At 42.1% G+C, this 69,304-nt stretch overlaps 4 protein-coding genes across 13 annotated transcripts; 3 read left to right on the forward strand and 1 right to left on the reverse strand.

Annotated features, from left to right (window-relative positions):
- The first annotated feature begins 6,311 nt into the window (after window positions 1-6,311).
- HSPA14 (heat shock protein family A (Hsp70) member 14) lies at window positions 6,312-20,155 on the forward strand. Of its 4 annotated transcripts, none has more exons than XR_012629121.1 (14): window positions 6,312-6,398; window positions 6,591-6,671; window positions 6,757-6,839; window positions 7,854-7,902; window positions 8,739-8,832; window positions 8,952-9,042; window positions 10,219-10,323; window positions 11,107-11,268; window positions 12,148-12,303; window positions 13,856-13,958; window positions 16,109-16,321; window positions 16,759-16,883; window positions 17,890-17,960; window positions 19,469-20,155. XR_012629121.1 is itself a non-coding variant. In XM_074869820.1 (14 exons), the coding sequence occupies exons 1-14, from the start codon at window positions 6,342-6,344 to the stop codon at window positions 19,545-19,547; spliced, it is 1,518 nt and encodes a 505-aa protein (XP_074725921.1). In that variant the 5' UTR covers window positions 6,312-6,341; the 3' UTR covers window positions 19,548-20,155. The 4 variants fall into 4 exon arrangements, 3 of the variants coding, with proteins under 3 accessions (XP_074725921.1, XP_074725923.1, XP_074725922.1); XM_074869820.1 differs by having other exon boundaries at window positions 16,710-16,883; XM_074869822.1 differs by lacking the exon at window positions 11,107-11,268 and having other exon boundaries at window positions 16,710-16,883.
- Window positions 20,156-21,590: 1,435 nt separating this feature from the next.
- On the forward strand, window positions 21,591-34,869 carry SUV39H2 (SUV39H2 histone lysine methyltransferase). Of its 5 annotated transcripts, none has more exons than XM_074869829.1 (7): window positions 21,591-21,664; window positions 22,851-22,996; window positions 23,990-24,661; window positions 26,387-26,533; window positions 28,116-28,245; window positions 29,594-29,709; window positions 34,730-34,869. In XM_074869829.1, the coding sequence occupies exons 1-6, from the start codon at window positions 21,646-21,648 to the stop codon at window positions 29,701-29,703; spliced, it is 1,224 nt and encodes a 407-aa protein (XP_074725930.1). In that variant the 5' UTR covers window positions 21,591-21,645; the 3' UTR covers window positions 29,704-29,709; window positions 34,730-34,869. The 5 variants fall into 5 exon arrangements, with proteins under 5 accessions (XP_074725930.1, XP_074725929.1, XP_074725928.1 ...); XM_074869828.1 differs by having other exon boundaries at window positions 29,594-29,725; window positions 34,730-34,848; XM_074869827.1 differs by lacking the exon at window positions 34,730-34,869 and adding an exon at window positions 31,702-32,726 and having other exon boundaries at window positions 29,594-29,725.
- DCLRE1C (DNA cross-link repair 1C) lies at window positions 33,050-49,527 on the reverse strand. The gene is made up of 14 exons (XM_074869824.1): window positions 49,387-49,527; window positions 49,217-49,268; window positions 46,535-46,619; window positions 42,967-43,026; window positions 41,612-41,667; window positions 40,892-40,993; window positions 40,522-40,594; window positions 40,216-40,356; window positions 39,569-39,670; window positions 38,832-38,968; window positions 38,613-38,667; window positions 37,114-37,202; window positions 36,201-36,301; window positions 33,050-35,463 (listed from the first exon to the last, which is right to left on the reverse strand). Exons 1-14 carry the CDS (start codon window positions 49,493-49,495, stop codon window positions 34,484-34,486), a joined length of 2,142 nt encoding a protein of 713 aa, XP_074725925.1. The 5' UTR covers window positions 49,496-49,527; the 3' UTR covers window positions 33,050-34,483.
- Window positions 49,528-49,709: 182 nt separating this feature from the next.
- On the forward strand, window positions 49,710-58,439 carry MEIG1 (meiosis/spermiogenesis associated 1). 3 transcript variants are annotated; one of them, XM_074869318.1, is made up of 3 exons: window positions 49,710-49,774; window positions 54,107-54,269; window positions 56,295-58,439. In XM_074869318.1, the coding sequence occupies exons 2-3, from the start codon at window positions 54,132-54,134 to the stop codon at window positions 56,421-56,423; spliced, it is 267 nt and encodes an 88-aa protein (XP_074725419.1). In that variant the 5' UTR covers window positions 49,710-49,774; window positions 54,107-54,131; the 3' UTR covers window positions 56,424-58,439. The 3 variants fall into 3 exon arrangements, with proteins under 3 accessions (XP_074725419.1, XP_074725420.1, XP_074725418.1); XM_074869319.1 differs by lacking the exon at window positions 49,710-49,774 and adding an exon at window positions 49,856-49,911; XM_074869317.1 differs by lacking the exon at window positions 49,710-49,774 and adding an exon at window positions 52,156-52,262.
- Window positions 58,440-69,304: the final 10,865 nt, after the last annotated feature.

Here is a 69,304-nt window from a genome sequence, read left to right on the forward strand (position 1 = left end):
ACGTGTAGCTTTCCACAGAAGTGACAGCTATTCTTTTAGAGGCAGCTATCTGGACCCAAGACATTAAAACCAGAACATCACATGGTAAAAAATACTGGGTGCCTGAAAAACCTCCAAAGCCCTGAAGTTGTCACTGAGGGAGACCAGTGTGCCTGTCTGTTCATCAGCAGCGCAGCCTCCCTCCTCTGCACCCCTGGCCTTTCCCAGTTTCAGTCTGGAAAGGTGGAAGGGGATTTCAGTGTATCTATTCAGTCATCAGCTGATGAGCTGCCAACAACTATGTTAATTTTCCCCTGTTGTAATAGGTCATTTAGGGCCCCAGCCAATGACCAGGGAAGCTGCTGGAAAGAGTCCCACTGATTTCACTGGCTGTCCAACAATATGCAGCCATATATGCTGAAAATTAAACACAGATCCTCCAAATTTGCTTCACACAGGCCACAGGACTGTCCTCTGTTACTCATAATTAACATTATTATTGTCATTACTGGATTTGAATTAATGCCCGTGAGTGCAGATGGACAGAGATTTTTATCAAACACAAATTCTGTCATTTAAGTAGGACTTTCTCAGAACTTAAAACAAAGGAGAATGGTTCCAGATGCTGTTCTTTTCCCTTAGCATCCCCACAGCTGCTGACCAGCTATGGTGTCCACAGCAAAATTTGAATTTCTTTTAAGTGAATTGTAAAATCTGTCCAAAAATTCTCTACATAATGCAACAAGAAAATAAAAACCTTAAGCTGAACAGCAGAAACTGGTAAAGCTGCCAAAGGAATGTTAACAAGTTAGCTAAAGACAGGGATCATTAACACTTAAAAAAAAAAAAAAAAAAAGAAAAAAAGACTGCTCTGTAGTTTAAAAAAAGAACTCTAATTTCATCTTTTAGCTTTATAGATAACAGTAGGTTTGTGGGAAAGGAAATATTCTGTCAGCTCTGCATGTATCCCATTAACACTTTTTTAATAAAAGAAGCTCAGAATCTATCACCACTTTGATCTCAGTTCAATAAAGCTAATCTTTGTGTTGGTTTTAACATGGACATTTAATTGTGTTTAATCACCTTCTGCAAAAATCAATTTAGTTGACACGATACTGACCAGGACTGGTCAGCAGAGATAAGGAAGAGCTATGTTCTAGCTACTCCATCCTATTACACTCGGCTCTAAGCAGGCAACTAATTAATGTGGTTATCCTCATAACACCCTTGGGAAAAAGGGAAAATGCTACTCTTGGTTGGGTTTTTTTTCAGATGAACTCAAGAAACAGTAAAATTAAATGACTTCCTCAAGGTCACATAGTAAATCCCTGACAGTGCACAGAATGAACTTCTTGTTTCAAGCTTGCACTCTCATGCCTAAATCCCTAAGACATCACTAACTAACCTGATGCTGATCATGCCCTATTTTGGTAGTCAGCTCTTCTTAAACTGCTGGTTTAAACATCGCTCAGTTTCGTATTGAACTTGCCCTGCAGAGTATAAACTTCATGCCAGTGCTCAATGAACACAAGGTTCATTGTCCCAGAGCACAAAAGTGAATTTCAGGCATATTTTACCATGGAGCTTGCTTGGAAAGCTCTGGGATTGCCTCATGGCACTCTTTGTAATTCATGTCATAACTTAGATCTGCATTATTAACCATAATATTTTATATTTACAGAGCATCCTCCAGCCAAGGATCTCAGTACACTTCCTATCTATTATTAAAACCTTTCAACATTCCTGCAAAGTGAATTTGACATCATTTAGGAGATGGAAAAACTGGGACACGGAGAGGAAAAGGCCAAAAATTTAAAAATAAATTATTTGAAGGTTTTTCTATTCTTTTTCTTGGGAAAAAAAAATAATTTGCATGTATGTTTAAAAGTTCTCAGACATGACAAGTAATAAAGTTGTTCAGCCAACCATGACCATCACAGATGTGCCTAGAGGTGATAGTGCCTGACACAGTCTACAGCAATTCTCAAAATAGCAATGACTATATTACATATTTCTTGTTTTATTAGCACAGACTGTATGGGAAATTACCTGTGGCACACGCTTATTCTTACTGTAAAGAAAATCATACAGCTTTGATTTTCATAATAGCCAACAAAGTCTTGTCAAAGGTGACTTGTGCTAATTCTCTGTTCTAGCTATGAAGTGTGTTTGCTGTGTTTAATTAGCCTTCAGTGCCTCCTTACTCCTGTCAAGAATAATCCGCAATTGGCTGAATGGCAGCAGAGAAGAACTGTACCAGAGTAACCTGGAAGAGGTTCGTATCTTCAAGACAATGTTGCTTTCAGACAAACTGCCCCAGCTGGAGTCATTGGTCGACTCCCTCAGGGTGAGTCAAAGCTCATCCAGTGAACACTGATCAATGCCCCAGGTACAGGCTGGAGGCTTGCTTGTTTCAGGTTGGAAGAAAACCAGATTTTTCCTACTTTGTGACTCAAGTTTGTGATGTGCAGTGCCATAAAGGATGGTTTATTTTGCAGGCACTCAACGGTTTTTCAAGAAAAAAGAGAGAAAACTAACATTCTTGACGTACTAGCAAAACCAAATAGACATCTAATATGCTTTATGTCATTTAAAATATTAAAAACAAATCTTGGAATATTCTCTAATAAGCACTCTGGTATAAGTAAAAGAAAAAATCTGGCTTCAACTTTACTACAAACCTACTCAGCTGCCAAACAGACTAAACGTGGCAGAGGAGTTGTAGCATTGCAATTTCATGCTGCATTTATGCCACCTACAGGCATTAACACCAGCTTTTCAACAGGTTTGCCTGCCAAGCTTTCTATGTACTTCATCTTTTTTGGACTGCTGTGAGAAGACTTCATAGCAGTCAGCCCTGACTCTCGACCCATAAAAACATTAGGCTCAGCTTACTAAAAATTAACACAAATATTTAATTAATCTGATCCACTAACTGAACTCGCCTCTTCCCTGTCACTTCGATACTGTGACCGTGAAGCAATGAAGATACTGAAATTAACTTTATCAAATGCCTTTTGTAATGAGTGGCAAGTGTTATAGTAAACCCAGAAATAGCCTACAGCCTTCATCTAAACCAGCAGCTTTGGGGGTGATATACAGACAGACCTCCCAAGAGCATGTATTCCTGGGCCATGCAATTATTTGGGGGATTTAGGTAATGAATTTGAGGAGCCTTTTCTTATGGAAACAAAAAAAAATCTCATGGATCACTGAATCACAGAATCACAGAATCATTCAGGTTGTAAAAGACTCTTGGGATCATCGAGTCCAGCCATCAGCCCGACTCTGCAAAGTTCTCCCCTACACCATATCCCCCAGCATCTCATCTAAATGACCCTTAAACACATCCAGGGATGGTGACTCCACCCCCTCCCTGGGCAGCCTATTCCACTGTCTGACCACTCTGTCTGGGAAAAATTTTTTCCTAATGCCCAGTCTAAACCTCCCCTGGATGCTTTCATGAAGGCAAAGCGATGGGGATGGAAGTTTTCAGTAGGACATCAGCACCTCCAGCACGACTGCACAGTCTCACGCTGTCTTGGGGAAGAGGCTGTTCTCAAAGCCAGGGGGGAAGTCCCACCTGGAGGACCACTGTCCAGGGCTCCCCACAGCTGAGCTGTCCCACAGCTCTCCTGAGAATCGACTCAGATTCCCAGGCTGGACGTATCACAGGCCAGAGTCTTGCAGCTGCCATCTCTAGCCTCCTTGAAGCTTAATCTCCCGAGAATTAAGTCAGAACATGCACAGGATAATTAAAAGAAGTTCTCTCATCCCTTTTTCCTCACCCCAAGGGACATTTTAGACTATATACTATCTACCAGCCGCAAAACAGTCTGTTGTCCAATAGAGACACTTGCTTCCACTTTAAATACCTCGGCAGATGTTACTGCCTTTTTCCCATAATCTCTGTGATTTTCCTACAGTCAGACAGCTATGGACAGTGCCGGGGGGTCCATTTTTGCATTCAAGCCTCTCAGGCTGCCTGCAAGCTCTTGGTACAGGAGCTTAGGCAAGCTCACCTCGTACTGTACTAACAGGTGGTCTGACGGTGGCTGGTCTGGTTTTTGGATGGCTGAGAGATGTGCCACAGACTGGGAGAGAAGGGGCAGCTCTGATGCTGTGAAGGTTTGTGCCACTGGTTTGTCAGTTGGGAAATAATACTAAGAGATTTCAGCAGAATACCCGGCTAAATCAGAGGTGAATTTGCTGCAGGGGGAGCATGGTGGGCTTGTTTGTTTGGTGTAGGTAGCTGGAGATGTGCAGGACTCCAGCCAGACTGGGGCTGGATTTCTCTCCTCCTTCTGACTCAGAGGGATAGCTCTCCCGGAGGTGTGAAAGATTAAATTCTCTTGCATCCTGAAACCAGACTGCTGCTCAGACCAGTGTTCGCCTCCCCAGCTTCACCTTTAATGAACGAGAAGCATATTAAGGCTTTCACTTACTTACATAACTGCCATAGCAAGCAGGGCAGCCTCTTCCACTTGAATTTAGAAGTGGGTTGTTCACCCCATCTCTCAGCTCCCTCAAGCTCAGTGCAACCGCAGAGCTTCCCATTAGCTAAGGACACTACCTGAAAAAATAGGAAGGACACAAAAAAGGGCTTTTCACTCCTCAAACACTACTGGCCACCACAAACCTCTGCCAAGGCATTTCTTGTCTGCTTCCACTCAGGTTTGCTTACACCTGGGAAGAACATTAACTGCTTTAGTTAAGATAAGCAGAACTTCTGTGTGTCCATCCTGATGTGTCCATGGCATAACAACAACTGGAAAATAACCATGGATGTGCTTAGTTGTGTAGGAGATGTTAGCAGTGTGGCCACAAGCACTTTTTGATGCACAGATTACACATACTGGTTTAGGTTCTAATTACCAGCACATTGCCACAAATGGTGCAACTGGTATTAGGATTTGGGGGAAAGCACGGGAAAAATATTCTTGGTTTCTGTACTAGGGGCTTCTGTTCTCCTTTACCCTCCTATCTTCAGTGTCTCTTCACAGATTCCCTCCACCTTTGCTTTTGCCAAAAGCATCACTTCTATCATTGCTTTCTTCTACAACACCTTTCTCCAGTCCCCACAGGTCTCTCCTGCTCAGCTCTGCCCTTCTCTTTTCACTCCTCTGTTTACAAGAGGAGGCAGAAAGGAGCTGCAAGTTGGACAAACTTCAAAGGTATTGTTTTCAGTTGGACAAGTTTTGCCTTTATCAACACTGTGATAATCTCCCGAGCACGGACTGCTGACAATCTGAGCTCCAGCCTTTGATCAGACTCCAGCAAGCTTGATTACTGAAAGGAAGATTGTCCCGTGACTTAAGAAGCCCAGGATCACTTTTGGGATGCGAAATCCCTTTGCAACTCCAGGTAGCTCCTTACACCTCTATGTGATCTTGATTCATTCCTTTAACGTTCAACATACCATATATAAAGCAGGATAAGGGCAATCTTTACTTCAGAATGATGCAGAGATGGTACTACAGGGCACTTAAACTCCGCAGGGAAACGAGAGGCAGATGAGCACCCAAATCTACAGAAGCGCTGCCATCTTTGCAGTGAGAGGTCACACATACGGGGTGACCTGCTCCCCCTTAACTTTGCTGTGCCCATTACAGGGTTATATGAAATCTGAGGAGCCTTCAACATGATGACAGCTCTGGCCAGGATGAAATGAATTCTGTGTGAGTGATGCTAAATTCCCCCAGGATTGATTAGAAATTATTTCCTCCCCCTGGTGATGCCAAGATGGATTTCTCCACTAGAAGTGCAACATAACCAGACAGAGCTTTGCTTCCAGACTTTGGTCATGCCTGCTTAGATTATGCAAAATCAGCACTTCAGCTTGACAGCTTCGCTAATACCTACAGCACTTGGATTAAAAAAAAATGTTTATACCGTCTCCATATGCTTCATTGCCTGCGATTAAACCACGAGAGATGCCGCTGACATAAAACACACGCCCCAGCACACGCACAAAATAGCTGCGTTTGCTTTTCCCCATTTTAATCTCTTTTCTCAACAGTTGGGTCTTCCGGGGTTAAATAAACCGGAGCCGGAGCGGGCCCCGCGCTCCGCCCCACCAACTCCCCTCAGCGGCCGCGTACCGCCTCACTTCCCGCGCCTCGCGCACAGAGCCTACCCCGTTGCCATGCGTGATGACGTCACCCGCTCGTTTTTTTTCTCATTGGCTGCTCCGCCGATGACGGCACTTCCAAGTGCGCCTCCCCGCGATTGGTTTGCGAAAGAGGGCGGTGCGGGCTTTGATTGGCGGCCGGGGAGCAGAGGGCAGCGGGATTGGTTGGGAGCTGGGGGCGCGCGGTGTATTGTGGGGCGGCGGGTGTTCGCACGTGAAGCCGGAGGGGCTCATGGCGGCCATCGGTGTCCACTTGGGTGCTACCTGTGCCTGCGCCGCCGTCTATAAGGTGAGGGGCTGCTCCCCGCGCCGCGCCCGGGCGGGCCGGGACGGAGGCGCCGTGGCTGCTCGGGGGTCCCTGGCGGGAGGAGGGGGTGGGCCGCGGCCGTCTCTGTCCCCTGACGGGGTCACGCCGCCAGTAGAGCCCTGAGGGGTGCGAGGTGCCCCGAGGGCGGCTCATGGGCGGTGCCTCTGTCCGCAGGATGGCCGCGCAGACGTGGTCGCCAACGACGCCGGGGACAGGGTCACTCCTGCGGTGGTGGCTTTCTCAGAAAGCGAGGAGGTGAGGCTTCTCTTCCGAGGTTGGGGTTCGGAGAGGAGGGCAGCTCTGTTGCTTACTTTGCTTTTTTTCTTTATTTTTCATTCAGGTTGTTGGTTTGGCTGCAAAGCAAAGTAGAATAAGAAATATTTCAAATACTGTAGTGAAAGTAAAGCAGATCCTTGGGCGAAGGTAAGAGAGCAAGTGTGAAAGGGAAGGTGAGAAGTTTACTTTTCCCCATTACAGCTGGTCAGTGGAACATAGTCTTAGCACTGATAATGAAGGTGTTTTAATCTAGTGTGATACTGGTTAAGCTGGCATTGATAGGAGAATATGTTATATCTTATGAACTTCTTATTCTACACTTCATTCCAGGAGTAGACAGGCATAGTATTTCATATCTGAATTTGTCTGCAAAAATCAAATTTTGAAATTTAGTAGCAAGTTGCATATATGCTTTTAACACGTACTCAAGTTTCTTAACTAAAATGTGTTCTTGTTACCTAAGTGTTTTCCTGTGGCTGAAATCCACTGTGGTTTTATTTGCATGAAACTTTGTATTGCTTTTATTATGATTGTGAAATACATTGACATAATGTCAGTTGTGATTCCTCAGGTAGTGGAGATGTGGAGATTTGCACTGGCAGTTAACAGCGGTACGAGAGCAAAACTTGTTGGTTTAAGTTTAACATCAGAGATGTGACAAAACTTTTCAGTGATAACCTGGCTGTGTGTTACAGCCCTTTCTTTGAAAGGAGTTGACAAGATGATGTCCATTCTGATGTATTTCTCATCACTTTTTAGATGCATAACTTTACATGGTTAGTAAAGGATTAAGGATAGTCAGCTTACTGCTGTCATGTTATTTCAGCCAATGCAACAAAGGTGCCACTGAAATCTTTTATGAATATTGGGGATACCAGGTTAAAACAATGTGTTCATTTTTTTTTTCCCTTTTCACTAAATAGTAAGTATTTTTTCAATCATTAGTTTGGGGAAAGGAGACTGAAAGATACCAGTAGTCAGAACCCAAAACAGCTGGGTTTTCTTCTCCTGTGTAACTGTATCTATAGAGTGGAAATGGGAATTTTGGTTGAAGTATAGCTTCGTATGCTGTAGACATTATAAGGAATATCAGCAAGATGAATTTGTGCAATTACCCTTGAGCATATGATTTATTTTGCTATTTTGAATTTGTCTGGACAGCTCTGGTGACCCACAGGCTGAGAAATATATTGCAGAAAGCAAATGTTCAGTGAGTATGATGTAGTTTTCTGTTGTTTCCCAAATAATTTATATCATTTTATACTTTTCTTTTTGGAACTGTTTGTGCCGCCCCATGTTTGTGTTCTGTAGTGATCAGCTCTCATTGTATGAGGTCCAATTGTTGCTATATAGAATGTTTCTCTTTTTGTAAAGTAGAGAACTTACTCGTGTTCTGAAATCTGGCATCATACTATAGACCAGCAGAAAAATTTTATGTATCTCTTGGCCATTCTCAAAAGGGAAGATTCTTAATATATTTGGGTAATAGTGTTGTGGAGCTTCTTAGTGCTGGTAGAAGATGCTCAGGTTACAGCATCTTGTGATTAAAAATGCTTAACCACTTGATTTAATCTTAGTATTTAATTTGGATAATACTGTGCTTGTTACTAGAAACGATTTTGCAAAACAAGAGAAAAATTGTCCTGGAAAATACATCCCTAAAGAAGGAATGAGTTTTTCCTGTTTTTTCTGTTCATATTGTTATGCTTATATAAATAGTTGTTATTTTTTCTTATGGAAGACAAGCAGGCAAGTACTTTTGTTCTAAATGTTGCTTTTGTACTAAAGCAAGCTTTTTAATAGAAAAAGTCTTGAGTTTTTAAGTCCATGTTAATGTCACTGTCAGGGCTGTTGTATCATACAAGGTTTTCTTGTCATCTTTGATGAGCATCTTGGAAGCATTTATTTTCTTATAGTAGAGTGCTAACGCAGAAAGTGTTTACACAGTCCAGTGCTTTCTACTTCGAACAGAAACTAAATTAAACATTACTTTATGTTAATACCCAAATTATGTATCTAACAAAGGTATGTTGGTTTTGCTTACAGATAATTGAGAAGAATGGAAAACTTCAGTATGAAATAGATAATAAATTTATTAACCCAGAAGATGTGGCAAAACTAATTTTCAGTAAAATGAAAGGTATATAATTAGTAAAATCATAACATGATTTAGTTTTTTAATCTGTCCTCATACTTTTAAGTTGTGGTATATTGTTTTTTTGCTTTTAATCAACATGTTCTGCCTATGTTTATAAACAGAAACTGCTCAGTCTGCATTGGGTTCAGATGTAAATGACGTTGTTATCACTGTACCATTTGATTTTGGAGAGAATCAGAAAAATGCCCTTGGGTAAGAGGATTAAGATTTTTCTGTTATTTAACGTGCCTAAAGCAGACCGGCTGGCAGATCAGCAATGGGAATTCTCCTGCTGGACTTCAGCTTGCAACTATCAGTCAAGACATTGGGATGTTACTTGAATTGTGAAAATGTGAAAGCAGGAGACTAAATCCTGACTTTAGAAACTTTTCATGGAATTTGCTGTTGTAACCAAAATGAAATTCTGAATCAACTGAAGTGAGAGGGAATTTTTGTATCATCAAGGATAGAATGTCATTTCAGATGCGGATCTTCAGTGTCCCCTTTGAAATGCAAATAGTTTCTTAGCCCTCCTCCATAATTTCCCATCCCTTCATACAATAATACTCACCAAACCAAGTAGCGTTATGTGATGTTATTGAGGACTGTTTTGTCAGAGAGCAGATACGGAATACACACCAGTATTCTACCTGGAAGTTCTGTTTGGAAAAAGTTCTACTGTAAAAGTTTCTCCATATGAAAACATAAGTAGACTTAAAGGTGTATGTACTTGGCAGCATCTGTTTCTACTTTCTGATATGTAGAAGCCCTTATGTTTGACTGTCATGAAATACTTAAAACACACTTAAAGTTGGTCATGAAAAATTAGTGAGCGGGGTAGTTGCAGTAAGTATAATGAAGCATTCTATTGCTTTGGTATACAAGTTTCAAAATAACTTCAAAGTGGGGGAAACAACTTGCAGGGCAGTCTTAGGGTTACTGAAGCTTCAAGAAAACATGTAAAGAAACTGTTAGAAGTGAGATGTGGTAACTTGATTTGGAAGTAACATCAATTTTCCTAGCATGATATCCATTGGAATAACATACCAAGAACTTCTGATGCCACACTTGAAGATAAGTTACCAAGCTTGATTGAGGGTCGGGTTTTTCATCTTGTAGTTGAGGGGGTGTCTGCTGTTTTTTGTGGGGTATGTAGACTGATACATCCGTGTTTTCTTTGACGATGAGCGCACAGCAGATCCAGGTACCTGAAGAACACAGTAGCAACTGAACTTCTTCATACCTTTCTTTTCCAGTCACTTTGTTAATACCATGCTGTAACGAAGTTCTGAGTTGGTGACATACGTAGTTCAGATGAAATCTTAATAGCATGCATGACTATAGTGAAATCATTAAAGTAAAATGAAATGCTGTTATGCCTTACCACAGGGAAGCAGCTGCAGCTGCTGGATTTAATGTTATGAGATTAATTCATGAACCATCTGCAGCTCTCCTGGCTTACGGAATTGGCCAAGATTCACCCACTGGGAAAAGGTAAAATCCTGATATTTGACTTCTTAAATTTAAGCTGCTGTACTTAAATCCTGAGAAATCTTAAGATGAGGGAATGCTGTGTTGCCTTAGCAGCCAAGACAAAATTAATGATTTAAGGCTTGTTTTTCTTGTCTTAATAAAGCCAACAACAATTTAGAAGTTGTAAGTCTGTAGGGGTTTAAATCCTTTATTTTGGTTTTTATTTGTTTAGAATGGTCTTTAAAGATCTGTCCTCAGATTCTGCCCTGGTCTTTAATGAACTGATTGGCTTGAAGAAAAATGCATCCCTTCTTAAAGAAATTTTGGCATAGCTGTTTTTTAATCGTGGGAGATGGGGTCACTTTACAGATGCCAGAAGAACTAAAGCAGAGTTCCTGTGTTCAGTAGGTGTGTTGGGTTTCCCTTATGAATATTCAGATAATTCACAAGATTTTCAAAATAACAAAGACTGCTGTCAGTGCAAACAGATGGGTTTTTTCTTGTTTGGTATTTTTACCCGTCTCATATAATTCCTGCCTATAATCTCAAATGTAGTGTTTAATTCTCAATTGTAGGAAAAACGTTGGCTACTCTCACTGTATGAAATAAACTAATTTTGTTCTTTATGGGACATTGTCAAGTAGTCAGTAGTACAAACACCCCAAATCAAATTCTCTTGGGAAAACTCATTGAAACCTGCAATACATTATATGGTGGTAATCCTTTTAGACAGTGTGTCAAAGTTAACATAATTTCAGATTGCTTATTAATGCTATTTTTGATTTTTTTTTTTTAACATGGCAGCAATGTGTTGGTTTATAAACTTGGTGGAACATCACTTTCTATCACAGTCATAGAAGTAAACAGTGGAATATATCGTGTGCTTGCTACAAACACAGATGATAGCATTGGTGGAGTTTGCTTCACAGAAGCTCTAGCACAACACTTAGCTTCTGAATTTCAGAGGTAGGTTTGGAATTCCAAGCATGTTGCTGTTAGGACAGGCACTTCGTTGTCATACGCTTGGTCTCAAAAAAACCAAACACATCTAGGTTGTCAGATCGAGCAGCCTGTGTGCAAGTGAAATGGCTCAAAGATATTAAAGGAACAGTCAGTTGTTGAGGGCCAAGGAGGAAGAGTGGGAAATACTTTGGTTTTGCTAGATGCTCCCTGAAGTCAGTGTTGAACTATAAGGGTTCAGCTATGAACTGTTCTATGTTTCAAGTAATGTATGTGACTACAGGCTGCTTACATCCTTTCAGTCACAAGCTTTTGGGCTGGCAGGGAATTCACCTGTGTGGGTTTTGTTTGCTTTTCTTGTTAGCATGAAGGACTGTGGAGAGGCTTAGGTCATCAGACTGAAATCATCCTATGATGGACAAAAATGAACAAATGCATTGCCGTTAGCTCTAGTGATCTTGAGGTGGTCAGTTGTGTACTATTGCAGGAGACTTTCTGGGTGAAACATACTGTTTTGTTGATGTGTCTAATGTTCTGTGTTCTATTTCTTCTTAATCTGTGGTTAAAACTGGTTAACTTGCAGACCTCTTCTTTCTGTTCCTTGCAGTCACTTACAGGTTTTGTTCAGAAAGACTTAAATCTATATGATAAACACTAATGCTGGAGTTCAGGGTGCCTCCACACAGTGTTCTTGAGGTGAAACTGAAATAGAAACTTTTATTCTTTGCAAGCTTTCAACAGTGACGTTGTAGATAATGCTAAAATGTGTACAGGAAAAAAAAGTTCAATAGCTTTAACCTGTTTTTCCTTTCAGAAAGTTAGCTTTATCACTCAAATACCTGCCTTTCTAAACTGGTATCTCTTCTTTTTTTTTTTTAAATGTAGGTCTTGTAAACATGATATTAGAGGAAATCCCAGAGCCATGATGAAGTTAATGAACAGCGCTGATATTGCAAAGCACTCTTTATCAACCCTGGGAAGTGCAAACTGTTTTGTAGATTCATTGTACGATGGATTGGATTTTGATTGTAATGTGTCCAGGTAAACCAAATCTCGAAGCTACTGCTTTGATATAAAAGTGTGCTTGAAATCTTTCTAGGTGGTACTTAGCATGTTTAACAAGCTTTCATTTTTGGTGGCATTAATTTTGGAAATGGAAGTAAGATAGAACACCAGCTTGCTTTGTTTTATATTGATGGTTCTTCTATGATGCGATCTGTAGTGGTTAGGGTAGTAACACTAACAATGTTGCCCTAATGGGTAGAAGATAAAGTGCAAAAAGGAGACCCCATCTTTGGAGTCTGGTTGTTGATGAAAGAGGAATAGATACTGTAATTACTCAAGGTGGTCCCCTCATTTTTGTTTTAGTTGTTGGATTTTCCTTAAAGAAAAGAAGACACTTGGACTCTTTCATCTAAATGAGCTCTGGAATGATAAGGGCCATGGAAGTCTTGATGTTGCCTCTTTTTGACAGCTGGAATAGGAAGATGATTTTTGTCTTTTTGTTCCTACTGCTGTGTCTTACTCTTTTTCTCTCGGAATGATCTCTTAGTGAGATGTTTAGCCACTTTGCTCTTACAGTCAGCAGCAGCTTTAACAAAATGAAATAGACTTTTCAATTCCAGAACTGTGCATCCACTGCTGCAGCAGTTGGATCTGGTAAAATAAGGCACAAGTGTGAGAAGCAATACTGTAGAGCTTGTTTTGTCTCAGTTTTAGATAAAAATGCTGGCGTTGCAGGATTTGACTTGCTGTATTCATACAGAGTAAAACTTCTTACAAGGCCATGTAGTGAGAGGATGAGTAGTAACGGTTTTAAAGTGAGAGAAGGTAGATTTAATTAGATGTAAAGAAGAAATTCTTTACTGTAAGGGTGGTGAGGCACTGAACAAGTTGCCCAGAGAAGTTGTGGCTGCCCCCTCCCTGGAAGTGTTCAAGGCCAGGCTGGATGGGGCTTTGAGCAAGCTGGTCTAGTGGAAGGTGTCCCTGCTCGTGGCAGGGGGGGTTGGAACTAGATGATCTTTAAGGTCCCCTCCAACCCAAACCATTCTATCATATGATTCTATGAAAACTTCCTCTTCAGGCTTGAAAGAGCCTGAAGCAAGCACAAGCTTGTTTTTCAATTTGCTTAACCTACTCCCTGTGTGCAAATCAGGACACAGCTTGATTTGCCTCTGAAAATTCAAGAGGCACATTTGTGTCTTTGTGTCTCCATTTTAAAGATGGTGAAGCAGTTCCCAGATTTTTGCTTCTTTCTTTCACATATGAATCAAGACAAAACTGTTTTTTTGTCAAGGCAATAATACTGTTTTTTCCTCTAGTACCCTGAAGAAGAATGAATGTGCATTCCATGTAGGTGTTAATGATGGAATCAATAGTACAGGTCTTTTCACAACAACAACAACAAAATCACTCCCTCAGGATCAATAATTGGGAAATTAGATGATTGATTTTTGTTTACAAAAATCCCTTAGTACCAGGTATAGCTATAGAACCAAAGTATATTCTAAAAATGATTGTTCTTCTATTTCAGGTATTTGTCTCTTAAAGATGATATGACACTACTTGAATTTTTATTTTTTTTCCCTTCTAGGGCCAGGTTTGAACTTATCTGTTCTTCACTTTTTAGTAAATGTGTAGAAGCAATTAAAAAGCTCTTGCAGCAAGTTGGATTTACAGCAGACGATATTAATAAGGTAATAATAGAAATCACTTGTCTGTAGTATGCCTTATAACTCCACAAGAAAAGTATTTATGGGGCCTGTTTCCTTGTAGACTCAGATTATTTCATTATGTGTTTAAGCATTTTTGGCTCAGATTCAACAAAGTATGTAGACTCAAGGTCTTTAGAACCTCCTATCTTTGCTTTGATTTTGGTTACTTGGAAGTTAAGTATAAGGTAGAGTCAGAGTTACTGCTGTGTGTTGAGTAAATGGTGGAGGATTTGTCCCCACTTGATGTGTTTGTGTAACTCCTGGTAGAGCCAAGGAGTACCTTCTTTAAGTGTAGTATATAGACTTTCTTCTGCCTTCACTGAGCTTTGGATGGGGTTTGCTGACACTTCTGAAGAAAGCCCGAGTTTTGACTTCTGTCTTATGAGTTGAACAAATCGCTTAGTGCCTCTGCGCCTCCTTTTTAGCTTAAAAAACTTAGGAACACATTAGGTGCCAAACCATAGAGTGCTTTAATACCAAAGATGGTGAGTAAAGTAGCAAACATTACTAGTTTCATTCAAACATCTTTTGCTTTGGTATAAGAGTTAACTTCCTCTCAACCCCAGTGCACCTGTGTGTGGCAAATAATGCTGCATTTACTGCTGGTGGAATTGGGACATAAATTCTGCAGTGAATTCTAGCTGGCACTTTTAATGATGCTTGATGCTATTTCAGACCTTAATTAATGTTTGCTGTGTCATATCTGAGTGTCACTGGCAGAATAATGAAGTATCCAAGGCCACAGTTCAGAGAATGTTTTCTGGTGGCAGTATTTTTTTAGGTGGCCCAATGTGCTGTTCTCTCAGGCCTTAATGCTCGGGCAGAGGGGGCCACTTTAAATGTAAAAATAAATTAACCTAATTTACAACTCAGAAGTTATGTTTTACATGAAGAAAAGTGGGAATTAACTTTGTTTCCAGATCTGGATGATCTCAGCAAAGTTACTGTAACAAAGGTTTTAAGGATTGACTTTTTTTTTTTTTTCTTGCACAAGATCAGTAAGGGAGGGATGGCTGGTTGTCAGTGACATCCCTCAGGATTTGATACTGGGCTAATACCATTTAATGTCTCTATTAATACACGGATGATGGGGTAGCCTGTGCTCCCAGCAAGTTTGCAGGCAGTACCAAATGAGGGGAGCAATCAATACCACTGTAGGTCAAGGCTGCTATTCAGTGGGGTTGAAAAAGTTGAGAGAAATGTATATAATAGAATAGACTATTTCAGTTGGAAGGCATCTACAGTGATCATCTAGTCCAATGGAAAAGAACATCATGAAGGTCAACAAAGGCAAATGTAGAGTCTGGGATGGAATAATCCCCTGTGGCAGGATAGGCTAGTGGTTGTTAGAAAGCAGCTTTGCAGGAGAAGACGTGAGGGTTCTAATAGATGGTAAGCTTCATAGCAGTCAGCAGCCTGCCTGAGCAGCCATGGGTGTAGGAAGGCATGTTTCCCTCTTTGGTACTGGGACAGAGTGTCCAGGTACAATCTCAGCCTTTTTGGGCTTCACATGAGTCAAAGGTACTGACCTACTGGAGCCAGTCCACTTGGGGGCCTACCGAGGTGGTTTGGGCCAAGAGAGCTGGGTTTGCCCACCTGTAAGAAGAGGCTCAGGGGAGACTAGTGCTGCCTAATCGAGACAAAACCTGACTTACTTCTTCCTTAGGTGCATGATGGAAAGGTGAGAGGCAAGCAGCACAAGTTGCAACATAGGGAAATTTTAGATGCCAAGAAGAGAATTGGTAGTGTGAGGGTAATCAAACACTGAAACAAGGGCCAGAGTCTGTGGAATCTATATCCATAGAGATCAGAACCTGAGCAGCCTGTTGTAACTGGACCTGTTCTGGGCAGGAGGTCATGACCTCTGGAGGTCCCTTCCAACCTAATGTTGTTTTATGATTATTTCCTTAATTTTAAAATGTTGCTTTATCTAGCTGATGCTTACTATATGAAACACTTTTTCAAGGCACCGTTTCCAACTTGCAAGATAGAAAGATAGAATCAGTTTTTCTTTTAACAACCAAAGATGATGAAATATCCCAGAGCAGTTTGCATTTCTGTATTGCAGGTTGTGACCTGTCTGTCTTATCTGTTGGAAGAAAGATTTGAAATCATTAAGGCATGTTTTCCAGGTAGTCCTGTGTGGCGGGTCTGCTCGAATTCCGAAGCTACAGCAGCTGATCAAAGACATTTTCCCAACTGTGGAATTACTGAATTCAATTCCTCCAGATGAAGTTATTCCCATTGGTGCAGCCATAGAGGCAGGAATTCTGCTAGGGAAAGAGAATCCTTTGTTAGAAGAAGAAGCACTTATTGAATGTTCTGCCAAAGATATTCTTCTTAAGGTAAGGCTAAAATTATTTAACTTAGAAAATTTTACTGCTGCAGTGAATATATAGCACTTCTTATGCATGATTGATGTTGGAGAAACAGTATTATTATTAGTTCTACAGACTGGCTATAGCTCAGCAGTAAGTGGTAACAGGTTTATTGACCAAAAAAATGACAGGAAAAACTGATTTTAAGGGGAGATAGATTATGTCTTTGCTATGTTGTAATAGCTGGACTTCATTTATTTATAGGAATGTCAATTTTTTTTTTAACTTGCTGTGATGGTAAATGTGGCAGAGAAAACGAATCTTGGATTTCTTTTCTCATGGAGCACTGTTGTAACACTTCCAGCTCAGTAAAGTACTTAAGAGAAAGGCATGAACTTTTTTTTTCTTTTTAAAGGGAGTAGACGAGTCAGGGGCTGACAAATTCACAGTGCTATTTCCATCAGGGACACCATTACCAGCTCGAAGGCAGCACACTCTGCATGCTCCTGGAAACACTTCTTCTGTATGCCTTGAACTATACGAGTCATTGGGGAAAAGTCCCATGAATGAAGAAGGTAAATTTGCACAGGTGAGTGTATACACATTCATATGCACTTTTAATATCAACTACTTGGAAATAAAAAAAAAACCCTGAAAAGTTGGAAAAAGAAGAAAAAAACCAACCTGAAACCAATCTCACCCCTACCAAAACTTCTTGTTTCAAAATTAGAATGACATGCATCTCTTTGGAAGCAGTCTTTAAGTGCTCTCTGTAAATGTGTTATGAAGTATTGAAGCACTTTTTAAAGAAGTGGAAGTTTCCCTTTTGAATTTCTAAATGGCTGGCTGGGTTTGTTTGGCACTGTGGTAAGCTCACCTGGGATAAAAGATCATAAGCAGTCATTCCAGTAGCGCACATCTTCCAACATTTTAGAAATAAAACTGCTGGAGGTAATGATGTAGCTCGTGTTTGTGCTGTTGATTACTTTTTGATCTTCCTAGATTGGACAGGATCTCGGTATTAAATACCACACTTGATTTTTCACAGTGGTAAGATGTGATTAAATCCTCACCTGATATAAAGATATTACTTGGGAGTCAACCTATTGAGAGAACACAACTTGTTTGAAACAGTGATGATGTGCTTACCTTGGCTTCAGTGCACTTAAAGCATCAGGGAGGGGGCAGGTGTGGCTGAAATGGGTGGAATACTTGAGAAAATAGTTATTCCACCTTGGTCCTGCCCAAAGATCTGTAAGGGGATAGGGAAAGGACAATTCCTAAGAATTACAGAACTGATCCTAAGTAAAGGAACATGATCAGCTCTTACTGCAGTCTGTGAGAGTTGTAGGTACTCCAACTGTCTTAGTGAGAGACCCTGAAACAAAACCACTGAAACAGTGCAACTGGCTAGAAGCACACAGATTTGCACTACAGATGAATGAAGTCCACTGAGGCACACTTAGATGCTGAATTGTTAGTATGAGATGCTAAACAGAATGAATTGCACACCTTAGCTATTGTGTCACTTCTATTAAACTGCTGTGCAAGGATTTAGAGAACTTTATAATTTAATATTTTTTTGTTTTAAATAGATTGTACTCCAGGATCTAGATAAAAAGGAGGATGGCCTGCATGATATACTAACTGTTCTCACTATGAAAAGGTACCCAAAATATTTATTGTTCTGTTTAACTTGCAATGTCACACTTCTGACAAGCAGTCTTTTCTCCTGTTACAGGATATTTACTTTTGTCTTGAGAAATTTCAGCATTTCATTGCTTGCAGGGGTAAATTCTGTAGGAATGTGGTTTTTATGCAGTACCTTCTGTGCTTTCACTGTGTGATTCCTAAAGTAATAAAAATTAACACAGTTGTACAGATGATTTTTAGCAACTTTTGAACTGTTGATCTGTTTAACCATGCTTGAGAGCAGTCAGGATCTCAGATTTTCTGTGGAGGGGGATCAGGTAGTTCTGTTGAATGCCGACACTTACAAAAAACTGAAGTAGAATCTTTAGTTGCCAAGGAATCCATGAAGAACTTCTCATATGCAGCATTTGTGATGAAAACCTGTGTGTCTGTCCTTTCAGAGTAAGCATGAGAAACAATGCCACAGGAAATCAGGCTTCGTAAATCTATTTTTTACAGAATTACCTGTTTATTGTGGGAACATGAAATTCCTTATGGCAAGGTGGGGAATTATACTGAAGAAATTAACTTTTTTAGGCCCTAATAGGAGTGCTTGGGCTCATTTGGAATAGTCTAAATAGTTTATAAAGGTATCAGAAGGCGCAATTCTAAGTAGTCAAAGCAAATTTGTCTTCTGAAGACTGTCCTGAAGATCATACTGCATTTATAAATAATAGGAAAGTTGTCTAGATGTTGCTGAAAAACTACTACCCACGTTCAAAATACTTCATTTTCTTATATTAACTGTCAGGTGTATTAATGCTCTATGAATAGACTTCTCCTAAAATACCTTGCTAGTCGTACAGAGATTTGCACTTATCATTGATAAAAACATTTTAGGGATTATATATGCAACCGTGTAGTGCAGAAAACCTGCATTATTTTTTAAAGGGGTTTTTAGTAATTTTTAGGTGAATAAGGGAAAGTGCACTAGAACACATTTCTATCTAAATATTAAGTGTGACTGTTGTATGTCTAGATGAAGTAGGATTCAATGTTGTCTCTAATTTTTGGATTTTGAAAATTAAGGTTTTCCTCATTGAAGGAGATCTTCGATATTTAAAGACTACTACTTTTGAAAAATCAAGTTCTCATGCTTTGAGAAGATGTGCTTATCTGTTGGTTGCTGTTGCTCAGGGTTCTCAAAATGAATATTTTGAATATTACTGCATATTCTGTTCACAAACCTGTATTAAATTTAGTTACAATATTTAAATATGTTCCTGAATCTGTTCCAGCATATGTAGAGAAGATACATGCTTTAATGGAGGGCAATAAGTGCATATCTAAATACTCAAACTAAACATAATTTTGTAAATCAGCTTAATCTATGTTGAAGCATATTCTTCCCTGGATATTTTGATGCTAATCTTTCTTCCTTTTGTCTGCATGAAGACTATTGTTTATCCTCTCTGGAACATGCAGTAATATATGAAGCGTTGTGCTGAGATAGTCCTAAACATCCCTTTCTTTTTTATCTAGGGATGGGTCCTTGCATGTTACCTGCACAGATCAAGATACTGGAAAGTGTGAAATCGTCACTGTTGAAGTGGCATCATAGTCCCTTTTGAAAGGCAACATTTTTCTAAGTTGATTTTTGTCTCTTGTTGGCTTTTCTGCCCAAGTGGTGACTCTCCGAGATGTCTTTAATGATTCTTAGAGGACTGTAATAAACAGAAGTAAAATGTTAATTTGCCACCAAGTCTGTCTGGAGTGGGAAGCATGATGCAAAATGTTAATCGAGACATGCGGACAGCAGAGCATTGAATTACAGCACCTGATTTAAAAAATGCAAAGGGCAAATGCTTGTGCCTGTGGTTCAGCAACAAGCATATTGCATAGTCTAAAGATTTCTTCCTTGGACTAACCAGGTTGTGTACCCATTCAGCTGGTCTGTCAGTGGCTTCACCAGCATAGCATTGAACCAGTGAGAGCTAGACTGGTGAAAATACACTCTGTAATGACTGTACCAGGTTTTACTGAAATCCTGTGTGGTCTTGATGTTGTCTGAAACTGTGGAGGTGATGCCCATTTACGCTGGCCTCTTGAGCGGGATTTTTTTTTTCTGGAATTACTGTAAGGTGGTTTTGTGGTGTTACGTGAAAAATGTGTCTGTAAGGGTTTTGTGTGCTTATTTATGTGTTATTAATAAAATACTTTTTTTATGCAGATCCTGGCATTTTCCATTCTGTGTGGCACTGTTCTAATCTATATGTCATCATAAATTTGTTTGGATATAAGCTGGGAGCTTTTTTCATTTTGGGTAGGGAAGAAATAAGGAGGAGACAGAGCAGGCAGGTGTAGTTAGGGGATTTGAGGGTCTCAGCCTAATGTGCAATTAAGGGGCAACAGTTCAACCCTGAGAGCCATATGTTATCTTGTAAAATGAATAACATAATACTGTTATTGTAACAAAATAATGAATGTGTAACAGTAGAGCCTCAAAATCGGAGACAAACTAGAGCGAGGGATGCCCATCTGAAGAGAGCTGTGTTCAGTTCCCTGTTTTACTGCAGGCTTCCTACATTGTCTTGTGTTTGCAGAACATATATTTCAATATTCTTTCTGCCTCACGAAAGCAAGAGATACTGCATATTATAGATAGAAATCTTACTGCATTCCAAACAGGTATCTGTGTCGTGTGGCTTACCAGCCTAGGTGTGGGGTTTGAACTTACGAGGCTTCCTTGGGTGGAGGAAGTGCTGGGAAAGTTCTGTCTCCCTTATCCCTGTGTCTTTGATCTCTGGAAAATAAGTAAGTTTCTCTATGAAAACTTTTAAAAGGGCTTTTTTGGGAGGGAAAACCCAAAGTCTGGCTCTCTTGGGGCAGCCCTTACCAATACAGTAAGGAGTCACTGAAGCACTAACCAGTGGCCAGGCCCGTTCGGGGGGTGGTTTGCTGTGTGCAATGGTGCCAGCTGGGGAGGGGGTTGTGGGGCTTGGGGCTGGCTTGAAGGCTGTATGAATAGGAAACGCCTCTTCTGAGAAGTGTGCTGTGAAGAGAGTGTAACTTTTTTTTAACAGCGTCTGAAACCTTTCCTAGTGGTTCATTCTTTCAGCTCTGGAGCTGGCAGGCTGCGCTGCCCCGGGCCGGGTGGATGCCCCAGGCAGTGGGGCCATGCTAGAAATGAACAACTTGAGATGAAAATTATGAAATTTCTGAAAATTCTTGAAATTCCTGTGAAATATTTTTCACAGGAAGAGTGGTCAGACAGTGGAATAGGCTGCCCAGGGAGGTGGTGGAGTCACCATCCCTGGATGTGTTTAAGGGCCGTTTGGATGAGATGTTGGGGGATGTGGTGTAGGGGAGAACTTTGCAGAGTCGGGCTGAGGGTTGGACTCGGTGATCCCGAGGGTCTTTTCCAGCCTGAGTGACTCTCTGAAGTCGCTGTACCTTTCGCCGGGCCGCGTTCTGAGCCTTCTCTCCGCTGGTACTTCCCGCGCTCCCTTCTCCCGGGCGCTCCCTCACGGCGGGGCTGGGGCCTCCAAGCGCCTGAGCCGGCCCCGCCGCCCGTTACCGCCGAAGCCCTCCGCGTGCGCGCGGGGGGCGGGGCGCGCGCCGGCGCCGCGCTCTGCCCGCCGCCCCCTTCCGGAGGCGGGGCGGAGCCGCGCGGGCCTGGACCCGCGGCTGGCGGCGGCGCCGAGCGCGGCCCCGCCAAGATGGAGGGCTGGCGAGGAGGTGAGGTGGTGGCGGAGGCGACTCGGGCTGGGGAACGGGGCGGCCCGGAGCGCCTCGCCCGGGCTTCCCCCCCCCCCCCCTTCTCCTTGCGCTGGGTACACCGAGAGGGAGGGCGCGGGGAGGCCTCCCGGTCGCTCTCGGCGGTGGGAAGCCGCTGCCCGTCCCCGCTCGCCCAACTCCGCTCGGACCGTTGCCGCCGCCCGCCCCCACCAGCCTCCCCCGCCCCTCTCCGCTCTCAGCCACCTGGCCGCAGTGGGGCGAGGCGGGGAGGGCTGGGGGCCTGCCCGCTGCCCCGGGGGGTCTCTGCTGCCTGGGAGAGGCCGGGGAGGGGGCGGGAGGCGCCTGAGGGTGGAGGGGTTGCAGGGGGAGGTGCTGGGGGCCCCGGCGCGGCCTCGGGAAAGGCGACCGCCGCCCTCTGCCCGCCTTCCCTGACTCCTGGCGGTGTGCCCCGGAGGTGAACTCCTCCGGGGGCGGCCCTTTCTCGGCCGGGGTGGTTGCGGGGGGGGCCCTGCGCGCCGCCGGCGGGAGCTGAGGCGGGAGAGCCCCGCGGTGGCCCGGCCGGCGCCGAGGGGAGGGAAGCGCGGTCCCCGGCGCCTGCTCTGAACTTCAGCCCGCCCCAGCGGTGTTTGCGCGGCCCTGGCAGGGAGCTGGCACTCCTGCCGTGCCGCGCTGCCGAGTGTCGCGTCCCTTTAAAGCCGCCTAGCTGACAAGGCACCCGCGATCCTTCTGGAAGAGCGCTGTGGATCTTTCTTTCCTCGTCCGGTCACCATGGTTGCATCGCGAGTGCTCGATTCCACTTGACTAACTACAGATATTTGGTGGTCTTACTAAAGAAGGGAGGTTTCCTTGTCGCCGAGGTTCAGTTACGGGGTGCTGTAATTGTAGCAAAATTATTCGGTTCTTAGTGCTGCTTTCACCTGTGGAAGTCTCTTACCCTCCCAAATATTCGCTGTTGTTTATAAATGTACGTCCTGTACAGAATAAAGGCGCAGGCAGGGCATCATTGACGTGTGTCATGTTACCTGTTAGAGAAGGGTTGAAATCGACTCTGTGAGACACTGTAGTTGTACAAGAGACTCGTGGACTGCTATCACAAATGATAATGTGGGGACTCTGGGATAAGGCGTAATGATTTCAATTTAGCCGAGACATTAAATAGGATTCTTTACCAATTTTCTTATTGTAGCTTGGTATGTGCCATGTCTAGCTTCACTTGAGACCCTCCAAGAATTATGTAGGAAGGAAAATCTCAGATGTAAATCCATTGGAATCACCAACAGGAGTCTAAAGAGTTATGAGGTGGAATATTTGTGTGACTACAAGGTAGAAGAGGTAAGAGAAACACAGACCAATTTGATCACTCTTTCAGCTGAAATTTGGAAGCGAGCCAAAGGTAGTTTTGCTCATAATATAAAGTAGTAGGCTGTGAGGACAAAGCTCTTGCTGACTTCGAATGAAATACCTTTTAAACTTTGAGCTATAAACAGAAAGCGGTATAACTACTGCTTTCGGAATGTTGGAGGAAGGTCTTTTTCTGAAATTTCAGAGATGTTAGAATATTAAATGTTTCGCCTTTGCGTATCTGGAGGTTAAAGCACAATGCTGATGCGTTTAGGTTGTAGCTTGGTATGTATTACGATGCTTGTCCTTTATTTGCAGGTAACAGTCTATATTTCTCTCCTGACTGTTGTAGTCTGTCTGATGAAGAGTTAGGGCCATGTGCTGCAACTGGATTCCTACGGCTTGATCGTGCCAGTGAAATTCAGTCTCAGGATTTGGCCTTGTTACAGTTATTTGGCCTTTTTAAAATAAGTACTAAATTTATGCTTCTTGATTACAAATACAGTATTATGTGTTTTGAATGGATTACTCTTTTGGGAGGATGCTTGATATGACAAATAGTGGGTGTTTAGAGATTATTTTTTTGTAAGTTTAGAATTTTTTATTTGTTTTTCTGTATCTGATACGACTACGTTCTGCTTGTGCATACGAGTCATGCAACTAGTTAGTATAACTTATTTAACTGCCTTAACAGTAAACTAGCCTCCTCCAGGTATACTGCTAGCGATCAGAGTTTATCCCAGCTGTTTATTTCTTTGTCCCTAGAGATGATATGTAAAGTATCCAAAGTTGTGCTATAAGTTAATTTTCAAACAGAAAACTTGATTTTTCTCTTTCTCCCCAGTTCTAATTGTTATGGGGACATCAAGACCTTCTGCACTGTATGCCGTTTCTTAACTCCAGAGCTCTTGTGTTTGTCTGTGTGATGCTGGGTTTCAGCAGAATGAAATGTGGCTAAATCTGTATCTGTTTCTGTATTTCAAGGGCACAGAATACTATCTTGTGAAATGGAAAGGATGGCCAGAATCTTCAAATACTTGGGAACCTCAGAAAAATCTGAAATGCCCATTGCTTCTTCAAAACTTTCTTAGTGACAAGAATGAATACTTGTCTCGGGTGAGAGAAGGCAAAGCACTGAAAGTGAGAAACCATGTTAAAGCTTTGAAACCTGCAGTTGCAGATTACATTGTAAAGAAGGCTAAGCAAAGAATAGCTCTGCAGAGATGGAAAGAAGAACTCAACAGGAAAAAGAATCATAAAGCAATGATTCTGGTAGAAAACACTGTGGATCTTGAAGGCCCTCCTTTAGACTTCTACTACATTAATGAATATAAACCTGCTCCGGGGATAAATGTAATAAATGGAATAACGACTGGCTGTGAATGCGCTGACTGCCCCGCTGAGAAGTGCTGTCCAAAGGAGGCTGGATTTATTTTGGCTTACAATAAACGAAAGAAGTTGAAAATCCAGCCTGGCTTGCCTATCTATGAATGCAATTCGTTTTGTAGGTGTGGGCCTGACTGCCCTAATAGGATAGTACAGAAAGGTACACCGTATTCTCTTTGCATCTTCAGAACTAACAATGGCCGTGGTTGGGGAGTAAAAACCCTCCAGAAAATTAAAACCAACAGTTTTGTGATGGAATATGTTGGAGAGGTACGTATTTATGTCATATAGATGATTATTTACGATAACGGAAATGTTGGAGAAAATCTTGATGAGCTTTCTCTCAGTTGTAACTCTTCTTGACTTCTACGATATAATAGACTGTTTTTGAGTGGAGAAATACAGTAAACAGACGTTCAAGATGACAGAAATATTGTCCAGAACGTTCCTCCATTCCAGAGCAATTGTAAGAGGTTGAATGTAAAGAGAATACTTATCCCATACGTTGCTAAAGAATTATTTTAGATACATGCCCTGATAGTGTTTGTAAAGGCAAGTCCTTCTTTCATGGCAGTCATATTCTTCGTTCTTCCCTGATCATCTTTATTACTGTAGTGTTTGCTGTTCCCCAGGCACAGTTATTGCCAAACTGACCAGTCAGTCTGTCAGTCCCTTTTCTGTTTTGTCTGAACTTTTAAGGTAGTATTTCCAAACGTATTTATTACTTTTGATTAACAGCAAGAGTAAGACTTGTAGTATGGACATTATCTGTTTACTCAATCTCATACTATTTCAAACAGAACTTTCATGTTATAGAATACAGATCTTGCGTTACTCCTGAGGTTTTGTATTGCCCTGTGTTTATTTGGTTCAACCTCTGCTCTGCTTCAGGGCTCTTTATATCAGTAGCTCCTGGCAGCCTCTCTGATCCAGTCGATTGTATTTCAGACACAAACCTGCCTTGCTGCTAAGTTTACACAAAGTAATTCCTTCTGTCCCTTCATACAAATGTTTATGGTCCTAACTGTATTTCCTCCATGCTTCCTGCCCGAAATCTTTGAACTTCTCACCTTCATATCGCTCTTGTGAACATACAGGAGGTCAGTCATTCAAAAAATGTCTGCCAAAGGGTTAATGCAGAAAGATAATTATGTAATTTTGTTGCTTAAAGGAAAGAGTGTGTATTTGCCCTTTCACCTGAATCTGCTTATTCGCTACTGCTGAATAAGTTCTCAAACGTGATCTGTCAGAAGGATTTCAGGTTTTTTTTCTTGTCCAATTCCACCACATTTTGTATCTGTTGCTGCCAAATTGTGATTTGTTTGCTGAGTTGCGCAACAGAGTACATTTAACAGACTGCAGATGGAGTTATTTAAGCTGTTGCTTCTGTCAAAAGTGACTGTAGTTTTCTTCCTTTGGGGAGTTTCTGGATTTCTACCTTGTGCTATACTAATTGCATAGATTCAGCTTTGTGAAGTGATTTATCTTTCTTAAGTTGAAAAATAGCAGGAAGAGATGCTTCTAGGGAGGGAGAAGATGAATACTGGACTGTAAATGTGACTGGGTTGTAAAGACTGGTACCTGTTTATCTTTGTGCAAAGGGAGGAACTTGAAACTTTACATGAGGTAAACAAGGCTTTCTGGGTCTAATGAAAAAAATGTTGTATAGAAACTGCAAGTAGAAAGAGTTGATTGTCATCATCAAAACTCTTAATAGAACGTGCTGATTTATTTATTTTTTCTGAGACAGGGTAGTGTTGTGCATCAGCTGTAGACAAATTACATCCAGGGAAGCCTTGGTCACTAATTAGTTTAGCTGTATGTATGTATTCTTTATTCATTAGAGATGGAATGCTATTTCAACATCAAAAAGTGAACATAGTATTTTTTATTAAGTAAAGTTTTTTCTGACTTGATTGTGATTTTTGTTTTAATTTAGTAGTAGTTAATAATATGATGCAGGTTTCTTTTTTTTTTTTTTTTCCCTTTTTTTAGGTGATTACAAGTGAGGAAGCAGAGAGACGAGGCCAGCTCTATGACAACCAGGGAAATACATACTTGTTTGATTTGGACTATGACTCAGATGAATTTACAGTAGATGCAGCTCGATATGGAAATGTGTCCCACTTTGTGAATCACAGTGTAAGACCTTGTTTTATATACTAAGAAGTCGGAGACTTATCCTAATTGTGCCAGAAATATCTTCTCCTATTGTAAACATTTTCTTACCATATTCACAGTTTTTCACAGTTTGTTTCATGACAGCACAGTCCAGTCAGTTAGATGACATCATAAATGGAATGGAATACTTTGCCTTACTTGGAGTAAGACTATCTACAAAACTCTAGGAATGAGATGCTGCCTGAAGTGGGCATCTGGTAGGACTGGGGTTGTCACTGAACCTGCCCGTTCTAAAGAACCAAAACAGGGTTGGTTTGGGGGTGGTTTTTTCCAAGTAACTAAAAGACCTAACATGTGTGAAGTACTTAATAAAACTAGTGAAGAGTCAAAGATGATAGGAGTCGATGCATTATTTTGTAGCAGGATGGGGTGTTACGCTGAATTTCATCCTTCAAACATTGGTAGAGGAAGAAATGAAAATTCCTGTGCTTTCTTTGATATTTCTCCCCTGTGGATACCTTTTTCCCTCGTAAATCTAAACTTGCCAGAGAACTTGAAGTAAATTTTAAACAGGAAATTTTTGTAGTGTTTTATTTCATGTTCAACAGAAGTACATAAAGCAAGAAGACTGGACTGCATTTGTAAAGATTCCTGAACTAAAAATTACTAGTTCTTACTGATGTAATGTTTGTGAGGTATGCAGTCAGTGTTCTACAAATACAGTAAATTCATGTCTTCAGATTTGTCAGCTTGATGACCTTTGTGTTTCATGCGGGCTTGCCAGGGAGAAGGACGAAGATGAGTTTTAGATACAGCCAATTGCTCTTCACTTTTGGAAATGGGAGTGAGGTATTCTCACTCTTCAGTGTAAAGTTAAATGTGTAACTTCACTTCTGATTCTTTAACAGTAAAATATATCCCACATTAGAGAGCAAAAAGCATACAGAGTTTAACAAACTGTCTCAGTGACTACTGACTTCTGACAATCCAGAAAAAATGATACAGTGGTTTCTAGTTCCTGCTTAGTATGCTTGACCCTCCTCCTGCCACCCAGCCCAGAGCAGGTAATTCAGAAGCCAAGCAGGTTAGCAACTGAAAGTAGAAATTTATGTGTAGTATGAAAATAGTATTTCTGACCTGGAAGCAGTGCTTAAACCGAAATACAGAATAGTGAGTGTGTGTGGCTTGAAATGCCAAGTTGTTTTTTCTTTTCTTTCAACTTTAATTCTTTTTGTGGGTTTTGTAGGTAAATACTCACCTCTGAATGTAGCTTTAATTGCTTTGTTAAAGTTACCTTTTTTGTTGTCATCTTTTGAAGGTAGCATTTATTTTTTTCTAATAGGCTGTTGTGTATTAGTGTAGTCTACATACTGTGTAAAGATTGCCTTCTTGACAGGACTCGATTCTAAGCTTGTTCTAAAGGAGAATGTTCTTTAACGCTGTTTCAAGAATGTAATTTGTTATCTTCTGAAATCGATTTCAGACTTTTGTCACTGAGAGAAGAACCAGTTCTTCCTTTTCGGTGACCTTGGTTTACTTAAACACTTCAATGAAACTTACTGTGCAGTTTTCTTAACAGAAACTCTTCATTTTTGCCTTACAGTGTGATCCAAATCTTCAAGTCTTCAATGTGTTTATTGATAACCTCGACTTGCGTCTTCCTCGAATAGCACTGTTTTCTACACGAACCATCAAGGCTGGAGAAGAGCTAACCTTTGACTATCAGATGAAAGGTCTGCAGATTTTAACACTGCTCTTGCAGGAGGTTTGGGGCACTGGCAGATTCTGTTGCAGCCTGATGTTAGGATTTCAGGTCAGGCGCTGCATCTCCCTAACACAGCTCTCTGGGTTCTAGAACAGACGTCGCTCTGTCTGAGCGCACCCAGGAGCTTTTGCGTGCACCTCTAGTGCGTTACCTTCTTCAGAGCTCCAAGGTCACAGCAAGGGCTTGTGGTTGGAACATGTGGCAAGGCAAATTATATTGAAGATTTGTCACAAGAATGCTCAAAAGAATGGTCAGGATACCATTAATAATAGCTTTCCTTTATTCAAAGGCATTTACGTGCTGTTGCAGGTAAACTACTAAGTAATCTGCCTAGTGATAAAGACATTTGTAACACCTAAGTGGCCTAAGGCACCATGGGTTTGTCTTTGGATTTTGGTGTCTGTAGGCCTCAGTTGTGGATGTAGGTCCTATGGTACAGATGTTTAGGATGGAAGAAGGATGGTCCAGAGTTTTTTACAGGGAGAACTGTCTTTCTCTGTAACAACCTCTCCAGGAACATGGTGGAGTCCCCATCACTGGAGGTTTTCAAGATGCAATTGGACAGCGTGCTAGGTAGTCTCACCTAGGCTCCGTTTCCCGCAAAAGGTTGGACCAGATGATCCTTTGAGGTCCCTTCCAGCCTGGGCTGATCAGTGATTCTTTGATAATTTGACCTTTGGTTCAGTGTTCAAGGCCAGGTTGGACGGGGCTTTGAGCAGCCTGGTCTAGTGAAAGCCGTCCCTGCCCGCTGCAGGGGGTTGGACAGGATGGTCTTTAAAGGTCCCTTCCAACCCAAACCATTCTATGACTTCATTTTTTTCCAATATAATACAAAATTCTTGAGGTTTGCTGTCAGGGGTGTTGCGTGTGCCAAGCTTTGTGCAAACCATTTACCCACAACAACAATACATTGCTTGCCCTATTTTGTTTTCAAAGAAGCATCTCTACATGCCAGAGCTGTACCTCATTCATGTAGAAGCTCTCTTTAAGTACTGACAATTGATCTTGCTTGAATCCTTAGAACTTTTTTTGTGGTGTCTGTGACACTGACGTTCAAGACAGCGTGCACGCTCAGCTGATCAGTGTGGACACAGACCTGGGGGTACAAGGCTCGAGTCTGTTGAGCTTTGGATTCTGATATGTATGCGAGGTGTTGGAGAAGTAGTTGTAACGTGGGTGTCAGAATTTGAGTATAGCTTCACACACAATTCTTTTAAGAACTGGGGTGGTAGAGGGCTTTTTGAAGTTCTCTGAATGCCTAGCATGGTTTCAGTCTGTCTTCTCAAACTTCCTGTTTGTTTTTATCTGTGTCACAGGTTCAATAGATCTGACTTCAGACTCTGCTGATGGTCTTAGCCCATCCAGAAAGAGGATCAGAACTGTCTGTAAATGTGGAGCTGTGTGTTGCAGAGGCTATCTCAACTGAGTTCGGGTATCCAAAGTCACAAGTACTTTGTTCTCTTTTAAATGTGTTTTAAGAAGACTCTTCTTTCACACATATATTCAAGTATTCTGAAATCTAATGTAAATAAGTACAGTGAAAACAAAGCATTACATTTGTAATTGAAATGGCATTGGCCAAAGAGATGTAGTGTTTCAGACAAATACAGAACTGATAACAGGGATTAAAAGTTGTTTTTTCTAGAACTCTTATTTAGGAAGCAGTAAAATGTATGCTAAGAAAACTCTTTAAAATGTACCTTGATTTGAATATTTGAGTGTGAGCTTACAGCCATAGGCCTTTTAGGAGCTGGTTTCAGTAGGATGAAGTGATGTTATGTATTTTTTTATACCTTGAAAAGTCTGGAGGCATTTGATCCGAGTCCTAAATCATAGCTGACAGTTCTTTTGCTTCTTTGATGTATAAAGAAAAGCTTCAAGAGATCAGCAATAACATTTATGGCACTGGAGTGAAGGATTAAGGACAGCCGTCAGACTGTGTCTAAATGAAGGTTCACTGGAACACAAATTGTAAAATGTCCAATGAACTCCACGCAAGTAAAGTAATTGGTTTTAGCAGATTCCAGATGTAAGGTCAAGGTCTCAAACGTTTTTAGCCGATGTTATGTTATTTAGAAGTTTTACACATAGAAGTTTTTTCGGTTGTTATGTTCTGATTTGTAGTTAGGATGCTGTAGGAGGCCTGCAGAGAATTTGTGACTGTCGGTAGTACCGTGCGCTGTTTGTTTTCATTGCAGAAGTTTGGCGGTCATTGCTGAAACTAATCACTGGCTACAGTTTGGAAACAAAAGAATAGGGAGAGCAGCCCATTGTCTAACAAAGCCAATGTATTACGGAGATAGGCTCACTTATCTTGTAGGTGCAAAAATACCCTGGGAATTGATTTGTATTCACAACTGTTCTTGATTAAGTTTTTTACATACTGTGACTTTTTTTATCTAGTGACAGACTTTTAAGATACTAGGACTTTTTTCTTGTTGCAAAAATGTTAACTTCAGTGAAGTTAGACTAGGGGGGAGTTTACCCATTTGCTGTAGACATTTGTAAGATGTTCTTGAATGTAAAGGCTGAGAAATGTACTGTTCTTCAGCTACTTCTCTTTTTTTTTTTTTTTGTCCTGATCATCTTAAAGTTGTCTCAAGCTATTCATAACGTATGCTAAGTTTTACTTGGCTTCAGAAACACTGAAGAGCAGTTGAGGTAGGTTATAAGTGGAGTTAAAGCCAAGGTCCATGCTCCAGGGATAATCTAAGTGCTTTATTCTCATGGATTAAAAGCTTGTGAAACTTGCATATTGCTTACAAATCATGTAAATGTTGATAGGGTCAGGCAGAATAAAATGCTCCATAAATGGATGCTTCATAAATGGATGCTAGCTATGTATCATAGGTCAGCTAGTTACCTTTATAAGGTGCACAGCTGTCGGCTCAGGTGAATGAAGTCGAGTTCCCGGCATTATAACAGTTTACTTAATTTGTTAGAAAATGCCTTAAATTTCACGTTAATTACTAGCACTCCAAAAAGAGTGTTTCAAAGGATAGTACAGGTTGGTTGTTCATTAAGAAGCACAGTTGCATTTGCACTGAAGATCCGGCTCTTTGGCAGAAAGTGAAATTTTATATGCTACTAGCCAAAATCAGTTTCACAGGTGGGGTGAGGAGTGTGGGCCACTGAAAGCGCTGGTAAGTTTTGTAATCTACAATACAGAGATACACCTTGAAATAGATACTTTATATTATTTAATGAAAAAGTTTGCTTAGATTTAAAAGTATTTGACGTTACTAGGCTCACCTATACCCACGCACTTGGATAAATGCTGAATCTAGTCGACTTTTACCATGCCCCATCTCTTAATTTTTTTTTTTTTAATATAAATTTGAAGTGGAATATGGAGCTTTCATGTTAACAAACTCCAAATGCTCTTACACCACTTGGAGTCATTAGTGCTTTCTCTTGCATGTAGCCCGGTTCAGCGATGCATTCCACGCGGATGGAATCTGCAGCCTCCAGCTCCTTAATCCGCGGCAGTCTGCGGCCTTCCTGTGGGTACAGGATGGCGAGGGTGGCTGTGGCAAGAAGTGGATTCCTGAACAAATTGGTTTCTCTGGCCTCTCCTGTGCAAGAAGGCACAGGGCTGGTTCGACACTCTTTTTGTTTATCTGTGTTCATGCACAGTTTCATTTAAATATCGCAAGTAAATGCATTTTCAAAGATAAAAGTCTTAGTTGTACTTGAGTTCAGTGTCTGCCTTTTCCCCAAGGCGCAGTGTATGTTACCACCAGCACTGGAATAACACTGCTGTTCTTTAAGGATATGTGCGTTACCTTGCGTGCGATAAATAAAGGACCGTTAATTTATGTTCTGGGAGGTAACAGTATTTTGTGTTTATTTGAAGTAAACCCATGTATCCAGTTTCCAATTTAGAGCCTTGAACAGTATTTTGTATTTACATATTCACAGCACATTTGGATTGCAGTCATTAAATTAGCTTAATGGGACACTGTGTCACTTAAAACTTTTTTTGCTCTTTTTATGAGTTCGGGGGGAAAATTGCCAAATGGAAAAAGGAGACAGAGCTTATTTTCAATTCCTTAAGGAGCCTAAACCAGCCTAGCTTCTGCCTTTGTTTCGCTTTGCGGTCTGTTAGCATCATCACGGCCACCACTTCAGTTGTGTACATACACTTCTTGGAGACTGGTAACCTGTGATCTATCCTCTAGCTGTTCTTTTTTATTGGGTTTAATTTTGGGGTTTTTTTTTTGGTAGCAAAACTAAAGCTGCAAGCTCACCTGTAAGAAAAGCTATTGTCTATTTATTTAATCTCAAAGTTAAGTCAGTCTTTTGGTTATTTCTAATGTATGTTTTAGGACTGTGTACATTAGAATATGCAGTTTGTAAGCTCAGGAACATTTTCTTTTCATAATGTGTGATCTCTAGTATTGCTATCTTCCTATAGTTTTTGATAAAATAAATTAAATTTAGTTTTTCTCTTGTTGTTGTCATTCTTAACAAAAAAGAAATCTTAGCCTGTTAAAATTAGCTGAAGCTGGAGCAGTAGAATTTGCTTTAAGCCTGCCACCTCTTAATTCCTGACCTGTACCCAAATTTTCTAGCAGCATAAGGACTGTAGTCGAGTAAGCATGAGGAAGTCATGTGCTTCCTCTTCAGTTTATGGCTGGTAAGAACTCGTATAAATTTACGCTGTCAACTTGTCTAAAGCATACTGGGTTCCTGTATATTTAAGCACCCTGTAAACACAACCCTGAACTTACATGTATAATGCAGTTAAGGAAACAGGCCAGCAGAAGAAATTCTGCTCTGTATGACTTTATTCACAGAGGTAATTACAACAGCAGTTTCTCTCACTCAAGCTTGTTAAAAAAAAAGTTGATAGACCACATTTGGAAATTATGTTAACAAATCCCAGGAACAGAGTGGGCAAGGTGACAGTGGAGAAATACATTGACTTGAATATCCTCAAAACCATACATAGATGGTAACAATTTTTTTTCTTCTGCCCCCTCCCTGTTCCCAACAGCAGAATGCTGGCTGTATGTATCGCTAAAGACAGCAGAAAGACTGGAGACATACTCAGAGGGGAGAGCTGTCATACTAAACATCTGTTTAAGTCTTTGGGGCTTAAGACCACATGGAGCAGAAACCTCATGGATTTTTAGATGACTTCTGCTGTTTAGGCATTTTTGTAGGCACTGCAGTTTAGCAAAAACCTGACTTGCATTTCCATTTTAGAAGCTAAGAATTTTGGCAAAGAGTTATGTTGGCACAGATGTATGGAGAATCAATTGTCTTTATTTAAAAAAGAAATCTAAACATGTCTGAATTCAGTGACATCAGCAGAATGTTGCAGAAGAGGTGAAATTTGGTAATATAAGAGCCTTGAGTAACAACAACCTGTCTGGGACAACAGGTTTACTTCTGTTGCTGCGAGTTCACCTCCAGAGCAGGCTAGGGCTGGTGGATTTGGAACCACCTGCCACAGGATTTTATTTTTAAGTTGTTCTTTATGTTTAAGTTCATTCTGAAAAACAATTCAGAACAAACCAAAACACGGAGGAACTTGATGACAAGTTGTTTGCAATGAGTTAGATTAAACCAGACAGGGGTGTACGGCATCTCATTCAGGAGTTAAAATCAGATGACAACACTTGCTCAGAGTAAAGTGTAAAGAGAGGCTGCTTAAAAAGAACAATTTGATTTAAAAAAAAACCTAAACCAATTCTCAGTAATTATCTGAGAATTTTTTAAGAACAACTGCAGTGAAAACTCAGGATTAAAGTCAAAGTGCAACTATTGCATTGTTTGCATGGTCATTCCTGAAAGATGTGTTCCTCCCTGCAGTTAAAAATGTGGTGTATTATATTAAAACCTGAGATCACATATATATCAAACTCTTAGAGCTCATGATAAAGAGAAACACTAAATTTCATTTAGTGTTCCACCCTTAGTTTTGCCTGGTCCCTTTTTTGTCTACTTACAGTCCCAGAGAACTGAACCTTGGGAGATAGAAGGCTTTTACAGTCCCTCCTAGAAATCCTTCCTTTTCAGCATTTCACGGAAGGAACAATGACGTTAGACGGGCTGCAAATTCCTAGTTCTGACAGTAAGATATTTCTGAAAAAGATGCATGAATTAGCACAGCTGCAGCACTAAAGAGAAAAGTAATTCAGAGTTTAATAAACCAATTCCAGTATTTGTTATCATGATGTAATCAGCTATACCCGCCTTCAGGAGAGTTTTTTCTCATTGAGAATGTTTTCACCTGCTGCTAGCTTCTTATATAAACAGTGCAGTTTATCAGGCTGAGGCACTTCAGCACCAGGAGTCAAGGGAATTTCAAAGTCTGAGGAGCTCTGGGAGTCCCTCCTCAGTTCTAGATCAGGAGTCCTGGAGTTGTCACTTATTTCCACCAGCACGTCCTGATCGTGAGCAGTGCCAGCTTCTGCATCTTTCTCAGAGTCTTTGCTTTTCAGGTCACAGGCAACATCGTGGGCACAAGATCTATTTTGACCCAGTGGCTTCCTCCTGCTGGTGTCAGGCTGACTGTCTTTGGCAGTCTCCTGCAGTACAGGAACAACTGTTCTGCTCCCGCCTTTGCTGAAGCAGCTGAAGTCGAAGGCGCTTCTCTCCTGGGAGGTAATGAGTACTGTGTCCATTTGGCTGTCCCAGCCCTGGCTTCCCTGCTCGGATATGTGTGTTGACTGAGAAGAATTTTGGGAGGAGATGTGTGTGGAGTCACTTACTCCATCCGAATCACTGAAGAGTGACTGGGACCCACCAGCATCTGCTGAAGATGGGAAGTTGTCCTCATTTTCTGAGCTTTCTTCTAGGTTGTTACACTTAAAAAATGCATCCCAGCGGGGGACATCGGCACTAGACTCCTGTTGGTCACTAGTTACTCCATTGAAATTTGATGTGGAAGTGGCAGCTGGCTCACAGGAAAGAATGGGAACTGTATTTTTTTCAGATTCTTCTTCATCATCTTCATCATCATCATCATCATTTGATTCCTCACAGTCCATGAAGTCTACTGTGAGGGAGGTGTAAGTTGTGATTGCTTTGGAACTTTCTGTGACATTCATTACATTAATGTTTCCTTCAGCATTTTCAGATTGTCCTGTGCTGGAGGGTCTGCTCTTCTCTCTCTGCTGTTTTGGAATCTTGGGCCTTGCAGAAGTTAATTCTGAATCAAAGAGGTCATCTTCATCTGTCAAGAAAAAAACCCAACACTAAGAAAAGTTCACATCTCTTGCGAAAATTTCGCTGAGAGCAAAGTTTTAATAAAAATTCATTTAGTATAAAGAGAGGAAAAAGTTATTTAACCCAGATGGAGACTTAGCAGGACATTACTGACAGCATTCGCCTTGCCTTGTCTAGCACAGTGCTTCCAAGGAAAGCTGCTAGCTGCCATCCTCCATGTAAGCTACAGCAGATATAGATACATTTATTCAGGCCTCTGACATGTTTTTTCAGGACTACATCACCCTTGCATACTTGGCACTTCAGAAATAGCCAAAGAGAATGCAGCAGGCCCAAAGTTGTCTTCTGGTTCCCAAGTGGCTATCCAGAGGCTACGTACAGCATCCATTTACCATCGTTTTAAAAAGCCAGTAGGTGCTAAAAAGCCAGCAGTGTGAGATAATGACGAGGAGCAGTTCCACCAATACATCACTGCCCTCCACAACACAGGAGGTGATACAAGTAAAGTTAGAAAAGGGATGGTCTAGGACTGTGGGATGGAAATCTTCCAAAAACTTAAAAGGGCTGTTGAGCATTAAGTACATTTTAAGATTGCAAACAAGTGGGCTTTTACACAATTAGTGCTCCCTCACCTTCCTAAAACCTAATTTAATTTATATTTCTCCTTTGAAACTGTTACTTTGAACACCTCTGCTTAGTCTCAGACTTTCATTTAAGGCACAGTAGCACCAGCAGAACCTTTACCTGTATCAGATAAGTCTCTCTTGTGGACTCTTTTCAGTGTTCCTAAAGGCTTGTACCTGGGTTCCATGTTTCTCCTGTATGACCTGCATAATGGCTTTAATCTGAGGTGAATGAGAAGAGAGATTAATATTTAGAACTCAGCAGATACTTTTGCTCCTTGAAAGTAAGTCTTTTAACGTGACCTAAGTATACTGCTTCATGCCCTTCACAGGCACTGCAGTAAAAGTATTGAAGGGAAAAGTTCTTAATTCCTTGGTGATCTTAGGCAGTTTAAAGGTAAAAATCTGTCATTTCTATATATTAACCTTAAAAAATGTACACCATTTGAAAACTATCTTTTAGTCCCTTGCTTACAGAAGAGGACAGGGTTCAAAATCTGACTGCAGTTTTATTGATAATTGTAAAGTATCTCCTTTCTTACTAAGGAGGAAGAGGAACAAAGAAACAATTTCTCACTTTGTTCACTGAGTGACACCACTGCTCTGCTCCATAAAAGCGCTTTCCAAGCTGCTACACAAGAGAACAGGCCTCTGTGATGCTGCACAGAGAGGAGGAGTTCAAGTCCCCAGAGAAACCCTCTTTAAAAGAAACTTCCGAGAAGTAGCAATGACAAACAGAAATAGGTCACAGAATAAAGCGAGATGAATGCAGATTCAGATTCCACCCAAATAGTGTTTAAGAGCAGAAAAGCCTCTATACATAGATAGAAGTAGTGTGTGGAAGGCAAACTCTCAGACTTAGCACAACATACAGGTGTTCTTCAGAAAGCTGAAGTTCGCAGGACTGAATATAGAAAAAAATCTGAATTATCAGACTAGTAAAGCAAAAGGTAGTGGCCTGCTTGAGAGGGTGGGATTCAGGTTGTCCTTACAGAGATTATATCACCTCCATTCAGCAGCCACTTCTCACTTACATTTCCATAACTTTGTCTTCTGTCCTACCGACTGGCAGTACATTGGGATACACATTCACAGGACAGATATAGCTCAGGAAATCCTTAATCTAAATTGAAGAGAAGAAGCAGTTTAACAAGTTACATCAACAATTAATATTTTCACTTAATGGTGGCACTGATCAAAGCACACCTACCCCAAGTACTACCAGTTGTCTCATGTAAAGAGACCAATATGACCCGTGAGCCAAACTGTATCAAAGTGGATAGCTCGAAGAAAAAACAGGTCTGAAAGGATGCTGAGAACTCGGTCTCACCTAACCACCTCACAGCAATTCCCAACTGCTACACTGACCATCACTATCTCAAGGAAAAGGCTAGACAGACCTGTTCCTAGGGGCTGTGATCCAGTGCTTCACTGTCCTTACCACTGTAGTTTTCAGACCTGCATTTTTCTTACTGGACTTCAAGTCCCTAATTGTGCAGAAGGAATACATATTCCCTTCCTCAAAGACTTTTCCTAAAGCCTCCCTTCAGTCCACTATAAAAGCCCGTTACGACAAAACACGTCACTTTTTCCAAGCCTTACTCTGTTGTCTTCTAAATGCTCTCCAGACAGTAAATTTCTTGAAGAATTGTGTCCAGTTTGGGGCACTCCACTCCTGCTGAGCACTGAAAACACCTGCAAATTTGCAGATTACACTATCTACACAGACCAGTATGACCCATCTGGTTCTGCATGTGGAGGTATGAGACTGTTACAATACACTACCCCCATGTTCTGCCAGAAAAGCTGCCACATTGTATGTACTACACTAGTATCTCCAAATGAAATTCTGCACAGCAGAGCAAATTCAAACTTATCCAGGATCTTAAAAACAGGACTGTCTTCCTAGGGCTCTGAATAATCTCCATGTTATTTGTGCAAGGCTTTGTAACAGGTTAATTGTTAGCACTGATCCACTCAGTTCAGTTTCTTAGGAGAGAGGAGTATTTTAAGAACCGGATCCAGTCATATTAAATGAAAGTGTGTAATTCTGGCGAGGATGCTGCCATGACCAATTTCCTTTCAGTCATTAACACAGAAAGACCGTGGCACCAGTGATGTGAGAAAATCCGGTTTAAATGTGTGGGCAGGGAAAAGGTGGCAAACCCACCCAAAACTGAGTCACAGCAGATAAACAATGTATTGAAAACTAAAATTCCAAGCTTTAAGCATTGCATAGTTACACAATAACCTAAAACAGAAAGGCAGTCAAAACAATTGTAGCAGTGACCTATACTTTGAGAGGGAAAAAAAAAAAAAGGCTTGTAATCCTGCTCTAACCTTAACATGCTCTTCTGCAGCTATATTAAAACAAACTTTTCTGCTTCAGCATCCAGAACTTCCTGTCCTCTTATGTCTTATTACTGAAAACATTTTTTTTATTGTGACAAGTCAATGTCATCCACTCCAAAATAATTAAAAACTCCTTTAATTTTTTCAATCAATGTATATTCAGTACTACAAGTATACAAACCTCGCTGTATGAAGAGTGGAAAGAGAAACAAGCTCTGTACGTACTCTCCCCAGTCCTAAAAAAAAGAGGAGGCACAAAAATTAGGTAACTGCTCTTCATCCTCAGTCAACAGGCAAGTATAACCTACTTCTAGAAAGTCCATTTTGAGATTCAGTTATACGAGCGTCAGTCAAGAAACGCACCTGAAACAACAGGTTTCTGCATGGCCTAAATGCTCACCTCACTATTACATTGGTTTTCTTGATCCTTTCTCCAAACCACATAGTGGAGGGTTTGATGCTGATGATGTGCAAGGGAGTTCCATTTTGGCAAGTCATCCCACAGGGCAGTCTGTTCCCTCGGAAGTACTCATCATCCTGTCAAATGCAATATAAAATTAATTGTAATCCTGACCTTTTTTCCCCCCCAGAAATTGAGCATCATAGTATCTAGCCAGACTAAGTTTTCATCTCTTCCACCTCCTTTGAAACACTGTTTGTTGTTGCATCTTGCTTCCATAGTGCAGCTGAGAAAGCAAATCAATCAGAGAGACCAATGCCCCACACACCACTTCCAGTTCTACCTGCACTCCTCCAAGCTGGAGCCTTCAGCTTGACAAACATCCTGGAAAAGCAAGGCCAAATGCTACAGCACAGTGCCTGGCTGCAGGAGGCATCATCTGAGCTGCTTTTGATGTACCTAAATGGGTAACACCTGACTGATCTGATCTGCTGGTCTTACTTCATTTAAAAATACAATCTTTAAGTTTCAAATACAATCAAACTATTTCTAGCATCAGCTAATATATTTTTTCCTTTTTTAAAAAAAGCCTTCAACCCACTAACTAAAGTTCTCACTCTCTACATTAAGCCACCATTTGGCCCAAGTCTTCATTAGCACAACGGGACCAAAACATCAGCACCTATAACCAGTCTTTCACAGCAAAGTTAGCAAAGGCTTTGCAAAATGATACACACCCGAGGATGTCTGCAGGCATGAATCTGAGTGTGTCGATCTGTAGTAACATGGTAGAGGATTTCTGGCATGTTTCTGAACATATCAAGTTTGTTCACGTGCACCTGGAGAAAGGCAGTTTACTCTTAATTAGCCAATGTGTTTGCCAGACTGCAGCTGGAGCCACTATACAGATGTGGTTCTGCTCTCAACAACTGCTGGTAGGCATTTAAACAATCACTACCCACTAGTAATGTCCAAGAGGGGAAGTGTTAGCCAAAAGTAACTTGGACATCTAGAACAAGCAGAACATACCTCCCGTGCTGAGGAGGGATGAATATTCATCAAAGAAAGTCAGAATTTATCTGCTAACTATTAATGTCATATATAAATGAGAAAGCTTTTATCATTCGCAAGATAAAAGGGAGAGAGAGGTAAACACTGAGCTTGAAAACTGGTGATTAACTTCTCCCTGGAGAGCCCAGATGTTCCAGGCTGAAATCAACTAGTTAACTCATTTTGAGAACAACTATACCCTTTTAGGAGAAGTTAATGAAAGCAGGCGCATCTTTCACACACAGCAATCCTCTGAACAGCCATTTCCAGCTTGGTGACTGGCCACAATAGTTACTGAGGATCTGTTCTAAAGCAACAATTATAGAAACCTTACCTTGATTCCAAGTTCTTCACTGAGGTTTATGAATAAATATTCATATCCATAAGCAGCTTTGCAATTCAGCCACACAACATGATAGCGAGTCAGTGAGGTCCAGCTTCGCACTAACTCTAAGATCCCATTTAAACATTCCTCCTGAAAAGTTTAGAAAATGTTGTGAATCATCTCTGAAGATACTTCCAAAGTGTTGTGATTTGGTAATGCAAAATGGCATTGCCTTGCAAGACTTACCTAGTAAAGGAGTGGTTAATTAATTAGCAGCTTTAAGGACCTTTTCTCTCACAGCTTATTTAGACTTACCCGGCTTGGTATATGATAAAATTTGGGATCACAGAAAGTGGTGTCCAAATACACACTCTGGATGTCTTTTACTCTGAAGGAGGGAAATGTGATACGAGTGAGCAGTGCATCACAGTACTAAGATAGACCACTTCCTCTGTCTTCAAAAGGAGGCAATTCTTCCTTTTAATTACAAAGAGCAAGTCAAAGGGGGCTCAAAGGGGGCTTGTAACTGCAGTATTGCCTGACTGCAAATATATTTAATTCAGAATAAAAAAGGGGGGGGGGGGGGAGAAGAAAAAAAAAAAAAAAGGAGTACATTATTTCTGAATCGTCCAAGCCTGTGTGATCTTTTATTCTTTCTAAATTCCATAAATAGCTGAAGTCTCACCTGGTCCCTGAATGCAAAAGCTCCATTCTGGCTGCTTCTCCTTTTGCAAGCCTGAAATCCCCTGTATATAGCACAGTGCCATTTTCACCTTCAAACAAAAACCTACAAACAGAAACACTTTGGTCAAACTCAACAATGTAAAGCATTAAATGCCAGATGTTGATTTGTTACCTTGCTTAGGGCAGTCTACGTGACTAATGTATGATGTAATAGAAATACTGGGCTCAATTTGGTCCTAGAGTAATTTCAGATAAACCCAGTAACTCAGACTGAGCCTAGGCTGGTCAGAGTTGAAGACAAAAGATTCTGTGAGGGTGTCCCAGCTGTCTGTTGCAGCCAAAGGAATCTATCAGGGATATGTACCAGGAAGCTGGGCACTTTCTTTTTAATGTCACATGTAAGAAATAAAGGATTTCTTTTTAATCACAGTTTTGTATGTCATTTTTAAGTACAGCTGAAATCAAGAAAGTTGATATGCATAGGCATGGGGAAAAGTAATCTGCCCCACCAGGGTAAAAACTTCTCTCTGGACAGATCCCAGATAGTACAGTGGTTTTCCAACCTTGACCAAAGCTGGTGGGCCCTGCCACAACAGTATTATCTCCAAATAAGGATTTTAAATTCACTAGTTTTTTCTAGTTAGAAAAAACCCAGTACTTAGTAAGAACTCTACAGGACAAATTTCTCAGCAGAGGCATTTAGAGTATTGAAAGGACGTACATGACTGATCCTGGACAGTGACCAGCTGGTAGAAGTGTCACCTCTATATCTTCTTTCTGGAAGAGATGAGTTAGCATGATTTTCACACACTAATAGGTACTACCAGTACTTTCACTGACACAGTGAAACCAACACATGACTCCCCACAGCCTCTTGCAGCATTTGGCATTGCTTGTGAATGAAGAGAGTCTCTTCACATTCCAACAAGCCCTGAAGAGCAACAACCATCCTGTCATGCCTGAAGAGATGACTGAATATTGTATGGTGCTCATAAAGGCAAGTCAGTCAGAAGACAGTCCTACTTCCTTGGTTCCTGGTGAACAAGCACAGAATCATAGAATAGTTTGGGTTGGAAGGGACCTTTAAAGGTCAGCTAGTCCCAACCCCCCTGCCATGGGCAGGGACACCTTCCACTAGCCCAGGTTGCTCAAAGCCCCGTCCAACCTGGCCTTGAACACTTCCAGGGAGGGGGCAGCTACCACCCCTCTGGGCAACCTGTCCCATTGTCTCACCACTTCCATCACAAGATTTTCTTCCTTATTTTTAGCTGGAATCTGCCCTCTTTTAGTTTAAAACCATTATCCCTTGTCCTGTCTCTACATGCCCTGGTAATATGTTTTTCCACCATCTTTCCTGTAGCCCCCTTTAAGTACTGGAAGCCCGCTATAAGGTCTCCCCAGAGCCTTCTCTTCTCCAGGCTGAACAACCCCAACTCTCTCAGCCTGTCCTCACAGGGGAGCTGCTCCAGCCCCCTGATCATCTTCGTGGCCTCCTCTGACCCCGCTCCAACAGGTCCATGGCTCTCCTGTGCTGGAGACCCCAGAGCTGGACACAGCACTGCGGGGGGGGGGGGGTCTCATGAGAGCAGAGTAGAGGGGCAGAGTCACCTCCCTCGACCTGCTGACCACGCCTCTCTTGATGCAGCCCAGGACACAGTGGGCTTTCTGGGCTGCGAGCGCACATTGCTGGCTCATGTCCAGCTTTTCATCCACCAGCATCATGGAAATATCTTGGGAAACACTTTGCCTGGAGATGCTCTACCAGACCTTTAAGTCCTGTGCTTAAAGCTTGTTAAAATAGGCCAGGAAATACAAAGTGAAAAAAATCACAAGAGCAATAGGTAAGTTGGAGATCACTAATACCCTCGAAAGACATTACCAAAAAAATGCTGTGATAATAAAAACAGAACAGGGAAGAAGAATTCATGTGGCTGCACATCATGGAGAGAAGGGTAACAGACATTTTAAAAAGCTTGTCCACCTGGGGTGTTACAGGTAAGATCTGTTTCCCATACTCATTTAAACAGTAATAGTGCCCATTACAAATATATGAATTTTTTTTTTTTTGTAACTTACCTCACCAGATGTTTCATCTACTAAAGAAATCTGAGTTGGAGTTTCAACTTCCAATGCAACCTGCAACAAAATGAATAAATGCATTACAGGATTTACTGAACGTTCTGTTTCAATGCTTATGGCTAAGTATTCATTACATAGACATCTTTAGCACCCCCTGAGGCTAGTACTAAGCCTGTAAAATTAAGTTCATTTTCCCCCAGTAAGCCATGAATTTCCATTTCTAGTGGAAAAAAAAGTTTTCTAAAAGTTATCTAAAAATGAAATGGAGATACTACAATCAAGGTGTGCATGCCTAAAAAAGTCAGAACACGTTGGCCTTCTAGCAGCAGCTCTGGTTTCTCTGGCTGGATCATATGCCTTATTTTTGGATGACTGCAAAGCCCAAAAGATCCCAATCCCAGAGCACCACAATGGATCTTGCTGGGCCGGCTCTCTGTGCTGCAGCACTTCTCCTCACTGTTCCCTATTACCAGAAGCAGAGCCCACAAATCACATGCAGCACGTATCTCTGTGTTTGTGTAGAGGTGATTAATCTATAGACTGCAATTAATCCAGTTTTGTCATATGCTCTACTAAGAGTCCTGCAACATACATGCTCTGTGGTCACCTGCACGATTAGCACTGCTATGCAGGCTCCTCTCCCATCCTCCTGTTTTTTTTTTCCTTTGTTTCAGACAATATTTGTATATAATTCTCCTGCCCAAAAAAGCCAAAAAGTGAAAGGAAAGTCTCCTGTCATTACCCTCCTTAGGTATAACCTCCAGCCTCTCAGCTGAGCAGTCTCTTCAGCACCTTGGGTTTCACTGCACTAGATGGATTCACAAGACACCACGTTGCAAATTTCTGGGCAGCTCCATTCAGCTGGTCCTCACACAAAGATGGTAACATTTGGCTTTGTCACAAACTGTTCATGAACAAGAACTGTTTGTAAAGAGGATGTCTCAAACAACTCCAGTGGGACGCCCTGGGTGGGGAGCTGAGCGAGCCCTGCGGAGGTGGGGCAGAGGGCTGTTTCTCTCCCCCTCTCTCCTGTTGTTGCCCAGAGACAGAACTTGCCTAACTGCCCTGGTACAAGCCAGAGAAAATGAGAACCTTCTGGAACAACCTACTGCGCATGCATAGGAAAGGCTATGTAAAGGCAATAACCCACGTGTGTCTTTGTCGACCCACCACATACCGGACCACACCAGCGGGATCCAAGGGTGGTGATTTCCCCTTTTCCTATACCCTCCTCCTCTCTTTTCTCTTGCCCCTTTCTGCTCTCTCTCTCTCTTACATATATTCATGTGTATAAGTTTTGTAGGAGTTGAATTGAGATCGGGTTAATCATTGATGGGTTATTAGGAGAACAGTCTTATCACCAAAGTGCCTTTATTCATTCTCCAGACGGTTATCAGTTGATTGTTGCCAAATTGTCTCCATTCACTTACTGAAGTGGTCAGTTAATAAAGTCACCAGCACGATTGTTCCTCTGAGTCACTGTGGTAACTCAGCCCACCCTGCAGCCCCTGCTCTTCCACTGGCATGCAGGCTCTCGGGGAATTCAAAAGATTCACCCCCATCATAACCCACTGCATGGGACAAGACAAGCTTCTCCACCAGAAACCACACCTCCAATCAAACACAGAGCTTGTTCCAAAACACAGATGTGTGTGTCAAAAGGTATTTTATACGAAGAATTCACACCACCAGCAAGAGCTGATTTTTTTAAATATCAACAGTAATTTTACCATCTACAATTTCCGAAGCTGGATAAACTCAAGAGGATGATCTAAATTCTGCGTGCTCAATATTTCCCAGTAATTCTCAAATTTCCTACTGCAGTGAAACAAGCGTCAAGTTTTAGATCTAAACTGCCTGAATTCTTCACTGACAGCCACCATTTAGCTTCATCAGCATAAATGATAGTATCTCCAGCAGAGTTCTCCCCTCATTTTTGATAGTTTAAATGTTAAAGCCAGCAGCAGATCCAAAGAGCCTCTTATGCCATACATACAACTAAAGGTCAGACTGGAAATCGTAATCATATAAAGCCATTTATCTTCTCCTTCAGCTTCACAATTAAACTAGGATCTTGAACAGAGAGTCCCCTACTTCTCTTTTTTCTCTTACCCAGACTTACCTCCTAGGTCCCACTCTATGAGTTTCTTTGGATATGGAGTTGAAGACCCACACTTAAAACCTATTTTAGGAAACTCTGAGCCATAACTCCCCCAGGAAAACAAGTTTCAGCTTGCCTGAAGTCCTTCCTAACTTTCCACTTGACTAGAAAACTCTCCTGTCCTTGCTTGGGGATACAGCAAAATCCTTACACTATGTGATGACCACTAATCCCTTTAAGTTTGGCTCCAAACAGTGGAAATCAAGTAAAGTAATTAAGTTCTTCAGTGATTTTGCATCACTAAAACATTTTCAGGTTAGAGGTAGTCCGTTTTCCAAAAAGCAAAAGGAAAATAATGTAACTAAGTGATTGTATATTTTCCAAGCAATACGAGACTTTAAATGAAGCAAGAGAGAAATTAAGGACAGGAGCAAAGAGACATGAGCAAGATAAGAAAATGAAGGAATGATACAAATGATCAATGGACAGATGGAGGACATTTAAATCTGAAGTGGAGGGAAACAGATAAATTTTGTGGAGGGAAAAATAAGATTAAACAATAAACAACAATAAACCAATCCCACATAGCAAGCAGCAAGGAAAGTGATACAGAGAAATGATTACTTGTTTTAAGACTTATTTACTTATAGAAAACTGCTTAGCAACTTATTTCCTTACTTATAGCAAGTTATAGTATTATAGTATTTTTTTAATATTGCTAAGAATCCTGTTTGCCCAGACTGTTTTGTGGAATTTTACCAAGGACTACTGTGTTCATCAAAACAAAGCAGTTTACTGTGAAAATCTACCAAGAACTGCAGTGTTCAGCAAAATAATCATGTTTTTGTCCTTGAAGTACTCTAACTAGTTGGGCCTCGGTAATGAGTAAAGATAGCCATATACGGATTGTAGAAGTTTTATTGGTTCTCTTAAATAAGATAGGATGAGTAAACCAGCTGAAAAATATTTTTTGTTGTTCAAGAAATTGGCTAAGAGAATCTGCGCATGCTCCGAAAGAAAAACAAGGTGAGAAAGACTACGAGCCTTCCTCCGGAAGATGCCCGCCAGGAGGCAATGCGCAGGTGCAAAGATGACATAAACTGTTGACATCAGCCTTTCGAACTAACCCAGCCTTACTCATGCATATGTATGTTTGTGTTATGTAATCCAGTGAATATGTATACCCACACTCTATAAATTTTTGGTAAAATGTGTGGTGGGTGTGCAAGCTTTGTGGAGAAATCCCCTTGCACCCCGGCGCCAGAGTAAAACATACCTGCTTTATAACTCTACTCGAGTTGTAGAGTCTGTTTTCCGCAAATCAAAAGGCACACTGATGTAAGTATTGAAGCCCTGACACACTGCATCAACACCAACATTTAGACATTTCTGAGGAGGGGAAGCTTCCTCTTTCCTAGAATCACTGCTTGGAAAGTGCTGATTTAAAAAGAAACAAAAACTTACAATGTGATTCTCCCAAAACTTGTATTTCCGGCTAGTCAACAGCAATTCCTTAGTTACTGGCGAGCAGTATAATTTAACTTTCAAGCTGTGAGGAGACAAAAAACACAGATGAGTGTTTTTTAAAGTAGGGGCAGGGAACAACCTACCTACATATCAGCACCTGGCATCTAGTACATCAAAACATGTGCTCAGACCCCTCGCTCATCTGGAGACCTTCAGAGCAGGAGCTGTTTTGCCCCAACCTGAAGTGGGATGAAGGTGAGTTACTCCACCTAGCAGACTTTTCTTTAAAACAGCAAACCCAAAGACTTACCTATGTGTGCCCATGCCTGTGTGGTTTTGTGCAGACATAAATAAAGCATTTGGTACATGGTCACATGTACACGTATCTTTGGTTGTTTCTATACCCACCAAGGTCTGTTTCAGACGTGCAAGCTTTCCCTGGAACAGGCATTTGGGACAGTTAACATTCAGCAGAACACAGAATACTTCCTATAAAGCTTTAGCTTGTGCACAAAGAGACCTGACGAGCAAAGAGAGATTCTCTGCTTGTATTTGAGGAGATGCAACATCTACTCTAATAAATTCCACACTGCCTAGGAACTGGCCCACAACCTCTCAGGGGCCATTCCCACATTTGACCATCCTCATGGTGAAAAAGAAAAGGTATCCCTTGCCCTTTCATTATGCCCCTCCAAGAAGTCTGGCTCCATCTTCTCTACCCCCACCTGCAAACAGGGATACACCCTTGTCTCCTACTCTTAAGGCTGAATACATCCAGCGCTCAGCCTCTCCTCACACATCACGTGCTCCAGCCTCAGACCAGCTTGGTGGTCCTGCTCCAAAACAGCAATGTCGGGTTTAGTCCAGGGGAGTCCAGGACTGGACTCAGTGCTCCAGACAAAGTCTCACAAGTGCTGACCAGAGGGGAATAACTGTCTCCCTCAAACTGCTGGCTACCTGCTTGCTCATACACCTCGGAGCACAGCTGGCCTCCTTCACAGCACAGGCACAGCACTGTCTGCACACACCAACACACTCCCAGGGAATAATAGCAGTGAGGATCTTCATGAAGTTCAACAAGGCCAAGTGCACCTGAGTCAGGGCAATCATCGCTATCAACACACGCTGGGGGACGAGTGGATTGAGAGCAGCCCTGAAGAGACTTGGGGGTACTGGTGGAGGAAAAGCTGGACATCAGCCAGCAATGTGTGCCAGCACCCCTGAAAGCCGTGTCCTGGGCTGCATCAAGAGAAGTGTGGCCAGCAGGTTGAGGAAGGGGATTCTGCCCCTCTACTCCACTCTGGTAAGACCCCACCTGCAGTGCTGTGTCCAGTTCTGGGGTCCCCAGTACAGGAAAGACATGGACCTGCCGGAGCAGGTGCAGAGGAGGCCACAAAAAGTGATTAGAAGGCTGGAACACCTCTCCTATGAAGAAAGGCTGAGAAATCTGGGGTTGCTCAGCCTGGAGAAGGCTCTGAGGAGACCTTACTGCAACCTTTCAATATATAAGGGGGCTTATAGGGAAGATGGAGAGAGACTTTTTACCAGGGCCTGTAGTGATAGGGCAAGGGGCAATGGTTTTAAACTGAGAGTAGGTTTAGTTTGGACATAGGGAAGAAATTCTTTACTGTGAGGGTGGTGAGAGACAGGAGCATGTTGCCCTGAGGGGTCGCAGCTGTCTCCTCCCTGGCAGTGTTCAAGGCCAGGTTGAACGGTGCTTTGAGCAACCTGGGCTAGTGGAAGGTGTCCCTGCCCACGGCAGGGGGGCTGGACTAGGTTGATATAGGTATATTAAGAAAGTTAAGCATAACTGTAAAATAGTTAGCTATAGTAAACTTAAATTATACTTTAAACTAAAATTCCTTTAAGCTGTAAAAGCAAGGCATCTCTGAGCTGTAAAAGCAAGGCATTTCTGAATTGTAAAACAAGGACAAAGGACTGGGGCCTCTGACACCTGGAGATGGAGGAGATCTGCATACCCGGAGATGGAGGACACCTGCACCTCTGCAGACAAGGGGCACCTGTGATTTGCAACCCAAAGGATGACTCCCCATTCAAGGATATGCATCACATATCAAACCGAGAACCAAGGAAGATGGCACCGATCAAGGATGTGCATCATATCACGTTTCGATAAGATGGAGGAAAGCATGACAACGTTGATACATTTATGGCCTACGGAAGAGACTGTTGATACAGAAATTCCAAGACTAATTACACATCATTATGAATACGTATGTTTGTATTGTAAGACCTTGTGAATATGTATGAGATACCTGCATTTAGGTCGGGGTTTCACTGGCTTAAGGTGTGCATGTTTGGTGGAGAGATCCCCCATGCACCCAGCGCTGAAATAAAGAATGCCTGCTTTCTAACACTCTGACTTCTGAGTTTTAGAGAGTTCTTCTCCGACCGACTTTTACGGTATCAGGTGATCTTCGAAGGTCCCTCCCAACCCACACCATTCTCATTCTGTGACTATGCCCCGTAACAGGTTCCTTACCCCACGTTGTTCACGTTTTGCTCTGAACCAGCCGCCTCCTCCTCAGGGCTCCTGGCCCTGCGTGTTCTGGCGCAGGCCGGGCCGGAGCGGCTGGGGCCGCACCGGAGCAGCCCTCAGCAGGGCAGGGCAGCCCCGCCCGCCCCCTCTCCCCCTCAGGCAGCCCCGCCAGCCCGTACCTGCCCTCCAGCCTCCTCTTCAGGGCGGGCGCCCGCAGCCCCTTCATGTGATCTGGGGAGACAAGGCGCGGCCGTCACTCGGGGGGGGGGGGTGACGGGACGGGACGGACGGGACGGACGGACGGACGCACAGAGGCGGTTGCCATGGGGACGGGCGGGGCGGGGCTCACCCTTGTGGCAGTGCGAGAGGAAGTAGGCGCGCGCGCGCAGGTTGTCGCGGTCGAAGCGGTCAATGGAGACGGCCGGGTACTCGCGCACGCGACCCCCGAACCGGCTCATGGCGGCGAACGACGCGCCGCTTCCGCCACGCTCCCCGCCGCGGCCCCGCCTCCCCGGCCCTCAGCCAATCGCGAGGCGGAACCGCCTCCTGCCAGCCTATCAGATGCGCGGCGGGAGAGGCGGGAACGGCTCCTTAAGGAGGCACCGGCGGCTGGTGCCTAGCAACAGCGCTCGGCGGCGGCCGCTGGCGCTGTGAGGGGAGACCGCCGCCATCGCGCTGCGGCGGCTCCGCGCCGCCCGACCTGGGAACAGTCCCCATTTTACGGCCCTCGTACCGAGGTGGGTCGTCTTAAGGGCTGGGCGGCCGGGCTGCGGCGATGGCGGTGGGAACAGGGTGGGGTGACGGTCACAGCGGTGACTCAGGCCAGGGCCTAGACATCTGCCCGCACGCCTTGGCAAATACAAGAAGCTCTCAGGTAAAGTCTGTGGAAGTCACTGGAAATCTCTTACTGACTCTTCTAGGACCCCAAACAGGTCCCGTGTATGCTGACTCGTGTTAAGTGATCTAGGAAGTGTGGCTATCTCCAGCCACTCTGGTCCAGCCGCTCTCCTGCCCGGAGACCTTGGGGTTTCTGCCTGGGCTGAGGGATGCAGCTGCTGCTTTTCCATTTGCAGGCTCAACCAGTAACAAGTTGAGTGTGTGTTACAGACATGGCTGGTCACACAAGCTGCCACAGATGAGGCGTTGCCCTCAACGGCACCTATATACAGGACTCGCATAAAACATAAACACAGATAAGTGCCTTTCCTCCTTTTGGCTGGCAGCGATAAGAGTTCACTAGTGCAGGCATACACGTACCACTCTGTAGGTTCACAAGCACAGCCTCTCTGTCTGCCCAGCACCCTGGCACAGATTCCAGGCCCCTTTGCCTGGTTCATAGATACCCTACTTGCCTGCTAGTCCAGCTTGATGCTCACTAGCAAACATGTACTCACACACTCATCCCGCATGCACTCCACATTCACAAGTTCCCTTGGGTGTACCAGCACGCCCCCACCCCTCGCATGCTTGATATCCTGGCCTGGACCAGAGGTCCCCCTATTCACCAGCTAGTCCAGCTTAAAGTTTGCTAGTGAGTATGGATATGCACCCCACAAATACCTGGAATGGGAAGATACAGACACCCCTCCTCCCCAGCAGCCAGCACCAGGCACACAGGCTGTCACCCACAGTCCTGCTCCAAGCGCTGGCACAGAGCCCCTCACTCATGCCAGCCCTCCCCCAGTAGCTGATTTTTCAGGACACGTACCATTCCTGCTCCAGTGGCTGGAAGTTAAAGATGTCCACTCGCTCCAGCAGCTGACATCAAAGGCCAGGGGCACCCAAACCCCTGGTCTGAATCCAGGAGCTGGCACCAGTTTTCACGCACACACACGGGTCTCACCAGTAGCTGGCACTTAGTCCTTGCAGCACACACACACACGGGACAGAGAGCAAGATTACACAGAGAGATAGTTAAGAAAAGATTTAATAAGAAGATATAAGAAGATAGGATAGACTGTGATGATCAGGCGCAGGGCTCAGCTGGGCAGTGTACTGACTGGCCGTGTTTTGCACACAAGCAGCCTCTTTTATACTCCTTTCTGTCTATTCCCAACTTTGTTCCTCCCTGCTCCCCTTCCCCTGCACATCCCTCATGGGTTTGCACAGCTCTATTCCTGCACCCCTCCGAGTCCGGGGTCCCCCTGGTTTACAGTCTTACCAGTGGCGCAGTCCAGGTTGATCTTTCTGGAAGTGGCGCCTATAGTTTCTTGACAGCACGTCAATTAGTGTGAGTGGTGAGGTTTGTTTCTTGTCATGGTCTCTATGTTTGTTTTGTCAGGTCTGTGTCTCTGTATATTTTCTTTCTGGTTTCCCCTTTTTCCTTTCGTTTCCCAACTGACAAGGTCCCCGATCAGATAACCTTGCTGGAACAAACATTCTCACACTCCCACATGCCCCCATCAATTAGTGTGACTGACCAAGTTTGGTTTTCATCACCTCATAATTTACTGGTCAGATTTGTGTCCCCATATGTTCTTGTTTTATGACTTCCTCCCTTTCTTGTTATCGCTTGTTGCATTGAAAAAGGTCCTTGACCACATGCCCTTAAAGGAGCAGATGTCTCCTCCCACATACCCTCACAACTTATATAGGCATATAACTACCATATGCAAGCCCAGGCTAGTGAGGATTCCATAGAAATTGTGCTATGGTTGACATTAAAAAAATGTTTTCCTAAAGCCAAAACAGAGGTATATGAAATCTTACTATTTTCCCTAAGAGCAGGCAAACATTGTTGTCTTAGAAAAGTCCACTTCACTGTTTAACAATTCACTTTAAATGAAAAATGTTCGTATTATGGTGAATCTTTTCTTGCCATTCTCTTGCATTCTTTCATTTGTCTGTATCTGTGGGCTGTCTTTTGTCTCTTCCCTGAATTGTCGGCTGTCTGGAGTACAGCTCGTCTCGTGCTCTTGTACAATGAAACCAGATCTATGCCTGGAACTCAGAAGCACTACAATAGACAAAGAGTACTATTTTTAAAGGGCTTAAATAGCAGACTAAAAATATCAGGATGGTGCCTTTATTATCTGAAGTAACCAACTGACACTTTAAATATATGACTTTTATGTATATTTTTTGAACAGGAATGCTTGTGGACTAGCCATCTGAATTAATGGTGACTCAGGAAGTGTCACAGATATCTAGATGTCTTGAAGAAACACGTACATTAGATGAATTCAGTACATCAATAAAGAAATACTTAACACTAGTAACACATAAGTTATCATAAGGCACTTAAATTCATTATAGTTTAGCATTTATTAAGATCTAATGTTATTTCTAATTATATTGACTGTCTAAAGTCCCAGATTGACAACAGTTCTCATCAAACATTGATGAGCATATACAGGGCATGAAAAATTCTGTAATGGCTACAAAAGAGCCCTTTGCAGCAAGGGAGGAAAAAAATGATGTTGAGATAGATATCTCAATGACTACACTAAATATTTAAAATAAGGATATATGTTTATCATGTTAATTTGTATTGGGCACCTCATAATTTGTGTGGGAAAAATACTTTTTTTTTTTTTTTAATAAATGATTGCCTTCAATTACAAAATGCTGCAGAGCCTGGTAAAAGAATGTTTGGGGTGCTGAACTGGAAGAAATAGTTTAGTGTTGCCAGAAATGAGCCCTTGTGCATATTTTTATTGATCTTAAAGTCTATGCAGTAAGAGATAAAAGGCCCTTTCTTTGTGTGCTAGTGGTTCTCATACAGTTAGATGACAGAGGTGCAGACTTCTGCTATTTCCACATTATGAAAAAAATAATTCTTGATATAATTTTCCCAAAGATTTGTATGCTGTGATTTTTTTCCCCTCCTTTTATGCCTAACTAAGGGCATCTGTGCATTTGATAAGATATCAGCATTCAACTTTTCAAGCTCTCATTTGATATTGGAACTCAGTAAGTAAAGAAATTTTACTCTGTGTGCAGGATTTGGAGGCAGCATACTACCCACAGGGAGTGAGACTGTGTTCATCCTCTCACTACAAAATCCAGAAGCATTTTCTTCTTTGAAGATACCTTCTTAATTATGAAACTGAAGCTTGGTGACATTACAAAACTAGGAAAGGACTAATTTCTCATCATATCTGCTAGACATGATAGTGTTCTGTGTGTTTTGCTTGCAGAAGCAACATAAATTTCTGTTTTAGTAGCAGAATAAGACACTCAAGAAAGCAAATACAGTGAAATTCAGATATAAGGTAGAAGTCAAATGACTCTTTTTTTTTAAAATATAGTTCAAATCCATCCCTAGTGAGTTTCCAGTGATTTCACAATATTTTTTATCGCTTATTTTATTTAATTTTTTTTTTTTTTTTTTTACAGTTTGAGTTTCATCTTGTCCCAGTTCTGCTGTGGTCAGGTTTAGCAGTTGATTAACCTATTTACTGTTTCTCAGCAGATTGAACAAATGGGGTTTGTGTGAGGAGGAAGTCAGTGGCAGACAATGCAGATTTTGATTGGGCAAAGGTAGAATAGGATGAATTTGGGTAGGTTGTGTGCCTTGTCTCCTTACCCAGTTTATTTCTTAAGACTTCTTTGCCATCTCCACTGTGCCCATGTGACTGGCAGTGCTCTTCTCCTTTCCCCTCCTCTCCCACCCTGAGTGTCTGCTGTTCTTCAGTAACAGCCCAGCTCTTCATTTGTTGGTTCCCAGTTTGGTGTCCCTTCAGTAGGAAGAAAGAAAAACCTGAAAAACTGCCTGCCCCAAAGGGATAGCCACTGTGAAGATGTGAAATTTAAAAAAAATACTGTTTGGGGTTTTTTTTAAATGCATCAATATGCACAAAGAAATTTTAGGTAGGTTGAGTCAAGATGTAGAGGTGTATATAGGAGTATAGGTGAGTTGGGTTTGTCTGAGATCAAGTAGCGCATTTAATTTGATTCCAACTGCTTATAAAGTTTTTCTTTTTCAACCTCGGACTTTGAGTGGAAGATAATATTGTACTGTCTGTAATTCCTCTATTTTTAGTTTTTGTTCTACCCATTTCTATATGTCCCTAACAAAATCGCTTGCTTCTGTCTTCTCTGTTTAATTTTTTAAAATCTAATTTCAGGAAAAAGTGTGAAGCTTCTGGAGCCATGGCTGAAGCTGACATCAACCCGAAATCTATGTATCATGCCAAAAAATGGTCAGATGATGTAGAGAACTTATACAGATTTCAGCAAGCTGGATACAGAGATGAGATCGAATATAAACAAGTAAAACAAGTTGACATGGTAAGATTTGGAACTCTTCAAGAGTTATTACTTCAATCTTCTGTCTTATGTTAAACAATTAAATAAAAATTGAAGTGCTGCTTATTTCCTTTCTTTTAGTCTAGTTTCTGATACAGCTGTTTTCTCCCAGATCTGACTTAAATTCTTGAGCTGTTATTAACTTTGTAAAATAACTTATTTCACGGAAGTGAAACAGAAACACTACCCAGCCTGTGGTTTTGTTCCTCCTCTTTTATATATTTAGAAGCATTATACATTTCTTTGCATAGATGTAGCTGCTACGTAAAAGAATAAATCAGGTTTGAGGAAAGGAATATATCAGAGTGAGTTCTCTGTGGAGTTTCCCCATTGCTCTGGCAACAGACCTGATGTGAAACTTGTGCCTTGTCCAGGGAGTCAGTCCTGTGTCATTGCTACCGACTTCAGTTTTACAGTCAAACTGCGTGGCGGCATAATCAGACTTTGTGCACACTCAGAACTTGGCTTCTACTGAAGATGTCCACAACAGAAATATTTGATGCCAGCTGTGGGGAGTTGTGACCCAGGCTTTTATCAACTGAGAACATCGCAGACTTGGTCCTCTGCTCACTACAGTTGGGGGCACATCAAATGAGCTAATGAATAATGGCCAAATAATCAGTGGGTACTTGAGATTCAAAATATCAGCCAAGAGGTTAATACAGCAAACAACATATTGTCTTTATTAGAGAACTGTAATTCATCTTCCAAAGCAGCATATATAGCATGAAAAATCCACTTTTAAAAGATCTTAACCTGCTGTGCACATAAGAAAGAGCAGAATGTTCCTAAGAAAGTCACACCTCAACCAGTTAACTCAAACCAAAACAAAACGTTGATGTGCATAGTAAGATGCAGTTTATTATTTTGTCATGTGCTTGGATACTGCTACAAAGGCTGTGGTGTAAATTCCTTTAACTGTGCAAAAGGAAATCCTGTAATTAGTGTGGTAGGATCAGTCTGTTTAAGATTTATGGCAGGACATAACCATAGACAATTAAACCCTGATAAAAGTTAAAGTAACACCACTTAGTGTAAAATGAGCGTGCATTCTGTTCAAACTTGCCAGGATCTGGCAGTGATTCTCTTTTGACGTACACATTTTGAAATGTCTTGTTTACTCCATATTATGTTTCCATAACGCAGATGCAATTATAGCATAGGTAGAATGAATATTAAGGCTGTTATGTTTAGACAGAGATTGCAAATAACTCAGCTGTATACCTTAAATAGTAAGTTAAGTGACGAAACTACCACTTCTGGGACTCTCCAATTAGAGAATGCTCTAGTTTGACGTCCTATTGTCAACCCTGCCTGGAGGAGAAATAAGATCCTTATTACCTGATTTTTAAGGTTCAGTTTGATCAGAAGTAGTCATAGGTGTTCAGGCTGCAGATAGCTACTAAAACCATAAAGCTGTTGTACGTTCAAGTGCTTGAGCTTTTAGTTTAAAGCTTCACACTGTGGAACACTGAAGAGCACCAGGGTGGTGCTGGTTTCCTGCAGGACTGACCCTGCTGTCTTTGAGACTATGATGCATATAGCTCACTTTATTTTTATGAAATTGCTAATGAAAATCACATTTTTCATGGTCAGAAGGATCCTGAAGAAACCTTTAAGTGTGTTTCGGTCTTAGAGAAGTGGAATCTTTCAGCCTCTCAGATTACTGAATAACTGAGTAGCATCAATGTTTTATTCCTAAATGAGGTATTTTAAAAGCTTTGACTAGTCCACTTTTTAAATTATTCTATCAGATATTCTTAGATCCTTATTTCTAGACTTTTCTGATCACATAATTCTTTATACTAGACCAGAAAACTGGTTTCTGACATCTTGTTCTTAATATTTTTTTTTTAAAGTTAAGCAAATTAATAGCAAAGCAGTGTTTAGATGCAAACAAGGTTTTCCCATGGAAGTATGCCCTGTATTCTTTGCAATATAATGCACAAACATAATTTAATGTGAGCATGTTCAGGTGAATGTATATCCTTTTTATTCTGTTCATAGGTAGAGTGTTGGCCAGAAACTGGATTTGTTAAGAAACTTCAGAGAAGGGACAATACGTTCTATTATTATGATAAGCAAAGAGAATGCGAAGACAAAGAAGTCCATAAAGTGAAAGTTTATGTGTATTAGTTTCGTTATTGTTCTATTTTGTTTGTACTTTTTCATAAATCTTTTTGTTAGAATCTGTAAGTAAATGAGATTGTGTAATCTGATTTACCTTAAGTCCTTAAGTATCGATGTCATTCTTGGATGGAAGGGGGAATACAGGAGATGTAGAGAAGCCTGGAACTGTAGACATAGGAATTTCATTTTTTTCCTGCTATAACCAAAAGTCTTATTATCCCTCATTTTCCTAGTTACAAATCTTTTGGCATAAAGATAAAAAGCTAGTAAATGAGCATCATATATTTGGTTTAACTGTGTGTAAAGTCCATTATAAGTCCAGGCATCAGTCTTTATTCAGAACAATATAATCTTGTTGACAGTGGCTAATTTCAGCCACAGTCTCTTGGTATAGCTAAGGGTTATGAGACTACAAAGGGCCAAAGTAAGGCCAAAATACTAACTAAAGTTCCACCGGAGAATAGCAAGAATAACCAGCAAAGGACTTAGTGAAGGACACTGAACAATCAAGTAGCAAGGACCAGTGCTGAGCTGCAGATTTAAAAACTGGTTATTGTGATAGAAACAGTCAGAGCAAAAATGTCTTTCTGAGCAATAGGTAAGGTAACCCCAAAGTATTTTTGTCAGATGCAAGTATTAATTACTTGAGGAGGAAGTATTAATTGACTGGGTAGCATATGCCTTTTTATGGAGGGGGAAAAAGAAGGCAGTGGATATACATATGGTAGGATGAAACTGCAGGGAGAACATGAAATCCATACAGTAATACTTAAGGTTAGGTAACTTACACAGATGATACGTGGGATTTCTGGGCAGAATTCATCTCGTCTAACTTCAAATGTCACATTGTCAACATCTACACCTGATCTTGTCATGTGGACACCCTTTGTTCTGAATAGAGAGGAGTTGGCTCTTCTGGGCACAATTCATTTCTTCTAAATGTAATATTTAATATTTGCTATGAACGTGTCGCTGTGACATCAGCTCTACAGAAGCTGTCTGTATGTGTCCTGCTCTGAGACACCCGGTAAACGTGAGGTACCATGCTTACCTTCACTCATTAGGGCATTTAAGTAAAATACTTTAAGATGCCAACACTCCAGATACGTGACCGGTAAAACAGATTATTTTTATGTAAACCCATACGTGTGCTCATGGTAGTGACAGAAAAATGTTATTAATCTCTCCTGTCTCTGGACTGTAAATCAAGGGGTAGCTAAACTAAGTTTTAGGCACGGATTAGCAGTGTACATTTGACCATCTGTCTTATGGATTTTCTTCCTTCATTTGAACCTAAGATGGTGGCCAACTCAAGATGTGAAACAGAGGACTCACAGCTGCAAGTCAAAAGAAGTAGTACGGGTGCAATATTCAAAAGATCTCTTTGAGAATAGGTGACGATGATCTAGTCACCTTATTTAGACTGCTTGGAAATTTTTCGCTTAAATTTGTATGAGCTCTGTTAGGGAAATGACTGAAAGGTACTCAGAAGCAACTGTGAAGCTTTTTTATTCCAGGAAGGTTTTAATGGCATATAAATAGTTACTGCAGTGACAGAAATAAAGCATTACTACAGTAAATTTCACTTCAGATTTTCATTATGATTTCTTTTTTTATTTGGTTTGCTCTGGATGTACTTTTTAAGAGATGACTTTTTGCATACTTTGCAATCAAATAGCAGGAACAGAACAATTATCACAATAACCCATCTATTTTGTCACTTTAAGATAGTCACTTTATTAATGTCATAGATTCCTAAAAATGTCCAGTGGACATGAAAAAAGCCTTTAAAAAATTCACAGGAATAGATGTGTTGTATAGCCAACACCAATTTATTGACAGAAATTACTGCTGTCAGCACACACAGAATAAGTGAGAATGTTTGGTACAGCCATTTTCTCAGTCTATAAAAAAGACATAGTTAGGCATTCAAGAACAGGAATTAAAACTGCGGGTAACTTTTTAGAGTTTAACTTTTTTTAAAGAAAGACTTTTAAAAATCAAAAAAAATGTAAAAGATTATTCTGGGCTTCCGTTATTTTATCTGACTACACCTCAATATTCTTGCAATATTGCTGTATGTTTTCTCTCTTGTATTATGTCTTAAAACCATGAGCGTGCATTTCATACGGCCCAGGGAGACTTCTTTAATTTCAAACAAGTAGCATGGGAATTCATGTTCCACTTCTGAAATGCTGATTTTGTGTGAGTTGGCAGATTCTTCTCACTATGAGAGAGTGAATTACCTAGATTTTATTACTCGCATTTTTCAGCATTATCAGTGTGCTAAAAGGTTGAATCTCACTGTAATATTAATGGGATGAAAAGGAAAGAGAAGCCTTGTTAATAGTGCTTTGCCTTTGTCAGCCCTAATGCTGTATTTGGGAGTTTGCTCACTTCATTAGAAAAACAGCAGGTTTTGTATTGGCAGTGACAGTTTCAGTTATAACTGTCCTTTGACATCCAAAGCCTTGGATGCTAGCCTTAAGGTTACTTAAAACCACTCTCTTTTTTTAAAGACCATAGCTGTGTAATGGCGTTAGCTGAAGGGGTTCCTGTCTTTAAAAAGAAAGAGGTACAGGGGTTCTTGCCTGAGTACAAGTTTGTGCTCACAAGATAACATTAATCTAGTATAAGGATGTTTGCTTGAGTTAATTCTTAGAATCATAGAGTGGTTTGTGTTGGAAGGGACCTTCAAAGATCACCTAGTCCAGCCCCCCTGCCATGGGCAGGGACACCTTCCACTAGACCGGGTTGCTCAAAGCCCCGTCCAACCTGGCCTTGAACACTCCCAGGGAGGGGGCAGCCACAGCTTCTCTGGGAAACCTGTGCCAGTGTCTCACCACCCTCACAGTAAAGAATTTCTTCCTTATATCTAATCTAAATCTGCCCTCTTTTAGTTTAAAACCATTATCCCTTGTTCTGTCTCTACATGCCCTGGTAAAATGTTTTTCCACCATCTTTCCTGTAGCCCCCTTTAAGTACTGGAAGGCCACTATAAGGTCTCCCTGAAGCCTTCTCTTCTCCAGGCTGAACAACCCCAACTCTCTCAGCCTGTCCTCACAGGGGAGGTGTTCCAGGCCCCTGATCATCTTTGTGGCCTCCTCTGGCCCCGCTCCAACAGGTCCATGGCTCTCCTGTGCTGGAGACCCCATAGTGGGACACAGCACTGCAGGGGGGATCTCATGAGAGCAGAGTAGAGGGGGAGGATCCCCTCCCTCGACCTGCTGGCCACACTGCTCTGATGCAGCCCAGGACACAGTTGGCTTTCTGGGCTGCGAGTACATGTTGCTGGCTCATGTCGAGCTTTTCATCCACCAATACCCTCAAGTCCTTCTCCGCAGGGCTGCTCTCAACCCCTTCATGCCCCAGCCTGTGTTGATACTGGGGATTGCCCTGACCCAGGTGCAGGATCTTGCACTTGGCCTTGTTGAACCTCATGAGGCTCCCAGAGACCCACTCCTCCAGCCTGTCAAAATTCTTCCTGAAGTGGATTTGGTATTCAGCTGTGTTTGTTGAGCATGAAGCTGATACTTGAGTAGTAACAAGTTTTCCTCTGCTACTGTTATGCTGAAAGCATCTCTTTCAGTCAAAAAAGCTGTCAAAAGAATTTAATGTGTTGGTATTTTCTCTAATTTGATAAATCTGTAACTGAAATGTCTTGTCTGTAACCTCATTTTTAAGCATGTTGAGAACTGTCACTAAGTTGTGAAAAAGTATCGGAAATAAGCAATGTGGGGAAGCTGTGCTTCATTTTAAGGGTGACACAACAGTTCATATCAATATAAATAACATTTTTTAACACCATTACAAAAACTTTTTTTACTGAACTTTAGTAACTTTAAAGACATAGAGATAAAATCACATTTCTCCATTTTATTGCCTAGAGATGAAAATACGTGTTATTTTGCTGATTTGAGTCTTAATAAAAAGTAATTCTGTGAAAATACTTTCCAAGGTACTTTTCTTATCTGTTGGTATTCCTCTTGTCAAGGAATATTGTAATACTTTCAGTGAGAATTTGCAGCAGCTCAGCAAGCGGATGATGCCAAGGCTCCCTGTTAGCAAGTGCTTACCAGCTGCCCAAGTCTGATGTACTAATTCACTTCATGGCTTTGTACAAGACAAGAATATATGCTTTCTGTGTCTGTTGAAGCTCATAAAAGGAGGTAAACCAAACTTTTCAGGCTCTGTTTTTGACAGCTACAAGGAAATGACAAGTTACACTGGGGAAATAAAGGCTGCATTTGTGTGTTCTAAGATGGGTTTCTGTGTTTTCAACCTTCACTTGAATTCATTATGGAACAGTATTGTCTGAAAGTGATACTATGGTTGTTTGGTTACTTTGCCGTCACAGCAGCTCAAAGTACCACACAGGAAGATGGTATAAGTGTTTTAGTTTTCACTTTGGTACCCGAGTGGACAGTTGTCTTTCCAGCTCTGAAGGCAGTTAAACCTCAACCTTTTGTTTTTCAACTGTGGTTCCCTTGTTTCAAGGTGTTGAAAATGATTGACTGGCTTCAAAGTCATTAAAGACAACTTTCTAACTCAGCAACTAATGATTCTGCTGTTTCTCACATTGTCTGATGTAAGTGAAGTCTGTCTGAAAGAAGCTTGATTGGGGTTACTTTATGGTCTTTGCAGGCTCTCTCCTGTTGCCCCAGTTCCACTGGATTTGTATTTATTTGATGGAGCTGCTTTCTTAGTAGCCTGCCTGTGCTGAGCACCTCTTGGCAAGTTTTCTTTCTTGCTGCAGTTGAGACTTTGCATTTACTTCAAGTCTGAAGCATTTGGGAGGGTGACTGGTGACTGGTGAATGTCTACTGTCAGGAGAGTTCCAGGCTGTCACCGAAAAAAACCCTACAATGTAACTTTGAACAAACGTCACCATTTCTATGGGTACTCTGTTCAGCCAGTGTATTTACAGGTCTCAGTGCTGGGATGAAGTATCTTTGCCAGTTGGTGCTTTTGTGGCTTTTTTTTTTCCTCAATACTCCTCCATATTCTTTGCCTTCACAGGCACCTGGCACTCATGGATCCCTTGAAAATCCTGTCCGATGTCCATGCCTGTACTCCAGCTCCCTTACCCAGCCCTGGCTCAAACCTGGAGTCTTTTCTTCTACTCACCAGCTAGTGCAGCTTGACATTTGCTAGCAAATTACATGCACGTGGGACTAAATTCACTAAGGAAATATAAACACAGCCAGGTTGCAGCGGGTGCTGGCATGCACTTAGACCCCTCAGATAAGCACGCACATCCCTGACCCTCTGGTCTTGACATCAGACCTGTGGTCCCTGTCACCATGGCCCCTTCTGCAGGGGCTGGCACACAGGATAGACAGTGAGATGACACAGAAAAGATAATTAAGAATGGGATTTAACAAGAAGACAGGCCAGACTGCAGGAATCAAGGGCAGGGCCCAGTCAGGTGAACGTCCTGCCTGCCACGTGTCTGACCCCTCCAACCTCCCTCCTTGCCATCTTCCCATACTTGTTCCACCCTGATCCTTCCCATGGCTTCAGTCCTTCCACTAAACATCCCATAGTAAGCTTCATGCAGTCCTCCAAGCTCCCTCAAATATCCCTTAATATTCACATTATGTTTCCTCCTTCTTATCAGTTACAAAATCGAGGCTGACCCTCTTCAAGGCTGGAGTAGTTCTTTTAATAGCCCACGAGTCAGTGCCTGACAAGCTCTGGCCTCCATTATTATCTCTCTCATCACCTGCTCATTAATGTTTGTGTGTCTGTGTGTTTAATTTAGCGTTTTCCTTGTTATTTGTTATTTCTATGATATGGAATAGTCCTTAACCAAATAAGTTACTGAACCAGATGCTCTCATATTTCACATATCTTCATGCCAACCTCCCCGCGGCAGGTGGTTCGGCTGCAGTGTGAAGAATGATGCTGGGTAGAGGCACCTACACAGCAGGACCTCTGTGGTGCTACTGCTGCACATGCCCGGGCAGGTGGCAGCTCTAAGGACATGGAGACAAAGGGAAGGGAATGCCTAAAAATAGGAGGAGGAGGAGTATGGGGGTGGGAGGGAAAAAGAGCACAAGTTCAGGGAAGGATGAGTGTGTGTAAGGATGCATCAGCATTTTGCCAGCGATCTTGTACCCACAGAAACCTCCTCCCTTGCTGGCAGTAGCTCAGCTCTTGCTGGCTGGGGAAGCAGGACGTGGTCCCAGCTCCTCGCTGCAGATGTTCGTCCTGCCTTGGCAGGAGCATCCGAACCTCTCAGCCAAGGGGAAGGTGTCCTGCTTGGGTGGACAAGCTGCTAGCAGCTGCTTGGCTTTGCAGGGGTGATGGAGCAAAAAGCAGGCGGACTGGATGTGTGGCAGGTTCTTCAGTTTTGCGCGGGGTGTCTAGAGGATGTCAGCTGTGCTGCGCTGCCCTGGGGGACATGCTTGTGCCAAATACATGATGTTTTTGAGGAACAGCCAATGCTGGGATGTGAGCAGGGAAGAGCCAGCAGGTGGGCTGTGGGTGCTAGGATGCTGTGCGTGGAGAGATGGGCTGAAGCCAGGCACGCTCAACACAGGGACACATCGGGTAGTGTTTCTCTCAGAGGAAAAAGCGTGGTGGCCCTGCGGATCCGCCTCTTCCCATGGCTGTGGTCTGCTGGAGCTACTGACAGAAGAGCACTTGCTCTGTAGCCCTGTTCTGCAGCTGTGGTGGGTAGAGCCTGCCAACTCCTGCCCTAACCTCCCTGACGGATCCATCCTCCTCTTGTTCAGAAGGAACTTGAGTCACAGCCCAGAGGGACCCTGCTTTTCTCCACTGACTCTTCAAAAAGGAGGTCTGTGTACCAAGGGATCACTGTTTTGAGGAGACGCTCATTAAAAACACAAATTGACTCTTTGATAGCCTATCACAACTTTGGTCTCAACAAGTGAGAAAGATCACTACACTTGCAACTACAGAGATGGACGTTTATTTAAAAAGTCATTGGATTAATATTTTGTCAGACCAGAGCAATATTTAAACAGAGAAGAAAGATTTATATATCTGAAGGATGAGTTCAGTAGAGGTGTTTAGAAGAGATATTCATTGGTAGTATGTATATTGCAAGCAGATTATTGAGAATGCAAGGCAAAAAAACCAGAAGAAATATAAAAGTTTAAGTATGCTACAGACGGTAAGAAGACATTAAAATGTCATTGGGAGTATTAGTTTAGGAATAGCTTGTCTGTTATTTACAATGTTACCATTTGTACCTGTCAGGGAAAAACCCACAACAAATATTCATAATTCCTGCTTTACTATATCAGAGCAAAGTAGTAAGACCCATCTACACCAGATGAAATAATTTACCATCTGTAACCGAGGACGATGTGAAGCATCACCTGCTAAATAGAAACAATTTTAGTTCAGAAGCCTGGGGTCATGTAGACTCCCAGTCTTAAGACCAGTAGCTCAGGACTCTCTAATTCACTAATTTTAGATTTTAACAAACTCTGGAAAACTGGAGAAGTGCCAGAGGACTGATGGAGGGTCAACATGATCCAATACTGAAAAGGGAATCATACTAGACTGGATAAACAGACTCTTAATTAGGGATAAGTTAGTGAAGTGGTTATGTTGGAACTCTCAATAAAGAAGAAGGAGTTGGAAAGTATTTTCGTCTGTGCTCAGCTGATCAGATGCACCTTGGCTGATTTGAAGTATCAGTGACGAGCCACAGGAAAGATCAAGAAATAGGCTCTTCGGAGCTTTTGTTTCTGGAACATTTTGTTTTACTGCCTGAGGACTAACACAGTTTCTAATCCCTGTCATCAATCTCAGCCCAGAGTTACTTCAATAAAAGCAGTGACTGGTGCTGTGTGAGACCCTGAGACGAGATGTTCACACCTCTCACATGGGATGGAGCCCTCCGCCCCTAGACTCCGTGAAAACCATAAACTTTTAATAAGATAACAGGTCCCCTGTGCAACTATGATTTAAATTACTTGCTTTTCAATTCAATGGCTGTAGCTTCTGCAGGTTTTGAATTGCACAGCCCATGGAGATGAAAAAGCCTGTGGTTGCTGGCAGTGCCAGCTAGAAACATTTCAGCACAGGAGGAAGCAGTCTGGATTTCAGGCAGGTGTTTTAGTCACCCCATGGCTAACCACTGTTTAATGGAGCGTGTGCCTTGGGGACACCCAGTTTTGGGAGAGAAACCTTCTTCTGGATGCACCTGGCTGCCCGGTAGCCTTGAGGCGATTGGGAAGATGCAGGAGTCATGCGGACCCTTGCTGCTAGTGGGATGACCTCTCCTGACACGGTGAAGCGTGCTTGCTGAGGGCGAGGAAGGTCTTTCATCTCACCTCTTTGCAGAAAGCATCACAAAACCCTGTTTTTCAAGGGTCTGGCAGTGCCAAGGGAACCATATGCACAAGGAGGAGGAGATTTTTCTTTTCATCCCGTTGTGGAAAGCTTAAATGACAAGATAGAAAACCTGCAAAATTGAGAGGTGGTACTGTTGCTCTATGTCCTTCTGTGATTAAAAGTAGCATTTTTTTCCTCTTGAAAATACAGTAACAATCCAGATTTCTCTGTGATGTTACTGCCACCCTCCCTGGGCTGACAAGTGATGTTGGCTAATTTGCAAACGCAGCAGATGAGAGGGCTGGTTTCATCCTTCAGCTGGTGCACAGGCTCCAAACAGGGAAACAACTGGTGTCAGTTTAAGTGTCTTTCCTCTTCTTTGAAGATGTTTTGAAGCAGGCCCGCAGGTGCTGCCCCACTTAAAGTCTGCCACCAACCTGAAAGAAGAGCTGGATGTTGGTAGGTTGCTTATACATGTATCAGAGGGAAATTTTCATGATATATGCATACATATATTTATTTTAATTACACATTTCTCTTTTTGAAATTTTTTCTCAAAAATAAAACATCTTGAAGATATTTTTTCTCTAAATCTTCTATGAAATGGTGTGACTTTCAGTTAAGATTCTGGGGCATGAAGGAGCAGATGGGAAAGCTTCTGTGATACATTAATAAGATAACATAAAAGAGGGAGAACCCACAATCCTCATGGAACTCAAACTGCTTGAAAACCCAAAGGAGAATGAAGATTATAATGAATGATTTGGACAACACATCCCCAACTCTGAATGTTTCAGCTTCTTCTTTGGTTCAATCTCTCATCTTATCTCCAAGGGCTAAACATAAATGTGGAAAAAGTAAAATGAAATAGTTTTGCAGTACCATTTAAAGCCTGCTGCCTGTATTTCCCAGCTTGGAGAGATGCCATGGGCTGATACTCATGCTGAATCTGTGAGCTCATGCCTCCCTCTGCTGACTACCTCCCCCAAACCTCTCCTTGATTGCAAATGATAAAAGGCCATGATTTTTTTTCCCCCTCCTGTTTGGCTAATGTTCTTCCGCATGTCCCAGGCAACGACCGTAACGTCCAGGGAGCTGGTGGATGTGGGCTGCTCACAGCATCCCCAGCGCCATGGTGACAGTACTGGTCACTCCAGCAGTGCTGTGTTCCCCTGTGTGGCATCTGCCCCTTGGGTCCCACTGCCACTGGAGTTCTCCATTAATGCTAAAATAATTTGTGAATCCTTGTTTAAGGGAAATCTTCAAAAGCTGTAAGGCAGAGACTCAAAGAAAGTTGCTATAAGCTGAGAGAATCAAGCAAGTACCTTTGGTGAGATCACAAGATTACAGCTGGAGCATGCTAGAAATATTTTTCAGTTTGACTATGTCTGTAACACCACTTGGTATCAGTTTAAAAATCTTGGTCCTTACAGGCAGCTACTAAGTAAAAATGACCGTGGGAACTGCAAAACATAAAGGTTTTGGTTTCTCTTCTCTTTTGACATGCAATCTTCAGAAACTCCATGTCCTTGCAGCAGACCATGTTCCCCAGGCACATGCAAGGCAAGAAATGTACAACCTTGGCATTGCAGGATTAATTGGAAAAAATCATGCCCCTTGTTCTGGGGTGGAGGAGCAATGCTGGAAGTCCTCAAGCTGGTTTTCCTCTCGATGATCTGGGTGGCCCTTTGTATAGAGGGAGACAAACACAACTCTTGTGGGATGACAGAGAGGGATCTCAGTGTCGTAAATGTTTTGTCCATTTTTACCTCTTCCAGAGCATTTTCTTGGGTTGGGGGCTGACAGAGATGAGTCTAAAGTCCATTGTAGCGAAGCAAGTGTGTTCATCAGGTTCCCTTTGGACTTAAAAACACAGGTGAAAACAGCTCCTGGGTCCTTCAGGAATTTTGGGTTGTAGAAGCTTTGTTAGAAAGAGCCAGATAAAATCCTACTCTATCAAGATGAAGCATGCCAAATAGAATAGCCAAAGGGCCATAGCACTGGGAGCTGGAGGCTGATTTAATGATGCAAAAACCAATTACCAGACTGTAATCACTAACAGCTGGGTCGGGAAGCTGAAATCGCTACAGGGAAGCAGACAGGAGAGCAGCGCCTGCTGTTGCTGGAGCTGCGACTAAGATAAATTGCAGCAGAAAGCCCGTGCTAACAAAGAGTTACGGAATAAATTGATGCATTAGAAAACCCAGCACATTAGATCTCTTGAAAGGACACGCAGAGCACCAGAGAGACGGGTCGGTGAAGAGCTAGACAGCATTGCCTGTACAGAGGAGTTACTGACCTCCACCTTGGGACTCAAACAGCCAGCTGGTGAGTTATGAAGGCAGCAGCATCAATGACAATGATATATAATTAGCCTTAGGATATATTAAAATTTTCATATATGTGCTGAATTAAATCTTCGCCAGGAGTACAGGAAAAATCACATGATGGCCTTTAGAATAAATAAAATATTAGACAGGAGAGAGCATATATTTTTTTACGAGTCTACAGTCTGATGTTCTGAAGAGACTCTCTGCAATTTATGGGCCAAATCTATTTATTGGAAGCAGTGCCAGTTCTATTTTTGAGCTAAAGCTCAGCATGTAAACCTTGGAACTGCTCTAACACTTGGACACAGCCAGCTGTGATAAATGTAAAGCGCACTAAACAAGAACAAGGGAAGGCAAATTGTGTCCAACCTGAGCAGAACAAACCTTTGCAATGTTAAACCATCTGAGGTTTCCTTTTATATTATTTTCTCCATTAAAAAGCAGGTTGTTTTTTATTTCAGACCGGAAAAGCGTACATACTTTTCACTGAAGATTGGTATACTTACTTTAAATTGTAGAAAGAAGTGAGTCAGTGTTACGGGGCATTGAAATTGTGGCAGTCATGGGTGCACTTGTTTTAAACTTGATATTAGCAGCTCGTCTTTATTCTCAGACCATACAGCTTGATTCAGTTTTTGCAAAAAAACACAGTTAGTGTGAGAGAGAGAACAAATCACCAAGGAAATGGGGCAAATCATTTTATCATTTGTTCAATTCCGCCATGTAGTAAAGAGGGAACAGAGGATCCCCTAAGCCTTGAAACACAGCAGAAAACAGCTCTGTTGTGTGATCTGTCTTGTGAGTGAGCATCAGCAGATACAGAGTGTGGACAACCTGCACACCCATGTTGCATCACTGTTCAACCAAGTAAGATACAGGATATCCATGAAGAAGATTTATAGCCTTTTCACTGAGGATAAGACATGTATTTTGAGTACTAACATAAATGTTAAGGTAGGGAGGTCCTTAACCACATGTGCCAGACTAGAGACATGGTCCCATTTTCCAAGGGAGATTTCAGAAGTTTGATGAGCTCTGAAATAGGAGCTCAGTGGATCCTGCATTCTGAGTCACGTGTATCAGCCTCTTGATGGCAGCAGGGTTTGCTCCTGGAGCTCTGGCTGCAGGAGAGGAACCACACCAAATGTGTCCCATTCCATGGACGGAGTAGGATCTGCTGCCAAATTAATTCTTTTCCTGAGTTTGTGCTTCTATAAAGAGAACTTCAGGTTGAAAAGGATGTCTAGTTTTCAATGCCAATCCCCTTTCCCCACTTTATACTATTTTTCACAAGTCAGTGAAATGCCATCTCTAAAACAATGTGATTTTCTGCTCCCCACAACTCTGCCTGAAAGGTTGTCCTAGAGCTGCTCTCCTTTGATTGACTGAAATCCCTCAGTCTGAACACAATACTACAGGTGCATCCTTCATAGCCATTTGCTCTTGTACCAACATAACCCATTAGCTTAAACATTTTATCTCACTCGCTAGCATTTACTCCTCCCCATGTTGTGTATAAAAACTGCAGTATCCCTTCTTGACCTCCCTTTTGCAGGCCTAACCAAGATAAGATTTTCAGTCTTCCCCTGGCAGACAGGCCCTAGCGCCGATCATCCCACCATTGATGCGGTGATGACCCCACCCTCCCAATGCCTGTTTCAGAACAAAACAGTCTCTCCTGAGTTTGAGTGGCCAAAACGATGAACTGACTCCAGATGGGATCTCACTGGTATCTTTTACCATAGCAGAAATTACTCCTTTTTCCTGTAGAATTTCCTCACCCGGGAATTACATCAGCCTCCACTGCTACTACACCACATTGCTTCACGGATATCATATGACCAACACCAAAAGCTTTCTCCTCCTTTTCCTTCTCTGACGGAGGAAATCCCAGTTTAGGGCAGAAATTCTTGTTTGCCCCTAAGCGACCCATGAGTCTTGATACATCCACACCCCTCTCGCTGCTGCTATTCCTGTAGAGCCTCCAATAAATGATCTCTGAGAAACTTTCCAATCTTAGCTTGTTTATTCCCTTCCCTGAGGACTACTGCTACAAAGAGTTATTAATTCCCAGCCCCCGAAGGAATTCAGCTGCATCGTGCACCGACAGAAAGAACGACACCCGTGGACAGGACCACGTGCCCAAGCAGTGGTCTTGCTGCTGGGGAGCATCATCTCTTGGATGAAGCAGACCAGCTCCTGTGGGTCATTTCTCACCTAATGATCCAAGCGTGTCTCCTGTTG

This window comes from Strix uralensis, chromosome 5 (assembly GCF_047716275.1).
Source record: "Strix uralensis isolate ZFMK-TIS-50842 chromosome 5, bStrUra1, whole genome shotgun sequence".
Lineage (NCBI taxonomy): Eukaryota > Metazoa > Chordata > Aves > Strigiformes > Strigidae > Strix > Strix uralensis.

Bases quoted from the DNA above. Each gene is read 5' to 3' on its own strand.
- HSPA14 (XM_074869820.1), top strand. From the start codon at position 6,342: ATGGCGGCCATCGGTGTCCACTTGGGTGCTACCTGTGCCTGCGCCGCC. The intron at 9,043-10,218 runs GTAAGAGGATTA...GCCTTACCACAG, and splicing joins AATCAGAAAAATGCCCTTGG to GGAAGCAGCTGCAGCTGCTG. The intron at 12,304-13,855 runs GTAAACCAAATC...TTTCCCTTCTAG, and splicing joins TTTGATTGTAATGTGTCCAG to GGCCAGGTTTGAACTTATCT.
- SUV39H2 (XM_074869829.1), top strand. The intron at 24,662-26,386 runs GTACGTATTTAT...CCCTTTTTTTAG, and splicing joins TGATGGAATATGTTGGAGAG to GTGATTACAAGTGAGGAAGC. The intron at 26,534-28,115 runs GTAAGACCTTGT...TTTGCCTTACAG, and splicing joins CCCACTTTGTGAATCACAGT to TGTGATCCAAATCTTCAAGT.
- DCLRE1C (XM_074869824.1), bottom strand. From the start codon at position 49,495: ATGAGCCGGTTCGGGGGTCGCGTGCGCGAGTACCCGGCCGTCTCCATT. The intron at 40,994-41,611 runs GTACGTCCTTTC...TTCTGTTTGTAG, and splicing joins CACTGTCCAGGATCAGTCAT to GTTTTTGTTTGAAGGTGAAA. The intron at 39,671-40,215 runs GTAAGGTTTCTA...GCCTTTCTCCAG, and splicing joins GTGAAGAACTTGGAATCAAG to GTGCACGTGAACAAACTTGA.
- MEIG1 (XM_074869317.1), top strand. From the start codon at position 52,156: ATGGTGACTCAGGAAGTGTCACAGATATCTAGATGTCTTGAAGAAACA. The intron at 52,263-54,106 runs GTTATCATAAGG...ATCTAATTTCAG, and splicing joins TTAACACTAGTAACACATAA to GAAAAAGTGTGAAGCTTCTG. The intron at 54,270-56,294 runs GTAAGATTTGGA...TTCTGTTCATAG, and splicing joins AAGTAAAACAAGTTGACATG to GTAGAGTGTTGGCCAGAAAC.